The sequence below is a fragment of the Hordeum vulgare genome, chromosome 6H (assembly GCF_904849725.1).
Source record: "Hordeum vulgare subsp. vulgare chromosome 6H, MorexV3_pseudomolecules_assembly, whole genome shotgun sequence".
NCBI lineage: Eukaryota > Viridiplantae > Streptophyta > Magnoliopsida > Poales > Poaceae > Hordeum > Hordeum vulgare.
In genome coordinates, this window is record NC_058523.1 from 18,742,320 (window position 1) to 18,814,408 (window position 72,089).

The following is a 72,089-nucleotide window of genomic DNA, read 5'->3' on the forward strand; positions in this document are numbered from 1 at the left end:
CGATCAGCAGTGTCCTCCGCCGAGTCGATACGAGGATGCGGGATAGGCATCGTAAATGAACTAGAAAAATAAACTAGTTCTATTAATTTTCTTGCTTAAAATAAACTATTAACACTTAAGCATATACAATAGCAAAATTAAACTATTAACACTTAAACATATACAATAGCAAAATTAAGCAATAATCTACGAAACACTATTAACACTTAAGCATATACACTATACAATATTTCTTCTTCTTATAACCCTAAACTAATTTTTCACTTCTCCTCTCCTCCTCTTCTAATTTTTTCTCTTCTTCTACTTCTCCTCTTCTTCTATTTTTCCTCTTCTTCTCCTCTCCTCCTCTTCTTATTCTCCTTTTTCTTCTTTTCTTCTCCTCCTCTTCTTATTTTCCTTTTTCCTAATTTTAAATATTACTAACCCTAATAATCTAGCACAAACCTAATAACAATAGGAATTAAATGACAAAAAAAATCTTTTTCTTCTTTTCTTCCATTTTCTTCCTTTCTTCTCCTTTTTCTTCTTTTCTTCTCCTTTTTCTTCTTTTCTTCTACTGGCCGGAGTGTTGGGGAGGAGGGGGCAGGGGGCTTACCGGCCGGAGGTGTCGACGGCGCGCGGCGAGGAGGACGGCGCGACGGCGAGGAGGACGGCAGGCGGCGAGGAGGACGGCGAGGAGGACGGCGCGACGGCGAGGTGGAAGGCGAGGAGGACGGCGCGACGGCGAGGAGGACGGCAGGCGGCGGCGAGCAGGACGGCGGGCAGCCTGACGGCGTCGTCGAGTTCGTCGCTGTGCCGCGTCGGGCAGGAGAACGAGAGGTAGTGCAGCGGGGGACAGCGGCAGGCTCCTATGGATCCCCAACCAGGCTTGCGACACCTCTTCTTCCTGGCAGTCGACCACCTCTCCCCCCGGATCTGTCTGTAGCTCGGGTTTTTTTTTTCATCGTGTGAACCTGTTCTTGTTCGTCTTGAACGTTAGGAGTATATTTTCTAAAATTAATCCATTAAAAGTGATAAACGCAAACAGTGAAATAAAAATTGCCCTCTTTCCATTGGGCGACAGTCCACATTTTTGGACTCTACTAAGTGGAGGTAAACATGATAAACTTAAGACCCTTTGCGCTTATGAAAAGAATATAGTGATGAATTTGTGTCCGAATTACAACAATGAACTGAAGAAGTGAAATTTTAACCGAGTGATGCTTGCATACAAGAGGCACACACACACGCCTGGATGACACATGAGCAAGTGTCGATCGGCGCAGCTAGCTGAGGTTGATTAACTAAAAGAGCGAGCACGAGGTGGCATAAGTGTCTGCTTGTCAGAGCTAATAGTGGCATATGCACCTGCTCCTGCTCGTGGCCCTCTTTGTGTTATAGCAGGCAACTCTTTGTCATCCTCGAGGTATTTCATTGCATCCTCCATTAAGGGACGTTGTTTCGCATCTGGATGAGAGCACCTAAGGCCCAGGAGAACCACGCGCTCCATCTGTGTCATGTTGAAGTCACCAGTTAATTTGGCATCCGCGATATTCTTCACAAACTGCGCCCTGTTCTGCTGCTCCTCAGGATTTCCTCCTGGGCTTCTTTCCACATGCAATATCTAGTAGGACACCCGGCTGTAGACGCGGTCCTACGGTTGAACTCAACTTTATCATTTTTCATTAACTTCGGATCCATGTACCCCACGGTCCCAATAGCAGTTGTCATCACTGTGGGGATGAACTCATTGTCGACCAAGAGTATGTTATCGGCGGCCCTCGATAGCCCGAAGTCAGCAAGCTTGGGGTTGAACTCTCGTCCAAGAGTATGTTGCTTGGTTTGATATCTCTGTGCAAGATGCACTGCTTGCATCCGTGGTGGAGATAATTTATAGCGGACCCTATTCCCCTACTATTTTGTATCTGTTAAATAAATATAGGAAGTAAATGTATTAATGTAAAGTGTCATTTTAACCAAATGTGCTCCTTATTACGTGTTAAACATTAAAGTACAAGAAGCAGAAATATTGTTACATCATGTCGGTAAAGCCATAGACAACAGTGTGCCACTCTATACCAGGTGTAAAATAGTTAATCCTGGTGGCAATTGATTATACGTACTCCAAATTAAGATGCAATAGGAAAAAAGAATCGCTACGTGCAATACATACCTTCTCCCATGGTAGAAAGTGATTCAGGTGGTATTCCAGGTCGCCATTAGGTACCAATTCATATACAAGGAAGAGTTCAACCTTGTGCTGAAAGCAACAACACCAATAACCGATGAAGTCTCGGCTGCAGCACCAACCTATCAGCTCCACTAGATTTTTGTGCCTTGTTTCACTAATTGTCGTGAGTTCATCCCTGAAATCCCTTCCTGTTGTGTTCTTCATTTTCTTGACAGCCAGATCTTCCCATTCCATGCTGCTATCATTCCAGTAGCTCCCCTGATATACTTCGCCAAAGGCACCGCCTCCAAGCTTGGTGGAGAAATCGCCTGTCATAGTGGCCAATTCTCCGTACTCGAACCGCCTGAGGCCTGTTGTTCTTAACGCAAAGAAATCAAGTGTATTTTCCCACCTGAACCGTGCGACATCCTTCCAACAGCTTGCTACCATTACTCCCAGAAATATTACAAAAAGCTGTCCATAATACTTTTTGCGACCTGTTCAAGCATTAGCGGTGTAGATTAAATATTACTTGAAGTTACTCTGCTCAAGATGCACAGCTTCAAAGCAATAAACCAAATTTGCATTGGGATTTTCTGCAGCATTGGAACTGTGTTGTATGATGATTTAACATTATAATGTGATCATAGAACTGAATCAAATTGTGATATCATGGACCTACTTTCAGGCAAAAATATACACATTCAAATAGAAGTACTTCAATAATATATTGATAGTCAAAAAAATTTAAAGTTGTTTCACACATTGAGTTGATAGTCAAGTTTTAAAAGTTTGATTAGATCTGTTTCAAATGCACCAACGTTTTTGGACTGGAGGGAGTAATAACTAAATAACTCGAGCAAGATCCACTTATGCCATCCCTATATCCACCAGCATTACTCTCACGCCCATCCCTTAATTACCTGTTCCCAACCATAATAAGTCATACCCATCCAACCTCCACTGCCAGGCCATTGCCATCAACCACAACTAGAATTTACATATGATTTTTAAGAATTTTAGTGTGCCAAGATAAGAGCAACTCTAGCAAACCCCGTATAACGCCGCGATTCGTAAAATAATCGCAAAATACGGTCGGCGCGAAAATTCTGCCCGAGCAGACTCCGCAAACGTGTCCGATCCGTAAAGTTTTTAGGGACGTGACAAAGTTCGCCTCAACCTTTAGATTCACAAGGTGGGAGGTCGACTCGAGCTCGCTCCCCTATCAGCAGCGAGATTTGCGCGAGGGAAATTTCCACGCGCCGCTCCTGCTCCCTCCTTGGCAAGGAGATTTGGCGCGATGGAAATTACCGCGCGCCGGGTCTATCTTCCCTGCCATGGAAGCCTCACAGCCGCCCCCATGAACGTGGAGTTTACGCACGTGTTATCCTCCGCGGATCTCGTCTGGGACATGTCGCTCCCGTTGTTGCCCAAGGCACCAACACGCCTGCCGGCAAGCGGCAGGGCAACATTGTCGTGCAGTGCGGCAATCCGGCTGGCCCAGCCGGAAAGGCACGTGCGCCGGGCGCCGCCGCCGCTACTTGATCTGCCCGGCCGCCGACGAAGAAGGTGAGCAAGGTTTCAGGCGTGAAGCAGAAGAAGGTTCCTACGAAAAGGGTGACACCTTCATCCACTCCATCTGCCCCGGCGAGATGTTCCCCGACCATGCCTTTCAGTTGCGCTGCTTCCACCGCATGCGAGGTGTTCGATGAAATGGTCGGAAGGTATGCATCTTCGATCCCTTGTTCTTGCTTCTCTTTTCGCCATTGTGGTAGCTCGTGACTTGATGTCACTCAATGTAGCGGTGGTTCAAAGATCAAATCTTGATCAAGGCTTGGAGCGCGTTGTCTATGGATGCTTGCAGGGGTATGTCTCAAAGCTCCAAGAGATATTGGCAAAGAATCGAAGATCAATACTTCCACGTGATGGTCAAGTATCCCAACAGGACACCACAGACCTTTCAGTCACTCCAAGGTCGTTGGGACGTGATGCTAGCAAAGACATTGGAGAAAAGAAAGGGTTGGCCAAGAAGAAGGCACGAGAGAGCAAGGGCCATCAGCCAAGAATGAGGGGTTGCGCAAGGCGGCCATTAAGGACAGAAGAGCACGTGCCGCCATGTCCAAGCTTCTTGTCGAAGAGAATAGGATCATGACATTGAACCGCAATGACATGGACGACATCAGCCAAGAATGGCATGATATGGCAAGGAGAAACATCTTGAAGAGGAGGATGCTTTGCGCCGGTGCGTGTTATGTGTCTGTGATGTTTTATCATCGGATTTGGAACCAATGTCGCTGATGATTTCGTGCCGGTTGGAACAAGTGCCGTGATGGATTGGGGGCGATGACCTCGATTGATGTGGTGGGGAGTGAAGAGTGACCAAGATGATGACGGATGTGATTGTCGCTTTTGCATGAAGTCCTTTTGGATTTGTCCTTCAAAACTATGCATTTATTTGGGCGTGAACTATGTTTTATTGTTTGAATTTGAACTCATTTGTCGGAATCGCTGTCAAATTTTTTATTAGTGGTTTTCGGTTTGCGGGTCAACGCGCGGCGCCGAGCAGACTCCAGAGCCGACCGTAAAACGCATCTTCTATGAATATCCTTTTACGAGTCCGCTTTGCAGGGTCTAACTCGCTCGCCGCCCGCCTGCAAAGCCGTTTCCGCGAAATGTAAACGTGTTTTACGGATCGGCGTTATATGAGGTCTACTAGAGATGCTCTAAAGGTGAGCAAATCTTAACAACAACTCGCCATAGCAAGACCTTCCGAATGAAAGAATCCTCAACACCTGGATGGAACACAATGACATAACCTAAAAAGATTCATGTCCTCCATGCAAAACAACAGCACAAACCTCCAGGTCTTCATCAAGCAAGTCTGATTTTCTTCTTCTGAAGTTTCATATATTCTCTAGAATTTCTTATCATTTATTATGATTATTCTATGCAGCATTGCATGGTCTACCCGGCATTTTGTCACAGTATTTTTATTTGGTGAAACTAAATGTTGTTGGTATTTGCTGACTTAAGCATTGCAGTCCTACTAAAATATACAAGAGCAATGGGCACTTTAAGTGCTAACGACAATAGTAGAGCCATGACTAATGGATATTCATCAAAACATCAGAATCATTTTCTATATATCTTGGCCCATATCTTGTACAGAAATATAGCGATTGTCATTTAAATCAAACATGTATCATTGTTGTAAATGAAAATAATATTCATACGTCAAAACATTTGTAGGATCACAAGCATATGGGCGTTTTCTACCTGATTTGCTAGTGAAGACTGATCCAGTGGTCATTCGTCTGCGCTTTATTTGTGTGTCTTGTGCGTCAGAACCTATATATTCAATGAAAGGTCAAATAAAGGGATACATTATGAATGTCAAATTCATACAAAGAGCACAAAAATTTAAACACTGGATGGAATGTCTTGATTTTGATAAGTTAAGAATTATCACTCATAGTGGAGTCTGGCCGTGAGGCTCGTTGGAAAAAATAATAGGCAAGTTCAGAAACGTAAATGACTTTGATGTGCAATCTATACGAGACAAGATAGGCCATTGAGCGTTTTTCCTGGAGGAGAAATACATGTTATTTGGTAGGAAATGGAGGTATTTTAGCAAACTTTATCAGTGATGTAAGATGTACATAATAGAGGTCTAGAGTTTCTCTTCAATTTTAAAAAGATATTTTTAATGCCAAGTGTAGTGTTCAGAATTTAGTGCAGATAACCCTCCACTACACTATTTTTGTCTTTTACAAGAGTTACACTATGACAACTTGGACAACCTGTTTCAATTTTTGATAATTTGAACACAATTGATCCCAATATTCCACTTCAACCACATTTGAGATTTTGGATGAACCTCACATGATACAAATAGTGGATATTCCGCAACAACTGAATATTGAGAAATAATCCTACTCCGTTTTAAAACATTGAACTGAATATTTGAGTTAAATCTGGTTCAAACTAGAATATTCAGTTTAAAATGTGGTTCAATCTGTCAAATATTTAGAAATAGGGATCCATTTTATCAGTTTAACAAATAGCTGGTCCACAGTAGAATTTACCTAGCCAAACTAATAAAACCTTTTTGCTCCTTTTCATCAATAATAATAAAACCATTTAATTCCTTTTCAAAATAGGTTTTGACATGACCTACAAGGGTGCCACTTTGTCGATTGCTATTGTTCCTAAATATGCTAATGAAAACGGTGAGACAGTGACCATGAAACTAGTTCACAAACGAATCTAAATAGACTTATGTATGTTAATGATCAGAGTAAAAAACAAACGCTTGTGGCACTTAATATGTCAATCCATTTTGGGATGCAAGATAATACTTTTCAGAATTTCAAGTTTGAGAATTAGGATGTTGCATACATACATACCTGCGTGAGTCGAAAGGGTTGAGTTGAAGGACCAAGACAATATCTGATGGAGCTGGAAAGATGTACCAGTGGCCGCAGAAAACCCCACCGCCACCTCCGGCGGTAGCAAGGACGTGACGGGATCAGGCAATATGGTGCTTACCTCAATGGGGCCGACAGAAGGATGATCATCAAACTGTAGGGAGGCGACAAGCATCTTGGTACTGTTGTCGAGGTGATGGACGCTGTCATAGAGCCGTTCAAGCTGAAGGTGGGTAAGCTTGTCGTGTTAACCGACTGCCTAACAGAGTTTATGTCGACGCCGATATGATCCTGGGTGCCACTTGGGTCCCGTGTGTTGCTGAACACGCCGAACTCTACGGCGATGAACTGGTCTCGTGCCGTGGACTTGGCTCCGCCGCATCGACAGGGAGACCGAGGTTACCCCGCTTGAGCTTGGCGGTAATCTGGAAGGGTAGCTGGAGAGGAAGAAAGCCATGCCACCTCTTTGTTGCTGCCACCGACGTTGAGCCCGATCGCGAACTTGAACCGTGGTGAAGCTCGATACCTCACCGGTGATACTGTCATAGAAGGGCACAGGGTGAGCGTACGCCATCCGCCCCATGCAGTTGTTGTTGGCGATTCTCTGCGTGATGGAGTTGTAGGTGAGGTCGACCAGCTTCCCGTGCAAGGCCGCACGCCTCCAATCGGAGGTCTTGTAAGCGAGAGATGGATATGGTGGAGAAGTCGAAGCTGAAGGAGAAGGGTGAGTTGGCGGCTGCTACGAGATGCTGAGGAGCATTACGAGACATGGAAAGGAGGACGCAGCCAGCGTAAAGTAGTAGGAGAAGCTGCGGCGTGCTGCTTCTTGCACCTGAGGCCATTAGCATATGTGCTGCTACTTGGAGTTGGAAGTGATAATCCCGCTTATGATTGGCCAGCGTGTTCTAAGACCTTAAATAGCCGAGCAGACTTGTATCTCGTGTTGTACCTACCTCGTACTCCCTCCTGTTCCAAAATATAAGTGTTTTTATAAAAATTATAATACAAACTACATACGAATGTATGTAGATATATTTTAGATTGTAGATCCATTCATTTTGTTTCATATGTAGTCCGTATTTGAATCTTTAAAAAGACTTATATTTAGAGACACAGAGACTAGTACGATAAGAACATTTTTTTTCATAAGTATAAAGACACTTGGTCTGATTTTAAAATTCTCCATAGTTTTATATGTTGTTTTCATAAGTATAAAGACACTTGGTCTGTTTTCATTTTAAAATTCTCCATAGTTTTATACTTGGACACGTCTGACTTTCGCGGGAAAGACCTAAATTACAGGTCGCCTTTTTTCCTTTACAAAAAGTGGACAAATGGAGACTTGCACTCTAACGCTAGCATGTCACTATAGATTACATGCAACTTGTATGCACATCTCTGTAATTATACGTACTAACTAGCTAGCCATCGTGGACTGGTCCATCCATATGCATGCTATATGCATGATCGGGTAGTCTTGCTTTAGTCTCTACAAATACTATATATACTACTACTAACTCACACATCGCGAACTGGTCCATCAACACGGTATTTCCAGTTTTCCACACATGACGCTACATCTAATATTTAACATATTATACTGTGGCACCAGATCAAGAAAGTCTGACGTGTCCAGGATGCGTGCATTCAAATGATGCTGAATTATTGAGGATCTCGAGTCAAGTCTATACTTTCTCGTATGCCTTCTTCCGTATGAGAAGTCTGCCCCATCAGCAACCCAAGGGTTTATTGTCAGAAGCCTTCTTGGGATTCCTTTATTTTGTTCCCAAATATGATAGTTGTTGATAGCTAGAAAACATGTTGAAATACATATTGTGATATACTATATTCATTAGTACTTTCTCTGTTTTTATTTACTCTGCATATTAGCTTCGCTTCTGAATCAAAGTTAACATAGTTTGACCAAATTCATACAAAATGGTATGAACATTTACAATAAAAGAATAGATGAACATGATGTGAAAATATATTCAATGATGAATCTAATGGTATTGATTTAGTATTCCATATGATAATAAAATTTATATAAATTTGGTCAACTTTTATTTTAAGGCAAAGCTAATATGCATAATAAAGAAAATGGAGACCGATCGATCCAGGATGCATGCACACGCACGATGCCCAATTGTCCTCTTAACTCGCACATGATCGATAGTTTGTCATGACAATGGAAGATGAGCTGCACTAGCTTTAATCAAGAGAGCTTGAATTTTCATCAGATTGATATGTTAGCAGGCAGCTAATTACCTGCTCAATGGTACAATAAACCCTCATTTGAAATTGGTGAAGTGTAGTTAATTTGGAGTGTGGCGATTTGGCTCCCGGCTCAGATGAGCTTGGGCATTAACAGTAAAATTGTAAAAATAGAAAAATAGTTCAAAAAATTACGAGTTTTTTGTGGTGAAAGATGCATGAATGTGTGATGTTCATGTCAGTTTTCAGATAATTCAGACATCTTGGAAGCTCTCAGCAAAAAAGATAAAATTAGGGGCTGCGGAAAAGTGTATTATTTAGATCTATTTTGTCTTTTTTACTGAGAACTGCTCAAATGCCCAAATGGTCTAAAAATTGGCACGGAGGTCCTGCGCTCATGCATTTTTCGCCACAAAACTTTTTGGAAGTTTTTGAACATTTTTTCTATTCTTTTTAATTTTACTGTTCACCGAATACGGTGAGCTCGCTTAGAGATGGATTATCGGTTAATTTGCCACCACTCTTAGCTGTACAATATACATTCTTTAGGATCCAGTCGAGTCTAGTCTAGTATGCTTTTTTTTGTATTAGCCACCTGCCCATCAGTCATTCAAAAGTTCATGGTTTCAAGTTCTCTTTAAATATCTTATTTTCATTTTCTAAATATGAAAGTTTATTACAGAAACTTAATTTGTTAAAATACATTCAGTTTTTAATTTACTATGAGGTTTAGCATAATTGTGAGTATCCCACAAACGCAAAGTCGCCTTTAACAACTTCATGAAACTTGCTGTATGTATTCATGGTATCGGTAAATAAGCTATTCTCTACTCAGGTGTGCTGATTTTTCTTCGTTTTCTTTCTGAAAAATAACGAACTAATGGCATGCAAATGAAAACTTGTTCCACAAAAAGAAATGGGAAGAGTTTGTTCAAATATAGACATTGAAGACTCTATATTCAGAAGCTTAGCCATCACCAGAAGAGTTGTGATTCGGTTTCATGGTTTGGCACTAGCCTAACTTGCGGCACAACATCTTACTATGTAGTATAATATGAAGGCATTTCTTGTGGGCACCCATTGCTTTCTCATAGAATGCAGTACCGCACGCACGTGCGAAGCAATTAAGCAATGAAATGAAGGCATTCACGGAGTCTACTTATTCAAATTGGCAAGATTTAAGAAAATTGTGGTCAAGGAGGGGCTGCACAACGGAAGGTGGATGCAAGCGTTACAAAAAATATAGCTGTTATTTTCCCTTGTCGTAAACAGTGAATGCAATTTACTACAGCCATCCTCATATAGCCCACGCACTCAAGATATCTTTGTTACCTGATCAAACCAGAGTTTTAATTATATCAAGAATTTTCCATTTCTATGGACAGAATAGCTGCTAACATTTTATTTTTCTGATTGACCAATGCTATTAAATGAACCATCAATTAAAGCAATTGCCAGTATCAAGATATTCCAAAGTCAGTTGAGGAAGAGCGAAACAGAGACACTCTCTCTGTTGCGCACATAACACGGTCCTGATGTGGTGTGTGTCTCAAGAGGAAGGAAGCAAGCAATTTCTGTGCACCCGTATTTGAGGATGCAACGTCTTACCATTGGAAGTACAAAAGCGGAAAGCCTGGGAAACTCTGTTTAAAGACTATTACTGGAGTTTCAGTGGACGATCTCTGAAATAATAATCGTCTTAAAATAGGAGCACCAGTCTTAGTTCTTTACCTTTCTCGCATCATTTAACTTTGTTTAACAGCATCAGTTAACTGGTAGTAGTACTAAGTACCTTGAAATGTCCCTCGTTATGTTGAACAAGTTGATTACTACTACATGGGATTGGAATTGCCATCACACTCTCGAACAGACTCTGTTTTGCTTCTCACATCGGAGTTCTGCTAAGATCAAGGTGTTTCTCTTATCATTCTTACCATTTACTGTAATTCATAGTACGTATTAAATACTGTCAAACTGTGGTACTAGTCAAGTTGATCTATTCATTATTGTTGCATTAGGGAATTCATCTAAAGTTCCCAGCTTGGATAATTATCGAACAAATGACATACGATAGTCTCCAAGAGTCTATCGTACACTACATCGCCTTTTTCTCGACACACAAAAGCTTACTGTTCATCCAAAAATACGAATACATAGCAACGCTTGTCTTTGCCAAATAAAATAGATAGATCAAAATCTAATGTTCAACTACAGCTCAAGCTGCAGTGCCAAAGTAGGCTTGCCTTCACCATGTCTCGCTCGCATTCATGCACTCAAAAGCTCCAATCACATCCAGCAGGGATGTAGCTCCTTCACCTGATCAAACCAAGGTTTTGATTATATCAAGATATATACGACCACGCACCACGGCACCAGGGTTTAACACACCAAGAATTTTCATTTACATGCATAGAAGGATGCTAACTTTATTAACAAGATCACACATGCTATTAAATGAACCATCAGCTAAAGAAGTTGCCAATACAGAGTATCAAGGGAACAAACCAAGAAAAGAACTCTTGTATTTCCGGGTTTAACTTAAGCTTGACAAAGTTACTTAGGCTGACCGACAAGACATTTCAGATTTAGGCTGACTCGACAGACATTTCAAAACCCTCTCACTAAGTGGCTTCGAATCACGCACCGATTCAGTTACTTAGGCTGACTGTCAAGTACATTTCAAAACCCTCTCGACTCAAGTGGCTTCTGAATCACGCACCGATTCAGTTACTTAGGCTGACTCGACAAGTACATTTCAAAACCCTCTCGACTCAAGTGGCTCGGGCCTGGGATATTAAAGTCAAACTTTACCCAAAAAAAGTAGTAGAGCTCTAAACGAGATGCACTCGACACGGTTTGATTATTGTCCGCAAAGAGTACCATATGCATAGTTTCGCCTCGTTGTACTTGGAAAATGTGACGCCAATTTTGTCAATCATGGGCCCTGTTTGGATACTCTAACTTAGCTAGAGGTTAGTGTTATAGTTCCTAGCTCATGACTAACCCTAAACTAACTCTAACCAAAAAGGTGTTTGGATGATACGGTTAGATTGACAATAGTTGTACTTGATGGAGAGAGGAAAGTGATTTTTAGTGGGTCCCTTGAGAACTAGCTCCAGCTAACACCTATTACCTAGTGGATATAGAGAGAAAAGTGACTTTTAGTAGGTCCCATGAAAACTAGCTCCAATAGCACCTCTTGGGTGAGCTAGTTTTTTGAGTGGGTTAGATGCAACTAGGTCTAATCTAACCTCATGTTTGGATACTTTAAAGCTATTTGAGCCCCAACTAACTCAAACTAACTCTAGCCTATGGATCCAAATAGGACCATGGTCTCATGGATGTTTCCAGGATGACCCCGTGTTACTTCAATCGGAGTTTCATGGCTGACCTTTCGAATAATTTACTTAAGATGCCAGTCTTAGTTCTGTTATGATCATGATAATTTCTTTAGCACTTCTCATATCAAATTGATTCTGTCATAAAGCTCTTAAATAGCCCTCGTTACGCCTGAAAATGTGGCTGCTGCTATATGCGAAAGACCGCAACTACATGATGCATGTATATGCAATAGAAGGAAATACATAATAGTCTCCGCTAATACTAAGTAGATACACTAATGTTCTGCTTGGCACCCTGCTAGAAGTTGTATCAGTTATCTATCTTTCAGAGTTAAACCACTTAAAAGTTGCTTGATACATTGAGCTGATAAGAAGCGGTGGTTAAATTTCTGAAATGAAGGGAACAACAAGACTTTCCCACAAAAAAACAAGACTTTCCCACAAAAAAACAAGACTTTCCATACTTTGTAGCATGAACATCACCCTTGCTATATTTTACACAGGCTCGATAACGAAATGTTCTGGAGTTGTTGTCACTTGTCAGTTGACGAAGAGCCAAACAGAGACACTCTCTGTTCTGCACTTAACATTGTTCTGAGGTGGTGTTTCAAGAGGAAGCAAGCAATTTCTGAGCGCCCGTATTTTAGGATACAAAGTCTTACCCTTTACTGTAATTCCAAGTACGTAGTAAATACTGTCAAATGACCCCCACTGAGATTGGAGCTACCATGGTAGTTAATCTATTCATTATTGTTGCATTAGGGAATTCATCTCAAGTTCCTCTTTATCGGAAAAAAATCTCAAGTTCCCACATTGGATAATTACTGGAACAAACATCATAAATACAGATAGTCTCTAAGAGGCTATACTACATCATCGTTTCTCCTGACACGTAAAATCTTACTGCCCATCCACAAAGTACAGACGGCATAACACTTGTCTTTGCCAAATAGATAGATGACCAAAAATTTAAAAATAATGTTCAACTACAGTCCAAACTGCAGCGTCAAAGTAGGCTTCCCTTGTTGGAGTTAAACACGAAAGAATCGTGGCCATGTCGGATTCAGTACATGCATGTAGGTGTCCGACTAGGTTTCTAGTTCAATCACGAATAGAATTAGGATTAGTTGGCAGCCTAGCTAGCTAATATATATACTCATGTATACCCCTGTACTGAGAACCAGAATCGTGAGTTGAAATAAAACACAAGGCTCGTTACGAGCCTTTGGCAATACGCCGGTATCTCGTGTGCGTGCGTTTGTGCTTCCGGCCGGCTGGCCGTTGTGTGCGTACGTATACGTTGGCGTAGTTGCTGCAGTTTCACATAGAATCGATCAGGAGCAGCGCGCTATTTTGGGATAGCTTTGCACTGCATTGGTGGATCGAACAGGAGCCAGCTAGTGGTGTATCTCGACGTAAAGCAACTCGTTGAGTTCAACAAGTGGTTAGTTCGCCGCCGATCGTCACCGCCGCCGAAAGTACTCGGCGCCGGGTCTGGGCTAACATCCCTTTCACCACGTCTGCTCTGCATTCATGCATTCAAAAGCTCCAACCACATCCAGCAGGGATGTAGCTCCCTTTCACCTGATCAAGCCAATGTTTTGATTATATCAGATATATACGACCACGCACCAGGGTTTAACATATCAAGAATTTTCATTTCCGTGCATAGCAGGATGCTAACCTTACTAACAAGATCACCCATGCTATTAAATGAACCGCCAGTTAAATAAAAATTGTCAATACAGAGTCTGAGCTAACACACTGCTAATAGTTGTATCGATTACCATTCTTTCTGAGTTATGTAATTTTTATATACTAGCAACCAAGAGGGTTAAGCAGTTAAAGATTCTCACTAGCATTAGTGCCAATCAAGACTCGGAGCACTAGGATTCTCACTAGTAGTTTCTATTGAGAATCTTTGTTTGCACTAAGATTCTCACGAAGGGAACTTGATGGCGGGATAGTAGGACTTTAACTTGAGGGAACAGGACTAGGATTCTCACTAGCAGTTTGTACCCATCCTCACTAACAGGACTCAAAGCACGTAGTTAATGGTCTGCACTTCTTGTTCATTATTTTCATCCCCTGGGCCTGATGAAGCTGCTTCATCATCCTGCTCTGCATCCACCAAGGCAAATTGAATATGACAAAAATTAGTGAGCAGAGCAACCCGACCATCAAATTAAGATGTAGGAGAAGCTATATGTTAATTTACCTCCCGATTTGGATGACCTGCTGGCCATGAAGTGTTGCGACAGCATATCTCTCGCCCTGATAGCGTCCTCCTTTGCTATCTGGCGCACTTCCTTGGAGTAATTCTTCCGCTTGGTGCTCAGCATGGCTGCATCATCAACCATTTCTATGACTATGTTATGCAACCTGCAGCAGGCATATATTATTTTCGTTTGAATTTTCAGATCAGCGGGCCACCACGCCTCTCCCAGCAGGTACTTCCATGTATCTTTGAGCCTTGTGAGCGCCTTCAGAGTACGGGTTGTGGCCGCGGAGTGTCTCCTGTTGAACTCTGCCTTGAAATCTGAGAGATCTTCCTTGTATGGTGTGAGTAGCCAGGGGAGAAGAGGATATCCTGCATCACCAATTATGTACTCCCCGGCTTCTGATCCATCTAATCCCACCTTCAGCTTGCTGCCATTCAGCAAACCGCCCTTCTCGCACTCCTTGAAGAGTGTAGAGTCCTGCAAAAGGCTCAACTGGTTCATGCTACTTGGCAGTCCCAACCAAATGCTCTTGAACCTCATGTCTGGATCAATGACGAGCTGCATCTGAATGCAATCATTCTTCTCATGGTTGCAGTTTGGACCAAATGGGATGTGAGTTGTACATATAACACCGCAGCAGTTATGCATATTGTGGATCTTGTCAAATTTGGATTTGATTTTATCCTTTTCATTGCAGTCTGGCCAGCTTGAGTGGTGGACTGCTTTCTCCCACATAGTATCAACGAACCTCTCAGTTACCGACAGGATGTTTGGCTCGTTCACACCAACAGAGGATGCTATGCTCTTAGTTGGCTCACTGGACTGCAACCTTCTAAGAGCAACGGCCACCCGATCTTCTAAAGACATCACCCTCCCGTCAACAAAGGTATAGTTGTTCATATCTTCCATTGATGGCCCCATCACCAAACTGCAGATGTAGCTAAAGGTTTTCCTCCTCATTTTGAAGAGAGACTCAAATCTTTGTGCATCCTCAAAAGCGGTCAAGGTTCCTGCATAAGAAGCCGTTAAAGTGGTCACACAATACATAGGCAGGAGCTCAGATGTTGACAGAGTTGCAGTAGTGAGAGCTAGAAACATGATATGAGCAGGGGAATTACAATAGTGAGAGCTAGAAACATCATATGAGCAGGGGAATTACAATAGTGAGAACAACAGAAACCTAGCAGATGAGGGACTCCAGCCAAATCAGAAAGTAGCGTTGGTCAAGAAATAGCCATTTCAAAATGAAAAAAAAGCCAGTATCTATTTCTTTGGAGAAAAAGCTAGTAATATATTCAGGAAACCATGTTCACATTACAACCATGTAACTGTTGTGGTACTCAAAAGGAAAAGTTGGGAACATATTCAAGATGAAAGAGCAATGCTAAATTACCTCTGGACATGAAAGAGAGGCTGACATTTGTCTCCAGGTTGTAGGGCTTAGCTGTGTACAAGACATACCATTTCCTCCCATTATCTCCTTCACGTGCGTATGCCTTGACATGCTGAACATGGCCGAATTTGTCCCAACCAGGGCCAGATTGTCCGATGGCAATGGAAGCTAGCAGTGCTAGGCTACAGTATAGCTCAAAATGCATTGGGTTTGTACCTCCCATGTATTCTGGGAGTGTTTCCATGTTGTTATCCGAGAGAACGAGCCTCTGGAGTGCAGGAACACCCTCCAAGACCTTCAGCTTTGGACAGTCTCCGATGGTAAGCTTCTGCAGTCTGGGAAGATTAGTGATCCTCTCCAAGTCATGGTTTTCATCCAGATGCAGCTCAACCAGAGATGGAAAGTTCTCTACAGAGATGACACCTTGGACATAGGATACTCTTAATTTATTCAAAGACCTTGCCTGGGATGCAAGGCCAGGAGGAAGACACTTCAATTTGCATCTATCTAGCGTAAGCTCCTGCAAGACAGGAAAGGCTTGCACTTGCTGCTCCCACTCCCACTCCTCCCATTCCACCATTCTTGTTAAATTCATTTCATGCAATCTCGGAAACGCAGCCACCATCTGGGAAGGACGAGCATTGTGGTGTTGGTACGACTGCATGAATTCAGGTCCAACGCGCTTGACGGCTGGAGCACGGAGAATCTGAATGAACTCCAAATAAGGGAGCTGACACAACCCATCAGGAAGTGTTGTGCAGCAAGCTAGGTCATCAATTAATAGATTCCTCAAGCTCTTGAAGGGCATAGCTGATGATGACATCATCCACCTTGGGAGCGATCGGCCAAAATATCCGTTGATGTCAAGATTTTCTAACCTGGGCGGAGGGCAGAGCTCATCAAACACCTTCTCGATTTGTTGTTTTTCTTCCTCAGAGATACTACCTTCCTCCTTAATCATCCCATCATCTCCTAATCTACTAGCACAATATAAGGATAGTTCAGCAAGATGCACCTTTTCATCAAGCTTTGCCTTTGTTGCAGATGAGGAATCAGTAATATTCTTCAATCTGTCCAATCTAAGAACCTTGAGCCGAGAAAGAGGACCCAACTCTTCCAAACTGCACCAATCACCATCCACATGGGCAGGAAACCCAATTAATTTCCTCAAATTTGTGAGAACACGAAATCCTCTAGTTATGCCATTTATACTCGTTCCACTTAAGTTGAGATACCTTAGCTGCCCTAACTTCAAAATGCTATGCGGAAGTTTCACAAATTGTTTGCAATCTCTAAGACTAATGTATTGCAAGAATTTCAGCTTTCCAACGCTATCCGGCAGACTAGATATATCTGCATTTACTATGGACAAGTACCTTAGGTGCTTGAGTTCTTGCAAAGATTCAAGCAGTACTACAACATGTGCAGAAAATATATGTAAAGTTCGTAGACATGGAAAATGAATCAACGAATCACCAGGCTTGATATTTATATAGCCAACTGATATCAGTACTCTTAATGTCTTTTGTGCTTGCAAAGAGCTCCAGTCTAACCCATTTAATTCAGATGCTTTGCTTTCTAGAGATAACCGATGAAACTCATGTGCACCAAGTTCAGTAACAATATTAGTTTCTCCACTGTGAGCTGCTAGTGTCTCATCTCTAGCCACAAATTGAGCAAATGAGCGTACAACATCATGCATGTTGCAGACACATTGGTCAACAAACTGTGTATTTGGCTCTATAAGATTCCTCAATATCAGCTCCTGATAGTACTTGATTCCTAATTCTTCTAAGTCATCTAAGGTCCCGTGAAGAAATCCTTCACTAATCCACATGCCAATGATTTCGTTCCTAGAAAACACTGCAGTTTTAGGGAGAAGGGAGTAGTGCAGAAAGCATTGTTTGGCACAAGAAGATAAATCTTCATAGCTTAAATATACTGCATGGTTTAGCTCTTCAGGCAGTCCAGAGTTCGACCATATAGAATCATCCAAAACCATCTTCCACTCATGCTGTTTTTTGTCCTTCTGACACAAGATCCCACCCATTACTTTGAGAGCAAGAGGCAAACCATCACATTTTGCTACAATCTGAACTCCAATATCCTTGAGCATATCAATTTCACATTCATCTGTCTCACTTGAGATTATCTGCAAGCAGTTGAACTGATAGTCAATAATGAGTGGTTTTACTTGAGAGAGAAAAGAGTAGTAGTTTGTTAACTGCTAGTGTCAATTCAATACTAATCAATAGTAGGCTAGTGGACAAAAGAGACTCGTGCAGGATTGGATCATGTACTACCAATTGAACTATGAACTATCAAGTGAATGAGCAAGATGTTGCTGTGCTGTCAACTGGGATACCAATAGCATGTGACTGTGGCTGGGACTTCCAGGTTGGTTCCCTCCCCGCTGAGGGAGCCACGCGGACGATCCCCCACACGTCTCAACCCCACCGAGCACCGCCTAGAGATGCGTGGATCTAGCTCCCGGTCCACCTCCCTCAGACCGGGGGTCACGGCTGCCCTTGCTGCGCGGGGGCGTCGTGGTCGCCCGTCTAAGGGTATCCCCGGTCCCGCGATTGACGGGCGGGCTAGCTCGGCCCCGCTTGCGGGGCCTAGGAATCCAGATGAGGTTATTAAATGAAGCTCCTATGTTGGAACATCAGGGGCTTCGGTCTCACTGGCCGGCGGCGGCAGCTCATGGAGTATTTACGTCAGCAGGAGATTGACATAGTGGGATTGCAGGAGACGATTCGCCAGGATTTTAGCATGCACGAGCTCCAGAGGCTTTCCCGTCAACAGTTTGCCTGGCAGTGGCTGCCTGTTGTGGGCCACTCTGGGGGAATCCTGCTCGGTGTTAGGGAGGATGCGTTCTCGGTTGAGGACATGGACCGTGGGGAGTTCTTCGTGAGCATGTCCGTCACTGACCGACGAGTTCACCTCAGTTGGGAGGTGATTATCGTCTATGGTCCGGCAGACCATAGCCGCTCGGCCGATTTCCTTGCCGAGTTGAAAAACAAGGTGGAGAGGTGCACCACCCCGGTGGTGGTGGCCGGCGACTTTAACCTCATTAGGTGGGCTTCTGATAAAAGTTCTCCAAATGTGGATCGGCCCCGAATGCGTCTCTTCAATGATTGCATTGCAGACCTAGCGCTCTGGGAGATAGCCCGCGTTGGGGCTAGGTTCACGTGGTCGAATAAACAGGCGGACCCCATCCGGAGTGTCTTGGATCGGGTCTTTGTGTCGACCCAATGGGAAGTGATGTTCCCTCTTTGTTGCCTTAAGGCGGTCACGCGGATTGGCTCTGACCATACGCCCCTGATTTTCTTGTCGGGGGAAGGTTCCCCCCCTAGATACCGTCGCTTCCGCTTTGAGACGTTCTGGCTGGAGCAGCCTGGTTTCTGCGAGCTGGTTCGCGAACGCTGGCGCCTTGCGACCTCGTCCCCGCCGTGTGTCTTCTGTGCGGTGGATATATGGCACCACTGTGCTAAGTTGGCTCGACAGACCATGAAGGGCTGGGGTGCGAACTTGGGCGCTGACCTCCGGGCCCGTAAAGGGGTCCTGCTGGGTCGGATTAAGGCTCTGGATGACTTGGCAGACGGGCCGGGTCTGTCCCCGGACGACTGGATCCAGAGATACTCCCTCGAGACCTCGCTCATGGACATCTTCAAGAGCAAGGAACTGTTCTGGCAGCGTCGAGGGGGCCAGAACTGGCTCCTGAAGGGTGATGCGAACACCGCCTACTTTCAGGCCATTGCTAATGGCCGTAGGCGGAAATGCGCCATTCCTTTCCTCTGGGATGGGGATGTTCTCCTGGAAAGCCCAGAGGACATCTCATCCCATATTTACTCCTTCTATAAGGAATTGTTCTCGGCTGAGCCGCGTGGAGGCACCTCCCTTTGTGAGGACTTCTGGCCGCTAGCTGATCAGGTGTCCAACGCGGAGAATGCGGAGCTTACTCTCCCGTTCTCCCCGAAGGAGGTGGGCAGGCGATTGCCTCTATGAAGGCGTGCTCGGCCTCGGGGCCGGATGGTCTCCCGGTTGTCTTCTTCCAAAGATTCTGGGAGACCCTGCGCCCGGTCACCATGCTCATCTTCCATGAATTCTATATCGGCACCCTGGAGATGGGCAGGATTAACTTTGGAGTCATTGCTCTCATCCCCAAAGTAATTGGGGCTTCGGGTATCCGGCAATTCCGTCCCATCACGGTGATTAACGTGTTGGCGCGAATCTTCGCTAAGGTTTGTGCCACTCGTCTGTCCCCTGTGGCCGAACGGATTGCTCACCCCTCCAGTCCGCATTCCTGAAGGGCAGGCGGATTCATGATGGGATTCTTGCCCTCCACGAGATTGTCCACGAGGTGGCGTCCAAGGGGCTCAAGGGGGTCTTCCTCAAATTGGACTTCCAGAAGGCGTATGACCGTCTTGATTGGTCTTTTTTGAGGTTGGTGATGCAGTGACGTGGATTTGACGAGAGATGGTGTTCCTGGATCATGCAACTGGTCAGATCTGGTAACACGACGATCAACATCAACGGTGAAGTGGGCCCCTTTTTCCAGGCCTCCAGGGGGTAAAGCAAGGGGACCCTATATCCCCCCTGCTTTTTAACATCGCTGCCGACGCCCTTGTAGGCATCCTGGATAAGGCCAAGCTAGCCGGTCATATTCAGGGGGTGGTTGGCCACCTCATCTCGGGCGGTGGTGTTTCCCACCTCCAATATGCGGACGACACCATGATCATGGTCGCAGGCTCCGACTCGGACATTGCTAATCTTAAGTTCCTTTTGCTATGCTTCGAGGAAATGTCTGGACTTAAGATTAACTTTGATAAGAGTGAGGTTGTGGTCCTTGGCTACTTCGAGGCTGAGCAACACAGGATTGCGGACAACCTTAACTGCAAGTTGGCTGCCTTCCCCATCTCATATTTGGGGATGCCCTTGGCTGAGTCCAGGATCTTGGTCAGCGGGTTTGATCCGCTAGTGGGACGAGTAGCGTCCCGTGCGGAGCCCTGGTGTGGCAGGTTCACGTCTAAGGGCAGCAAGACCGTCCTCATTAGCTCTAATCTTGCGAGCCTCCCCATGTACATGATGGGGATGTATATCTTGCCCGAAGGTGTGCATAGCGCCTTTGACAAGGAGCTGGCTAGGTTCTTCAGGCAGGCAGGGGATGGTCAACCCAAATATCACATGGTGAAGTGGGCCGATATCTGCCTGCCGAAAGACCGAGGGGGCTTGGCCATCCCTGCGTCCCGCCGCATGAACGTTGCCCTGATGCTTCGTTGGGTGTGGCGGATCCTGCAGGGAGATGGGGGTTTGTGGCTACAACTGATTGAGGCCAAGTACCTCCGGGGTAGACCCCTCTTGGCATGCTCGCTCTCGACTGGGTCGCAGTTCTGGAAATCTATCCAGGCCATCAAGCACGATATTAGGTTGGGTCTACAGTTCTCGGTGGGCAATGGGTCTGGGACTCAGTTTTGGTTGGACCCCTGGCTTGATGGTGAACCTCTACGCTTGCGATTTCCGAGGCTCTTTGCTATTTGCGACGACCCAGCTGTCCTTGTCTCTGCGTCTTCTTTGGAGGACGGATGGCATTTGGCGTTCCGCCGCCCCCTCGGTCCAGCCAAGGCCTAGGATTGGGAGATCTTGCAGGCAGTGGTTCCCCTCCCAGACTCGTCGGTCGGGGATAGTGTTTCTTGGAGTCTTTCTCCTTCGGGAGAATTCTCCGTTAGTTCGGCTTATCTGGCACTTTGCCAGACGCCGGTCCTTCCGTGGTTATCCCCACTTTGGAAGGCACCGTTGCCCCCGAAGATCAAGATTTTCGTTTGGCAGCTTCTTCGCGACCGTTTGCCTTCGGGGACCGAGCTGCTAAAACGCCATGGTCCGGGTAACAACACATGTCCCCTGTGCCACGTCCCGGAGACTGGAACTCACATTCTATTCTCCTGCGTTGCGGCACAAGCCCTTTGTTGCTTTGTGCGTGAGGCTCTGGGACCGGAGTGGGAGGCTCATGACGTTGCAGAATTTCTGCAGGTAAGGGCCACTCAGGTTGGCCGTAAGCGCCGACTGTTCTGGCTGGTCTTCGCTGCGATGATGTGGACTGTTTCGACTACTCGCAACAAAATGGTGATTGAGCGAGTATTTCAACGGCATGCATCTGACTCGTTCTTCAAATTCCTTGCCTTCTTGCAGCACTGGCATCCGCTCGCTAGGACCCGAGACCGCACCCGGCTTCAGCGCTATCTGGACGCGCTGATGACGTCCGCCCGACGGCTCTCCGCTCGCTCGCATGCTACTTAGCTTGCCCCTATGATGGCATTTTCTGTTTCTTTTTCTTTTTCTTGGGCGTGACTGTGTTGTTGCCCGAGCGTTTTTATGTTTTATCACTCTGTTGGGCTGTAGTTGTCTGGATGCTGCAATATTTGCTTTATATATAAAGCGGGGCGAAAGCCTGTTTCGAGAAATAGCATGTGAGCGACTATAATCCTTACATGCTCACCCAAACAAGATGTTAAGCTTCATCTCAGAAACTAAACAGATGCTTTTTTTTGAACCAGCAGATGCTTAGTTTAATCTATCGCCTTAGAAACTAAACAGATAATGTGCTTAATTATGCGGATAGATACTACAATACATATACTCATCCTCAGGAAAACAGAGTCATGTTTTTTACGGGGAAAACCAGAATCATATTTGATCTACAACTACACAAGGTGAAGGCTTCTTACATGTTTAAATTATCGCCGAAAAAGGGTCTCCCCCCGCTTTGTATTACAAAGCAACCAACCGATACAGCCAACAATAGGTGCTGGGGCGGAAGCAGCACAATCACACCGAAAGAAACGAAAGAGAAACAACAAGAGAAAAATGCCGACAACGGCGGATCGACGGAAACGAAGAAGCTTCACGACCACTGAGCCCACCGAAGATCTCCCACCAAGCTCCAAGGCTCCGAAGCACCGGTACCAATCAACACCTCCAAGAAGGACAGCGACGATGACAACGCTGCTGCCAAGGGTTTCCCCCGGTACGTGACGAGGCAAGAGGAAGGGTCGCCCCCGACGCCCTCCAGGAAGGTCCGGCGGCACCCACCGGCGTCGCCGCGTCGGTGTCGGCCAGGCCGACAGGGGTTTCCCCCGATCCCAACCTTCACCTCGGATGCTCCAAAGCCTACCACCAAACCAACCACCATCTTGCGCCCCCGCGATCATGAAGCCTCCACGCCGTCTCACCACGGCACCATGAAGTGAGGCCTACACAACGGGGAATAGGAGCCGGGACTGGGGGCCACAGCATCGTCGGCACGTGGGAGGGTACAACCTAGCCGACCGGACACAATAGCAGGAGCATACCAGGCCCGGTCGGGCCCTTCATGCCCGTAAGGCTACCGCCATCGCGCTGCAGTAGGCACGCCGTCGACGTCGCCGCCTCCCGTCCGAGCTGCTCCTCCTCCTCATCACACAGACGACGACGAAGCCACACCGGGGCACAGCCCACTAGGACCCAGATGGGTCCCGCAGGGCCCAGATCTGAGCCGGCGGCGCGCCTTCGGCCAACCTGCGTCACCACGCCGTTTCATCGCCAAGGGGCCACACCACCACCTCGCGCGCCGCCGGCCACTGCCGTCAGGTCGTCGGGCCGTCGCCGAGCCGAGGAGCACCGCCGCCGCCCCCATGCCCCAGGCAGAGAGCCGCGCGCGGGGTGATAGGCAGTCCCGCCGCCGCCAACACCACCCGGCCAAACGCCGGGGGCGACCGTAGGCGGCGGCAAGGAGGGAAGGGGAAAGGAGGGAGGTCGAAGAGGGGAGGGGCTCGCGCCGCCCTGACCCCCTCCCGGGGAGACGGGGAGACGACACGGGGGCGGATCCGGGAGGGGGAGAGGGGGAGGGGGGCGGGGACGACCGGCGGCGGCGAGGGGGGGGTGGGAGGAACCCTAGAGAGCGGGGTCACTGCCAAAAGAAAGATTTATCTCGTCTAGTTCTTCTCAACCATGTTTAAATTTTCTATAATTTAAAATTCTACGTAGGACTTTTTATAATCTATACATCCAAATAAGTAAAAGAATGAGGTACCAGTTTTTATTTTTATCCATGTTGGCAGATCATGGGACGGGTTGGCTACACCTATTGTTGGGCCTCGGCACACTTTAGTATCATTCTGCCGATTACAACCTTTTCATGTTGCAGTATAGTATTGTACCACTTAATGTGAATATATTGGTACATCCAGCCAAACATGATGGAAATGAAATAAAGATACCACTGCTTCTCACCTTTCATAAATAGAAGAACAATTCTATGATCCTAATTATCGATTTTGTTTGGACTTGTATTTTATATGACGACTGCCTATATTTAAAAAAATGCTTGCCAAAAAAAGGAAAAAACATTTGTTTACAGAGACCCTATTAATTACTCCCAGGTACAATTATATATTAGGAAAAATATACATGTAAGACTATACGAAAATGAGGTCTAGTATTGTTGTGGAAGCATGGTGTCCAAATTTCAAGAACCAAAATTTGATAGCCAGGTCAAAAGATTGTGCCTTCTGTACACACAGTACACATGCGGTGGGTGCATGTGTTGTGGCATAAGTATATGTAGTACTCCCTTCGTTCCTAAATATAAGTCTTTTTAGAGGTTCCATTAGAGAACTATATACAGATGTATATAGATATACTTTAGAATGTAGATTAACTCAATTTGCTTCGTATGTAGTCACTTAGTGAAATCTCTTAAAAGACTTATATTTAGGAACGAAGGGAGTATATGTGTTGTATGGTTCCATGTTCTAATTAAAAAATATATGTGGTATCCATGTTGCAATCTCAAAGAGCAGTGCATAAAAAGTGTGTGCCCAATTATTATATATCTACCGCAAATTAAGTACGCAACTACTAATATTAAAGATGCATGGAGTTTAGTTGCACACCTGTTTCTTGAGCAATGACCATGCATCATCCTCCTCTAATTTGTCCACATGGTGGTAGGGAAATACAACTTTCATCCTCCGAGCTATTGTTTCATCTCTAGTGGTGACGAGGACTCGGCTACCTCGAGCCACAACATTAACCAATGGTGTTTTAAGCACATCATCCCATGCTCCATGTTCCCAAACATCATCTAGCACCAGGAATAGCTTCTTCCCTTTCAAGGTAGTGGCAAGGATTGGCTGAAGCACAGCCAACGCCTTTTCACCACCATGTACTCCCCCGGCTTGTGTGATGATTGTCCTGAGCAACTCAACCTTGTCGACGTCCTTGTTAATGCTCAACCATATCGTCCTCTCGAACTCGGCATTCAAGGCTTCGTCATTGAAGATCTTCTGGGCAAGAGTAGTCTTGCCGATTCCGCCGACACCAACAATGGCGACCACCATGATGTTGGTGTTGCCCTTCTTTTCAGTCAGCATCATCTCAACCAGTTTTCTTGTGTCTTGTTCGATCTTCTCTCCGACTACACCGGACCGATCAAACTCCCCTGATGTCTCACGCCTGGTATTACGAGAATGAGAACCATGGGCCTTTCTGCCATGATCCTCATAGGAACCAAGAGGGATGAAGCTGAAAGCAGCGCTTCGCTCCTTGATGGTGTCGAGCCTCTTGTTGAGCGCCTTGATGCGTGTGCCGATGTTATGGGCATGGGAGGGATTCCGCATGCAGAATAGCAAGGGGTTGAAGCACCCCGCATCTTTAGTGGACGGACTGCGCTCCATGGCCTTGAGCTGGCAGAGGTCGAGGATGTCAGCAGCTTCATACATGGCACGCTTGAGCTGAGCCACCCACTCTTGCACTCTCTTGTCAGTGATGTTTCTCCTGTCAGCGTCGGCGAGGAAGTTCTTGAGTTCCCCAAGCTTGACATCCATCTTCTCGATCTCGTCCCCAACTCCAAGCAGCATGTACACCTCTTCCTTCACCATCTCAGTGAGCATGTTTTGCACATAGGATGCAAAAGCATCCAGGATCATCGTCATGTTTGCTGCTTTTTTCTATAACAAAAATGAACCAACACATCATTTCCAGCACTCGCTGTAGCTAATTAAGATTACCAGTAAAAGAGTAGAAAGGGAAGGGATGCATTAGAATGCTAACATGAGTACATGATGAACGATTCATAAGCATGAGAAACAACAGAAATAGGAAAAGTTAAGGCGCCTAGTTCGATAGATGCAAGCATAGGCAGCTAAACAGAGGAAATCTGATATTACCTTTAGGATGGATGGATGTTGGGTCCCTGCTGCTCGTACCAGTACAGGTAAATGTCTAAACGGACAGGTAAATGTCTAAACGGACAGAGCACTGTATATATAAGCCAAAGATAAGTGAGCTCTCCAAAGGCAAAAATATTTATGGATGATTTCCCTGCAGATGCAGAATGGCTTGTTAGTAGAGATGGGCCTGTGTACCCCTCAAAAGAAGAGATGGACCTGTATTAGTATTATGATGAGGGGGTAGTATGCAGAGGTCATTGAGACAAGATGGACAGGTCATAGCTCGATATTTAACATGCATCGAGGGCTGATTAACCTTAATTCACCTCTAGATCCAAGCTAAAGCCGACATGGACCGGCCATGACACGAGATTCAACATTCATCAAGAGTTAATTAACTTCAACCCACCTCTAGATCCACGCTGAGTGACGTTAACGATGCTTGGCTGCAGCACATGTGGTTACTGTTCTTTTTGCTAATGAAGTTAGAAGTAATCATCTAGATCCACGCCTGCAGCGGCCAGGAATCTTTACTCGTCCCATCGCATGCGTGCAAGTACGCATTTTGAATGGATTAATCGATTTGATTAATGGAGGAATCGATTTCACCCGTCGATGCGAACCAACAATAAATAAATAAAAACAGTGCAGAAGCCCAGATGCGAGTCCGGTGCTGCTCAGTGCTCACCTTGCCCTTGCCGCCGTCGCCGCAGTCTCTTGTTTCTCCCGCCGGCGGCTGCAGCTGCAACAGCCTCCTTGTGCTGCGCATGAGATCCGCCCCAGGAATACGGAGGAAGCGGCGAGCGGAAGGAGGGAAGGGGTTGGGGTTTGGGCGAGGGAGCTGGAGTTGGAGTTGGAGAGGAGGCGGGGAGAAGCCATCGGAGGTGGAGCACGCCGGCGACCGCAGAGCAGATGGGGATGGGGATATGGCGGCGATTTCGTTTCGTTTCAGTCCAAAAGAGTTCTTGATTTTTTTTATTTTTTTATTTTGCCATTCATCTATTGAAGATCAAAAGTTGGGGACCCCAAACCAGAGCTTCCGCGACGCGTGTCATGGGTGAAACCCTAGCACCACCGCCACTTCTCCCCTCCCCCGTCGTCGGGCAAAGCCCGATCGACGCCGGTAGGGAGGAGGGTTGTTTTCACTCTTCGCATGGTGGCGTGAGTCGACGCAGCTAGGCGGACGCACGACCGAGCAGGGGCGCAGTGCTAAGGCATCTTGTCAATGAGCAGCGTCTCCTGGCCATCTGCTCGCACGGGAGGCTCTGTGGCGGCGGTGGCATCGCCTATGGGCGTCGTTTTCTTTTTGAAGACGTTGTCGGCTTGTCGCGGCTCCTCTACATGCTCTGGTTGCTCCGGGTGAAACCTTGATCTTTGAATCGGCGGTGGCTATAGTCTAGTGTTATGCACTTCATAAAGGCACCGCCTTGATGTATCCGACTCGTCATGCACGGCTTCCTGTCTTAGCATTGACTCTTTCACAATTGAGGTCTTCGAAAACTTCAAGTGGTGCTCTTCGTAGTTTGCTCAGAGTGGACAGGGTGGTTTAGTTGTTTTTATACACACTTGTATCTTGACTTGAGTGTATCTTGTGGGGTTGAGTTATGTGTGTTGGGGTTTGTATGATGATCGTTGCTTTATATAAAAAATGGGATGCAAGTCTTTTTCAATAAATACATTTTTTGTATTTCATGGCTCAACTTTTAGTTAAGTACTTGAACTATTGAACTCGTTAAATTAGAGCATCTTCAGCCGCGCCTCCAACAGGCCCTCCCAAGGTCATTTTTCTATCACTGGCGGGGGGAAACGGCCCAGTCGCACCCCTAGGAGTCTGTTTTCGTCGGTTAGGCCGAAATTGGCCCTCGGGGTCCCAGGCCGAACCAAGGGCGCCGACGAAAAGAAAAAGGGCGGATCGCCCCCTGCCAGGCGAAAAAAGGTTTTTTCTTCTCCCGATCCGCCCCTCGAGCACCACACCTTTCGTCGTCGTGCCGATCCCGGCGCCGCCCACCTATCTACCGCCGCTACAAAGGCCATCTCCCTGTCAACGAAGGGAGGGTTCGCCGCGGCTTCGCCCCCTGCTTCTTGGCGAGTTTTTTCGGTGCTCCGGGCACGCACATGGCTGCGCGTCCACCACGCCCACCAGGTGTTCGGCGATTTGCGTGGGCGATGGACTCTGACGACGAGGAGGCGTTCGTGACGCTAATGGAGGAGGAAGCCGATGTCGTTACCAAGGATGAAGAGCACCTCATGGTCCTCGCCGCTGTGGTCGGCCTGTTCGCGGGCAATGCAAAGTCGAGGAGCGGTGGCTCGGCGCCTGGCCGGTTGAAGGCAAAGCAGAGGCATCGATTGGAAGGCTATTGCTTGCTCTACGCCGACTACTTCGACGACGCTCCTCTCCACAGCGACAAAGTATTTCGGCGTCGTTATCGTATGAGCCGGGAGCTCTTTCTCATGATTGTGAATTCCATCAGGGAGTTCAACAACTACTTCAAGTGCAAAAAGGATTGCACCGACACACTTAGATTCACCTCGCTCCAGAAGTGCACGATAGTTATGAGGTACTTGCATACGAAGCTCCCGGTGATATTCTGGAAGACTATGGACGCATGGCTGAGTCCACCACCATTGAGTGTTTGTACAAGTTCTGCAGGGCAGTGGTGACAGTTTTTGGACCTCAATACTTGCGATCACCAAATGATGAAGACACTGCTGGGATCCTAGCATGTAATGCAAAAAGAGGATTTTCTGGAATGCTTGGAGGTATCGACTGCATGCATTGGAAATGGAAAAATTGTCCATTTGCTTGGCAGGGGATGTACAAAGGCGTCAAAGGAGGTTTGCAGTGTGGTACCTGAGGCAGTGGCCACACATGACCTCTATATTTGGCACTCCTTCTTTGGTATGACAGGAACTCACAATGACATCAACGTACTATAGTGCTCGAATGTATTTGCCAAGCTTGTTGAAGATCATGCTCCTCCGGTTAACTATGACGTCAGTAGACACCACTACAACAAGGGATACTACCTAACAGATGGCATCTATCCGAGATGGTCCACATTTGTGAAGACTATCTCAAATCTTGCACCACGAGGCAAGAACTCCTACTTTGCCAAGCGTCAAGAATCTTGCAGGAAGGATGTCAAGCGGGCATTTGGTGTGCTTCAATCTCGCTTTGCCATTGTCCGGTACCCCGCTCAGACCTGGTCGAAAGATCAAATGTAGGAAATCGTTACTTGTTGTGTCGTCTTGCACAACATGATCACTGAGAGCGAGCATGAGGAGCCAGTGTTTGACGTTGAACCATATTACAGACAAGGTCCTCTTGTCCAAGTTGATCACCAGCTACCGGCAACCTGGGCTGCCTTTCTCAACATGTGTCACGAGATCCGAGACCCAGAGGTGCATCAACAACTACAGGGCGATTTGGTGGAGCACCTATGGAGGCTCAAGGGCAACGCCTAGCTCGATGTGTGATGAATTATGATTTTTTATTTGTTAAACTATTTTGATTTGTATTGACTTGTTGAACTATTTTTGATTTGTATTGACTTGTTAAACTATTCTTAATTTGTATTGATTTTCTGTGATGAACTATGTGATAAAAAAACTAGTGTTGTTCAATTTGTGCGGAAGCATGCCGAATATGGGTCAAAAGTGGGCCAATTTGCGCCGAAAATGGGCCAAAATTGACGGCTGGGGGCGACCTTGGGGGGGGGGGGCTGGGAACTCGAGCCCCCACGCCGATTTTTCCGCCACCGCATCCCCAGGCGACGCTAGTTCAGGCCACTGAGCGACCGAACGACTGGAGATGCTCTTAGCCCGTTTATGTTTGATTTGCAACCCAAAAGTTGTCCTGCTGAGAGGGCATTTTTGCTCCGGCCAGTTTCTGCAAGATCATAACAAAGCACTGTCATCATTGATGGCAATGAAAATGAGTTATTGTGACTCTAGGTTGCTATACTCTTAATTAAACAATAGTGATAGGGAAACAAGACCTAATGATTCTTGTGTTTTAAGTACTAGTTAGCATGCACGTGCAACGCACGTCTCAAAAAAATGGATTCATATGATATCGTAGTAAAATAATTTTTGGTTTTTTTTAGATGGGTCCAAAATATTATTATGTCACTCAAATTGTATTTTCAAAATTGTGACATATTTGTGATCTAACACAATATCATAATCTATAGTAAAACATATTTGAGTTTTTTTATCGAGTCATTTATCTGTGTCTTATATAAAACAATATGAGAACGTGCGAAACATACGATCCAGAAACATGTCTCAGCACAAAATTCACGATCACATAATAATTGTATTATAATTGTTACTGAAATATATTTTAAAAACCAGGACTAAGCACGTCTTGATGGTCCATGTTTTGAAGCAATGAAAGTCCATTTATAGATGCGATCTATGATGCTTCCTTCAATGTATGGGATATTGTTTTGGAATTCATTTTCTTCATACTTTAAAATATGCATCAAAAATCGCTTCCTCAGTTCAAAACAATCCTACATATGAATTAGACAACATTGTTATAACAAGTTTGGATGTGCAATGTGTATACAAATAAGCATGATGTAAATACTCACCTAGGGTATAGGAAGATATAACTTTCCATCGCACAATGAGTGCATGTAGTTAAAAAACAAATACCCCGACAAGGCACTGGATGTATGAATTAAACGCATAATGTGCGTTGAATGAATGAATTATTTAATATTATAATGCATTAAAAAGATTCATACCAATGTGAGTTTGTTGGAACAACCGGAACTATACATTCCCATTTAGAGATATCGTCCTTGAATGCAGGGTTTGCAACTTGGAGTGCGAGGTTTAGGTTTTTTACCACAGTTTTAAGTATATTCTTCTCCAAAGTAGGTATTGGTATCGGATCAAAAATTGAGATAACTTTTTTATCTTGATCCAAGACAAACAATAAAAACAACCCAAAAATATCCCAAGGCAACAAAATCTGCAATGATGCATACGTTTATAAATACATGAAATATTAATTAAAACTAAATAAACCACTGTTATAAACGAAAAATTAAAATCTTACCATATCACACTGTGAGATATGATACTCATTGCTGTCAGGCCAGCTATGAAACAATCGTTTGAACATAGCACTGCCCATATTTTTATGATGACTTAGGTCTCGTGCATAGTGAAACATGGACTAAAAAAAGAAAGAAAACAATAGTGCTATGAGAAAAAAAATATGTAATACGCAATTATAGTAACTTACACAAAAGTTTAGATCCATGTAGTGAGATGGAATGTCTGTGAGAAGCTGGACTTCGTGGCGCGCTAGTATCCGCACAGCCATGTTAAAGCAATCAATATCCATATATTCATCATTGTTTAATATATATTTTTATTTGTCTCAATTTTAAGCTGATAGGGTAAGGATCAGAGCTTTTCACCCATTCGTTCCTGTAAAATCAAAATATTGTCAGTTATAATGACATCAGAGTAATTTATTAGAATACAAAATGAACTAAAAGAACATGTCTTACTCTACTAAAGCGTCATCATCAACCATACTGATGAACAAGCACAGTTCGTCTATTAAGTCATCGTTTGTTGGGTTGACAGACGGTGAAAGGATATATGACTGTGAGATGAGCTCAACATCTAATGATGTATTTGATGTTTTGAGATTCTCAGGGGTTCCATCCAAAATCATACAATCCGTGGGATCTATATTGTTTTCGTCATGTTCCATGTCTCGATTTCTTATATTATCATCATTCAATTCCGAGTCCACTAAAATGACAACTAGTTTTGTTCTAAAATCTGCCATATGATCCTATTAAAGTAGAAATAAGAGTTAAATAATGATATAACATAGAATAAGTATTACATAAAATTTACGTGCGTAGGAGTGTGCGTAGGAGTGGAGTGTGCGTAGGAGTGTCAGACAAATCATTTCCAGTGAAGTACTCCATAAAATTTATCATCCACAAATCACAAGATGACCTATATATGATTATAGAAATTAAATATATCCAATATATTTTTATCAGTTTTATAAATGTTTTATATAAAAATGATTTTATAGAAATTAAATTAAATTAAATTAGATTATAGATATTTGATAGCCTCGGTGATAACAAAAACCTCACCCATGCAAGTGAATCGAACATGCCCTACACAAAATAACCAAATTGCTAAAAAAATGTTTTTCTAGAAGATAAACACTACTCTATAACATTCGCACTTCCCCTAAAAAAAAGCAGCCGCACTCACTCACAACCTCATCCACCCCCCAACTCTGTTATAGAAAAAAAACTCACAATCTCACACACTCCCCCCTCTCCCCACCCGATCCCAATCCACTCAGTCCACTACGACCCAACGTCGACGCTCTCTGGTGGCCTCCCCTCCCCTTCATCTCCATCGCCAGCAGCTAACCCCCCCTTCGTCATCAGCGCCAGCGAGCGCCCCGCCCTGTGTTCTACTCCGCCCCGCCCCTTCTTCGTATACGCCGACGCTGGGGCCCTCCCTCCTCCTTGCGACGCGGATCGGTCGAGCTCGGCATGGTCGTCGGTGACACCGAGCCTTCCGCGAGCTCTTCCCCGCCGGCATGGTCGCTGGCGACGCGGATCGGACGCGGGGGTTCGCAAGCTGGCCCTGTGCTCTTCCCCGCCCCGGGCCCTCCTTCTTCCTTGCGACGCGGGGCGATCGAGCTCCGCATGGTCGTTGCGGAGGCTGGCGACAGCCACAAGGAGGTGGCGGCGGCCCGGCGAAGCGCGCCAAGGCGGCGCCCAAGCCCAAGCCGAGTCTTGATCCGTTCCAGCTAGATACGTGGTGGATTGCGATGAAGTGATTGGGGATTTTGCAATGTTTCCGCAGAGGAGTGCAAGGAGTTCTACGCCAACTCGTTATTTGTCGTCAGCGAGTTCGGTGGCAACGACTACAACGCGCCCCTTTTTGCAGGGAAGGGCCTCACGGAGGCCTACAAGTTCATGTCCGATGTCATCCAGGGCATCTCCGACGGTGTCGAGGTAGCGATTGCTTCTTCTTTTGAGTCGTACATTTGCTCGCTGTCACATCGAATGTAATTCCAACTACAATATGGTGCAGGAATTGATCGCCGAGGGGGCAGTGGATCTCATTGTGCCAGGGGTGATGCCCATCGGGTGCTTCCCCGTCTACCTGAACATGCTCGACATGCCAGCCCACGAGTATGGAGCACGGAGCGGGTGCATCCGTCAGTACAACACCTTCTCATGGGTGCACAACGCACAGCTCAAGAAAGCGCTCGAGAAGCTCCGGCCCAAGTACCCCAATGTGCGGATCATCTACGGCGACTACTACACACCGGTTGTCCAGTTCATGCTCCAGCCTGAGAAGTTTGGTTAGTTCTCAAGACACCTCAACTTTTAGTGATTTGCAAATTGGTTCCGTTGTATGCATATGTTCATACCCTTGGTTAAAAACTTAAAATAGATACTGAAATTGGCTTTCCTTAGCTGAGAATTCTGCTGTTTAGTTCTTACAGATACAGATGTAGTGCTAATTATTGTAGATGGATCTTAATTAGTGTGCATGTGTCTATTGTTCTCTGATGTGATGTGAAGTCAACTGTCAGGCAGTCAACGATTTCCTTCTGTTCGCCTTGAAAGGCACACAATACTATATGATAATTAGATGGTTCAGATCTGAACAGAGAGCAAGAGATGCCTTCGCCTGGATTGGAGCACATAGCATATATAATACGAAAAACGGCGAATACAACTTGCGGCCACAATTATCAATTAAAGCACCTTCACCCATGTTGAGAGTATATCTGAAAGAAGTCAGAAAGATGGAGAATACTCATCTTTATTTATGAGCACCAAACAAGAGGAATTGCATTCTTCGGTTCTAAACAGTTCAATAATTTATTTAGACTTAACAATGTTCAATTCAGTTAAGTTCATGATATTCTATAGTTCAGAAATCAGGATTGGTCAATTTGATTTTAAGTTAGGCAAACTGTACTAATGCTATTGTTCAGTGAAATCTAGTTTCCTGTGTAAGTCCTGATTCCCAAGGATGAGAAATTAGCACTATTGGTTCTGAACAATTTGCAAGTGATTCAGACTTGACAGTGTTCTGCTTAGTTCGGTTTAGTTCTGCCTTTTTGCAGCTCAGAAAATTCTTCAGCTGCATTGCACCCCCCCCCCCTTGTGCTTATATATGAACATAAATCTGCTGCTGTTCAGAATTCAAACTTGGTTCAGTTCAGACTTTGCAGGTCATCAGAATTAGGATTCTTGTGCTAATATTTGGTGTATCTGAAGCACCGTTTTTCTTATATAATTCTTACATTGCTAAATGCAATTTAGGTGACTATTGTTGTCGTTGCTGTACCTGAGGGACTACCGCTGGCTGTAACACTAACGTGAGTCAATATAAGTGAAAATTTTCCTCATCATTTTGACTTTATTTTGTATATAGTTTTCTGACCTATATTTGTTTCAGCCTGGCTTATTCAATGCGGAAAATGATGGCAGATAAAGCTCTGGTACATATTTTTGCTATCTGTTTATTTTGTATTTCTGTCTGTCATCACATGAATCTACATGTCAATTTCAGGTGAGAGGCTCTCACCCTGTGAAGCGATGGGTTCTGCTACAACAATTTGTAGTGACAAGACAGGTACATTAACACTCAACCAGGTTAGTTATTTTTGCATCGTAACGGATCTTCACTTTTATTCTATACTATCCTTTATATGACCATTTAACTATGTGTGACTTTTTGTTGCTTAAGATGACTGTGGTGCGATCAAAGGGCATGCTTGTATTGTGTGTGTGTTTACATCTAAGGGCTCACAGATAGGGATTTAGAGGATTTGACTTATAAATAGGGACATGTCGGTTAATGTTTTTCTTCGTACTTACTTTTCTTGCATTTTCATTTTATTTGCGTGGATGCCAGGGCTTGGTAACTTTTCTTTGTTAATTTACTTACTTCTCTTGCATTTTTCTCAGACCCAATGCAAGAATGTAGCAATTAGGAGAAGGAGGTGCCTAAAGGGGATGGGAGCAACAAGTTTGGTTCGAAAGAGGTATACCCATCTGTCTGCAGACTGCTCTTAATATATTCTTCCCTTGGCCATGCTGTAATGTTTACATCTTTCCACTTGTCAAATTTTAGTTTCATTTGAAGTGATGCATATTGGAATACATTTTCCAGTCCTTCGAGCTATTGCATGAATAAATAACAACGCATTAGCATCACAACCGAAGAATAACATAAATCGTCTTATCAAAAGATGGCGCAGTGGAAGTAATAACTAACCATAGCTTGTGCATACAGGTTACGCTCTAGTATTCTCAGAATCTTTCGTATGAGGTCTATATTAAGATCTGGAGACCTATTAGCCATGTGAACCAAGTTTTGATCTGTATCATAAATATAGAGTTGCAAATGCCGAGGGCCATTATCAGCCGGCACCAGATCGTCAAGAGCGTGGTACAATCCACCACACGCGGAATGTATATACGCCAGTTCCTGCCGCAGTGCTTACTCGACGATCAAGGGTGACTCCTAGACTTGTGAATGAGAAGTGCGAGTTGAAATACCATATATGCTCTCTGAAATATTTATCGTCCTCATCATCTTGACTTGTGAACAACCGTTTCAATTCTTCTGGAACATCTGGAGTAAATAATCCGACTTTTCCTTTTCTGCAACAAAATGTTGCCCCCTCGAATGGAAACCGCAATGCCCCATAGTGGCGACAGTCCGCAGCCTTTCTTAGGACATGGTGCTCTATAGGTAGGTTTCGGTATATGAATTCATCAGTACTTGCTATGGGTACTGCTCGTGTAGTATGACGTCCATCTTGGAACGATTCAAAAGCAGCATCTAGAACAGAAGACACAAGTATTACATAATCAGTAAACATTTATAAAATTTGCATTTGAGGGTGCTAAATTAGGAAATACACAATGGACACACCCCGATCCATATAAATTCTAGCTTCTTCATCAAGCTCATGGTATGCACGTTCTCCAGTATGCAATGGATCCAAGCAGTCTAGCAGGGAATATATTGGTCAGCAGTCAAGCATATACGACCTTTATATGTGAACGAAAGTATGTGTTTTACCTTGTAAATGTTGGGGAACGTCGCACGGGAAACAAAAATTTTCCTACGCGCACGAAGACCTATCATGGTGATGTCCATCTACGAGAGGGGATGAGTGATCTACGTACCCTTGTAGATCGTACAGCAGAAGCGTTAGAGAACGCGGTTGATGTAGTGGAACGTCCTCACGTCCCTCGATCCGCCCCGCGAACAATCCCGCGATCAGTCCCACGATCTAGTACCGAACGGACGGCACCTCCGCGTTCAGCACACGTACAGCTCGACGATGATCTCGGCCTTCTTGATCCAGCAAGAGAGACGGAGAGGTAGAAGAGTTCTCCGGCAGCGTGACGGCGCTCCGGAGGTTGGTGACGATCTTGTCTCAGCAGGGCTCCGTCCGAGCTCCGCAGAAACGCGATCTAGAGGAAAAACTATGGAGGTATGTGGTCGGGCAGCCGTGAGAAAGTCGTCTCAAATCTACCCTAAAAGCCCCATATATAGGAGGAGGAGGGGACCTTGCCTTGGGGTCCAAGGGACCTCAAGGGTCGGCCGAGCCAAGGGGGAGGACCCCCAAACCGAGTTGGACTTGGTTTGGTGGGAGGAGTCCCCTCCCTTCCCACTTCCTCCCTCTTTTTTTCTTTTCCTTTGATTTCCTTCTCTTGGCGCATAGGCCTCCTTGCTGTCCCACCAGCCCACTAAGGGCTGTGTGTCTCCCCAAAGCCTATGGGCTTCCCGGTGGGTTGCCCCGGTGAACTCCGAACCCATTCGTCATTCCGTGACATTCGTAACTCGAAAACCTTCCGGTAATCAAATGAGGTCATCCTATATATCAATCTTCGTTCTGGACCATTCAGAAACCCTTGTGACGTCCGTGATCTCATCCGGGACTCGAACAACATTCGTAACCAACCATATAACTCAAATACGCATAAAACAACGTCGAACCTTAGTGTGCAGACCTGGGTTCGAGAACTATGTAGACATGACCCGAGAGACTCCTCGGTCAATATCCAATAGCGGGACCTGGATGCCCATATTGGATCCTACATATTCTACGAAGATCTTATCGTTTGAACCTCGTGCCAAGGATTCGTATAATCCGTATGTCATTCCCTTTGTCCTTCGGTATGTTACTTGCCGAGATTCGATCGTCGTATCCGCATACCTATTTCAATCTCGTTTACGCAAGTCTCTTTACTCGTTCAGTAATACAAGATCCCGCAACTTACACTAAGTTACATTGCTTGCAAGGCTTGTGTGTGATGTTGTATTCCCAGTGGGCCCGAGATACCTTTCAGTCATACGGAGTGACAAATCCAGTCTTGATCCATACTAACTCAACTAACACCTTCGGAGATACCGTAGAGCATCTTTATAGTCACCCGATTCGTTGCGCGTTTGATACACACAAAGTATTCCTCCGGTGTCGTGAGTTATATGATCTCATGGTCATAGGAATAAATACTTGACACGGAAAACAGTAGCAACAAAATGACACGATCAACATACTACGTCTATTAGTTTGGGTCTAGTCCATCACGTGATTCTCCCAATGACGTGATCCGTTATCAAGCAACAACACCTTGTTCATAATCGAAGACACGACTATCATCGATCAACCGGCTAGCCAACTAGAGGCATGCTAGGGACGGTGTTTTGTCTATGTATCCACACATGTAAAGAGTCTTCATTCAATACAATTATAGCATGGATAATAAACTATTATCTTGATACGGAATTATAATAATAACTATACATTTATTATTGCCTCTAGGGCATAATTCCAAATGATCACCCACTTGCACTAGAGTCAATAATCTAGCCCTCACATCACCATGTGAATTACATTGTAATAAATCTAACACCCATACGTTCGGTGTCGATCATGTTTTGGCCGTGGAAGAGGTTTAGTCAGCGTCCACATTCGATCCGTGTGCACCTTGCATATATTTACGTCCTCTTCCTCGCGTAGTCGCGGATGAGGTTGAAGCGTCGTTTGATGTGTCTGGTCTTCTTGTGAAACCGTGGTTCCTTTGCTAAGGCAATGGCACCAGTGTTGTCACAGAACAAGGTTATTGGATCCAGTGCACTTGGCACCACTCCAAGATCCGTCATGAACTGCTTCATCCAGACACCCTCCTTAGCCGCCTCCGAGGCAGCCATGTACTCTGCTACACATGTAGAATCTGCTACGACGCTTTGCTTGGAACTGCACCAGCTTACTGCACCCCCATTAAGAATAAATACGTATCCGGTTTGCGACTTAGAGTCGTCCGGATTTGAGATAGAAGGTGTACCCAACTGTCTCTTTTGGGTAACCTATGAAGACGCACTTTTCCGCTTTGGGTTCCAGCTTTTCAGGCTGAAGCTTTTTGACATAAGCATCACATCCCCAAACTTTAAGAAATGACAACTTTGGCCTTTTGCCATACCACATTTCGTATGGTGTCGTCTCAACGGATTTCGAGGGTGCCCTATTTAAAGTGAATGCAGCTGTTTCTAATGCATAACCCCAAAATGATAACGGCAAATCAGTAAGAGACATCATAGATCGCACCATCTCAAACAAAGTACGATTACGACGTTCGGACACACCATTACGCTGTGGTGTTCCAGGCGGTGTTAACTGCGAAACAATTCCACATTGTCTTAAGTGAGTACCAAACTCGAAACTCAGATATTCACCCCCACGATCAGACCGTAGGAACTTGATCTTCTTGTTACGATGATTTTCCACTTCACTCTGAAATTGCTTGAACTTTTCAAATGTTTCAGACTTGTGCTTCATCAAGTAGACATAACCATATCTACTTAAATCGTCAGTGAAGGTGAGAAAATAACGATATCCGCCGCATGCCTCCACGCTCATTGGACCACACACATCGGTATGTATGATTTCCAACAAGTCACTTGCACGCTCCATTGTTCCGGAGAATGGAGTCTTAGTCATCTTGCCCATGAGGCATGGTTCGCACGTGTCAAGTGAATCAAAGTCAAGTGACTCCAAAAGTCCATCAGCATGGAGTTTCTTCATGCGCTTTACACCAATATGACCCAAGCGGCAGTGCCACAAAAATATGGCGCTATCATTGTTTACTCTAACTCTTTTGGTCTCAATGTTATGTATATGCTTATCGCTATCAAGATTCAATATGAACAATCCTCTCACATTCGGTGCATGACCATAAAAGATGTTACTCATAGAAATAGAACAACCATTATTCTCAGACTTAAAAGAGTAACCGTCTCGCAATAAACAAGATCCAGATATAATGTTCATGCTCAACGCAGGCACTAAATAACAATGATTTAAGTTCATCACTATCCCGATGGTAGTTGAAGTGACACTGTGCCGACGGCGATTGCATCAACCTTGGAACCGTTTCCTACGCGCATCGTCACTTCGTCTTTCGCCAGCCTTCGTCTATTCGCAGTTCTGCCGAGTTGCAAATGTGAGCAACAGAACCGTATCAAATACCCAGGCACTACTACGAGAGCCGGTTAAGTACACATCAATAACATGTATATCAAATATACCTGATTTTTCTTTGCCCGCCTTCTTATCTGCCAGATACTTGGGGCAATTGCGCTTCCAGTGACCCATACCCTTGCAATAGAAGCACTCTGTTTCAGGCTTAGGTCCAGCCTTGGGTTTCTTCGGCGGATTGGCAACAGGCTTGCCGCTCTTCTTCGAATTGCTCTTCTTGCCTTTGCCGTTTCTCTTGAAACTAGTGGTCTTGCTCACCATCAACACTTGATGCTCTTTACGGAGTTCAAACTCTGCGACTTTCAGCATCGCAAACAACTCGCCGGGAGACTTGTTCATCCCTTGCATGTTGTAGTTCAACACAAAGCCTTTATAGCTTGGCGGCAGTGAGTGAAGGATTCTGTCAGTGATAGCTTCTTGCGGGAGTTCAATCCCCAGTTCAGCTAGACGGTTTGAGTATCCAGACATTTTGAGCACATGTTCACTGACAGACGAGTTTTCCTCCATCTTGTAAGCATAGAATTTATCGGAGGTCTCATACCTCTCGATCCGGGCGTTCTTCTGAAAGATAAACTTCAACTCCTGGAACATCTCAAATGCTCCATGACGCTCAAAGCGACGTTGAAGTCCCGGTTCTAAGCCATACAAGACTGCACATTGAACTATTGAGTAGTCCTCCTTACGCGCTAACCAAGCGTTCTTAACATCCTGATCAGCCGTAGCGGGTGGTTCATCTCCTAGCGCAGCATTAAGGACATAATCCTTCTTTCCAGCTTGTAAGATTAGCTTAAGATTACGAGCCCAGTCTACAAAGTTGCTTCCATCATCTTTCAACTTAGCTTTCTCTAGGAACGTATTAAAATTCAGGATGACACTTGCGTGAGCCATGATCTACAACACAAATATATTCAAAGTGGACTTAGACTATGTTCAAGATAATTAGAGTTCAACTTAATCAAATTATATGCTAAACTCCCACTCAAAAAGTACATCTCTCTAGTCATTTGAGTGGTTCATGATCCACTTACACTATCCCAAGTCCGATCATCACGTGAGTTGAGTATAGTTTCATGGTAAGCATCTCTATGCTAATCATATCAACTATATGATTCATGATCGACCTTTCGGTCTCATGTGTTCCGAGGCCATGTCTGCACATGCTAGGCTCGTCAAGCTTAACCCGAGTGTTCCGCGTGCGCAACTGTTTTGCACCCGTTGTATGTGAACGTTGAGTCTATCACACCCGATCATCACGTGGTGTCTCGAAACGACGAACTGTAGCAACGTTGCACAGTCGGGAAGAACACAATTTCGTCTTGAAATTTTAGTGAGAGATCACCTCATAATGCTACCGTCGTTCTAAGCAAAATAAGGTGCATAAAAGGATTAACATCACATGCAATTCATAAGTGACATGATATGGCCATCATCACGTGCTTCTTGATCTCCATCACCAAAGCACCGGCACGATCTTCTTGTCACCGGCGCCACACCATGATCTCCATCAACGTGTTGCCATCGGGGTTGCCGTGCTACTCATGCTATTACTACTAAAGCTACATCCTAGCAAAATAGTAAACGCATCTGCAAGCACAAACGTTAGTATAAAGACAACCCTATGGCTCCTGCCGGTTGTCGTACCATCGACATGCAAGTCGATATTTCTATTACAACATGATCATCTCATACATCCAATATATCACATCACATCGTTGGCCATATCACATCACAATCATACCCTGCAAAAACAAGTTAGACGTCCTCTAATTTTGTTGCCGCATGTTTTACGTGGTGACCAAGGGTATCTAGTAGGATCGCATCTTACTTACGCAAACACCACAACGGAGATATATGAGTTGCTATTTAACCTCATCCAAGGACCTCCTCGGTCAAATCCGATTCAACTAAAGTTGGAGAAACCGTCACTTGCCAGTCATCTTTGAGCAAAGGGGTTACTCGGAACGATGAAACCAGTCTCTCGTAAGCGTACGAGTAATGTCGGTCCAAGCCGCTTCAATCCAACAATACCGCGGAATCAAGAAAAGACTAAGGAGGACAGCAAAACGCACATCACCGCCCACAAAACCTTTTGTGTTCTACTCGAGAAGACATCTACGCATGAACCTAGCTCATGATGCCACTGTTGGGGAACGTCGCACGGGAAACAAAAATTTTCCTACGCGCACGAAGACCTATCATGGTGATGTCCATCTACGAGAGGGGATGAGTGATCTACGTACCCTTGTAGATCGTACAGCAGAAGCGTTAGAGAACGCGGTTGATGTAGTGGAACGTCCTCACGTCCCTCGATCCGCCCCGCGAACAATCCCGCGATCAGTCCAACGATCTAGTACCGAACGGACGACACCTCCGCGTTCAGCACACGTACAGCTCGACGATGATCTCGGCCTTCTTGATCCAGCAAGAGAGACGGAGAGGTAGAAGAGTTCTCTGGAAGCGTGACGGTGCTCCGTAGGTTGGTGATGATCTTGTCTCAGCAGGGCTCCGCCCGAGCTCCGCAGAAACGCGATCTAGAGGAAAAACTATGGAGGTATGTGGTCGGGCAGCCGTGAGAAAGTCGTCTCAAATCTGCCCTAAAAGCCCCATATATATAGGAGGAGGGAGGGGGACCTTGCCTTGGGGTCCAAGGGACCCTCAAGGGGTCGGCCGAGCCAAGGGGAGGACTCCCCCAAACCGAGTTGGACTTGGTTTGGTGGGAGGAGTCCCCTCCCTTCCCACTTCCTCCCTCTTTTTTTTCTTTTTCCTTTGATTTCCTTCTCTTGGCGCATAGGCCCCTTGGGGCTGTCCCACCAGCCCACTAAGGGCTGGTGTGTCTCCCAAAGCCTATGGGCTTCCCGGGTGGGTTGCCCCGGTGAACTCCGGAACCCATTCGTCATTCCCGGTACATTCCGGTAACTCGAAAACCTTCGGTAATCAAATGAGGTCATCCTATATATCAATCTTCGTTTCGGACCATTCGGAAACCCTCGTGACGTCCAGTGATCTCATCGGGACCCCAGAACAACATTCGGTAACCAACCATATAACTCAAATACGCATAAAACAACGTCGAACCTTAAGTGTGCAGACCACGTGGGTTCGAGAACTATGTAGACATGACCGAGAGACTCCTCGGTCAATATCCAATAAGCGGGACCTGGATGCCCATATTGGATCCTACATATTATACGAAGATCTTATCGTTTGAACCTCGGTGCCAAGGATTCGTATAATCCCGTATGTCATTCCCTTTGTCCTTCGGTATGTTACTTGCCGAGATTCGATCGTCGTATCCATACCTATTTCAATCTCGTTTACGGCAAGTCTCTTTACTCGTTCCGTAATACAAGATCCCGCAACTTACACTAAGTTACATTGCTTGCAAGGCTTGTGTGTGATGTTGTATTACCGAGTGGGCCCGAGATACCTTTCCGTCATACGGAGTGACAAATCCCAGTCTTGATCCATACTAACTCAACTAACACCTTCGGAGATACCTGTAGAGCATCTTTATAGTCACCCAGTTACGTTGCGACGTTTGATACACACAAAGTATTCCTCCGGTGTCAGTGAGTTATATGATCTCATGGTCATAGGAATAAATACTTGACATGCAGAAAACAGTAGCAACAAAATGACACGATCAACATACTACGTCTATTAGTTTGGGTCTAGTCCATCACGTGATTCTCCCAATGACGTGATCCAGTTATCAAGCAACAACACCTTGTTCATAATCAGAAGACACTGACTATCATCGATCAACCGGCTAGCCAACTAGAGGCATGCTAGGGACGGTGTTTTGTCTATGTATCCACACATGTAAAAGAGTCTTCATTCAATACAATTATAGCATGGATAATAAACTATTATCTTGATACAGGAATTATAATAATAAATATACATTTATTATTGCCTCTAGGGCATAATTCCAACAGTAAACTGGTATGTTCAACAACGAGCTCAAAAATTTCATATGGATCATTATTCCGGTCCTCGCCTGTTGGAAAATCACAAGATCATTAGAGCATAAGAATGTCGCAAATCCCATTACAGGTTATTAGTGTTTTGAGTACCATGCGAAGCCGGTTCAGCATGTCTTCTCGTATCATTAGCCGGCCTAGTTACAGGTTGATTGGATCCGTTTGAAGGTTGTATACCTGAACATACGATAGAGAACCCAGATTTACAACAAAATAAATCATGTTGGCCCACATGCAAAATGATTATATCTCTGAACTAACCCGCATCTTCGATTGTGGAATCTTTACCATGTAGTATGCTCAGTTGGGGTACATGAACCCCTGAATTTTGGGTGACAGGCCCTGCATGCACAATAAATTTTCATCCAGAAAATGATTACATCCATGATTTAATCGAAAGCCAAAATTTCATGAACAATATAACAAAGCCAGTTAAATATACCTTGTGCAATATCTCTGATGATGCTCCTAGTTGGTTGAATTTTCTGTCCAAGAGGCACACCAATAGCTATTTTTGAGCTTCCATGTCGTTGCTGCCTCTGATACACAAAATTTCAGCACCACATCAGTAAACATTGGTTTGAACATGTTGGATGAGCTAAGAACACACAATCATATTACATGGTAACCCACAACCTGTAACATCAAATGCCAGCCTTTGTAGTTGGGTGACACCGGTTTGGCCTGTAGCTGGTGTGTGTGACACAGGAGTCGACTTGCAGTCTTTCTCTTTTCACGGGATAGACGTTGTCGTTTTAATATCTCATCTCTGTTTTGTGCATATCGCTCCCTGTCCCTTTGCCTCCTCAACTCCTTAGGGTCTGCATATATGTGTCAGAAAGGTAGTAACCATGAATACATAGTTCTGTAGCTGTAGCTAATTTGTTGATCATCATTACCAATGGACATGGACACCGGTGTTTGTGTTTCATTTTCTTGGTCATTGAGATTGGTAATCACCATGGACAATCTTCCATCACCATAGGCTTCATGTTGTCTATTGAATACAAAATCCATGTTTTGTGAATACTGTTCCCCAGCCATTTGCCTCTGCAATTCATTAGGATCCACATCTATGGCATTTTGTCGTTAGTTTGGAGCATGGCATATCATCAGTTACGAACACGCATGCAGTATCAGGGCAATTTTACCCAGCGTCATGGCCAGGGGTGTATGTGCTACATTTTGCTTGTCATTAACCACTGTTGTTGAAGCATGTTTCTTCTCACGGGCCTCGCGACGTCTTTTAAGAATATCCTCTTTATTGTGTGCATAATACTCTCTGTTCCTTTGCCTCTTTAATTCCTTAGGGTCTGTATAAGTAAATTTAGTAAGTTAGGATATAATCATCAGCAACAATAGTAACCGAATTTAGGAAGAGGTTGATGATAGTTACCCAATAATTGGTTGTTACTTATATCCTGAAATGGGGTGCGCGGCCCGGTGCTATTGGAAGATGACATACCTTCGCCTTGATGTGAATATTAATTGCATTAATTCTGGAGAAGCACATAACAGTAATTCTAGATCAATATTGTAGTATCTCAAATTTCTCTCAACAGATTACCATGTGATTTTTTTGCATGGTGTATAGTGCCATACAACGTGATTGGTCTGGTACAAGAAGACTCAGACAGGTATCATGATATGATAGTAAGGTGCCCAGACTGTACACTTTGGATTTTTGTTCTTGGGCAGGTGGTTGTATTTTTGCCAAAAGAATGTCGAACTGACATGGACATACACTAAAAAGGAAAACAACAAAATGGTGTGGCCAACTGGCCACATCCAATCAGACTTTTTATGTCCATAGCTTTCTTTTATATGTGTGCATTCCTTCACAACGTTTGTTGCTTATTTGTTGCAATTATTGGGCATAGAAGGGAAATTGGCATACTATGCATGCACATATGTGATAGAAGTTACTATGATCAACATTACAGAGATAGATCAACCTGACAAAAAAAAGAGCATGCTTCTCAGCTTCTGACATCTGTAATTTCAAGAAATAGCGACTAAACTTACCATCTTCTTCGGCAGCTTCCACATCCTGCTGGCCACTTAAATTATCCTTTCCATTATGTGAGCAGAAATTGAAGGTGCTAGTCATCTGCGGAGCTCCTCTACAACAGAAATAACATCTTCATCTCAAGGATCCCTGAGCAAAACCTGAGCCCAACCAAAACCAATACCTGTAAGTATATCACCAGAATTGCTTCAAAGCAATGAAAAAATATATAAACTAAGATGCACACAGTATAAAATAAGTCATAGCTCCCAGAATATTTTATAGCAAACTGATTTGAAACTTCTATATAGTGCTTTCTTTACCAAAAGGGGTTTCCCCACGCCCATTTTTTTTTATTAAAATGAAGCAAGCAAAACACACCGATACTGTTCACAGCACTCAGGCTAGGCCAAAGTTGCATTAATTTTGGAGAAGCACAAGTTGAGAAAACACTACATTGCACACCATCAATGTTGACGGTGTGGACATCGGGATCCAGTATTTCGTATGCATGTTGTTCGTGGTCGTTGCCTGAAACCATTTTTTGTCCCAATATTCGTGGTCAAAGCTTTATAAAAGATGAGACTCACGCCCTTAAACCACGATAGTGATAGTCTGACCCATGGTAGAAGCCTAGAAGAAATAATGCTATGAATGTATTTCAATAATTTCATTACTGCTGCCAAAAAATAAAAGATGTTGCTAGAACATGCATACCACCAAAAAATAGTTGGCGGCTTATTTGGTTTGATTTGTTAGATAATGGCATTAAGTATATATGTAAAACAATCGACTTCTAGGCAACTGTTTATAGTTTACAAATCTATATTGGCAAAATCTAATTCCGAGTAATACTGAAACAGGTGAAAGAAAAAAGTGCAACACGGCAGAAGTTCAGAGAAGAATCACAGCTGCGTGTATCCGTCTGGCTGAAGGTATGCATGGCAGGCTCCTGGCACCGGGGGATCCGTCTGGACGAAGGTGCGCAGGGCGGGCTCCTAGCACCAAGGGATCTCGCGAACGGATGCCACGCTGCTCGCAGCAACAATCCGCAATGGCGAGGGCTCCCGGCATCGGGGGACCTCGCAGATGGATGGCACCGGGGGATCTCACGGACGGACTGCACGCTGCTCGTGGCAACAATCGACAATGGCGACAGCGATGGTGCGATGGTCGGCGTGCAGGCATGTCACACCCAAGATGCAACCCTATCCTCAATTTGGCATGAAGGCCTCGTCAGGGATAGAAGCGCATCTCGTCGTGTCGCAAGAATGGTATCGTTACAAGTACATGTACTGAAAAGGAGAGATACATATAGAATTGGCTTACACTCGCCACAAGCTACATCACAGTCACATTAGTACATTACATAATCATCAAGAGTAAGAGCAGGGTCCGACTACGGACAAAAAAACGAGAAAATAAGAACGACGTCCATCCTTGCTATCCCAGGCTGCCGGCCTGGAACCCATCCTAGATCGATGAAGAAGAAGAAGAAGCAACTCCAAATGAACAATCAACGCGCTAGTGTCAAGTAACCTTTACCTGTACCTGCAACTGGTGTAGTAGTAATCCGTGAGCCACAAGGGACTCAGCAATCTCATTTCCAAAGGTATCAAGACTAGCACAGCTTAATGGGTGAGGTATGGTTAAGTGGTGAGGTTGCAGCAGCGGCTAAGCATATATTTGGTGGCTAATCTTATGAGTACAAGAAATAAGAGGGGAAGATCTACGCATTGCGGACGTGAACTACTGATGATCAAATGAATGATCCTGAACACCTACCTACGTCAGACATAACCCCACCGTGTCCTCGATCGGAGAAAGAACTCACGAAAGAGACAATCACGGTTACGCACACAGTTGGCATATTTTAATTAAGTTAACTTCAAGTTATCTAGAACCAGCGTTAAACAAAGTTTCCACGTTGCCACATAACCGCGGGCAGGGCTTTCCGAAAGATTTAACCCTGTAGGGGTGCTCCAACTAGTCCATCACAAATTACCACAAGCCGCATAGAAATCCTCGATCACGACACTCCCGATCTCGTCGGATTCCTTAGTGGAAAGCCTCAACTCTGAGATTACCCAAAGCATCACCGGAATCCCGATGCACAAGATATTCCGTCAAAGGTAAAACTAATCCAGCAAGGCCGCCCGACGTGTCGACGATCCCGATAGGTGTTGGAATTATGCCCTAGAGGCAATAATAAATATAGTTATTATTATAATTCCTGTATCAAGATAATCGTTTATTATCCATGCTATAATTGTATTGAATGAAGACTTATATACATGTGTGGATACATAGACAAAACACTGTCCCTAGCAAGCCTCTAGTTGGCTAGCCAGTTGATCAAAGATAGTCAGGGTCTTCTGATTATGTACAAGGTGTTGTTGCTTGATAACTGGATCACGTCATTAGGAGAATCACGTGATGGACTAGACCCAAACTAATAGACATAGCATGTTGATCCTGTCATTTTGTTGCTACTGTTTTCTGCGTGTCAAGTATTTGTTCCTATGACCATGAGATCATATAACTCACTGACACCGGAGGAATGCTTTGTGTGTATCAAACGTCGCAACGTAACTGAGTGACTATAAAGATGCTCTACAGGTATATCCGAAGGTGTTCGTTGAGTTAGTATGGATCGAGACTGGGATTTGTCACTCCGTGTGACGGAGAGGTATCTCGGGGCCCACTCGGTAATACAACATCACACACAAGCCTTGCAAGCAATGTGACTTAGTGTAAGTTGCGGGATCTTGTATTACGGAACGAGTAAAGAGACTTGCCGGTAAACGAGATTGAAATAGGTATGCACATACTGACAATCGAATCTCGGGCAAGTAACATACCGAAGGACAAAGGGAATGACATACGGGATTATATGAATCCTTGGCACTGAGGTTCAAACGATAAGATCTTCATAGAATATGTGGGATCCAAGATGGGCATCCAGGTCCCGCTATTGGATATTGACCGAGGAGTCACTCGGGTCATGTCTGCATGGTTCTCGAACCCGCAGTGTCTGCACACTTAAGGTTCGACATTGTTTTATGCGTATTTGAGTTATATGGTTGATTACCGAATGTTGTTGGGAGTCCCGGATGAGATCGCGGACGTCACGAGGGTTTTCGGAATGGTCCGGAAACGAAGATTGATATATAGGATGACCTCATTTGATTACCGGAAGGTTTTCGGAGTTACCGGGAATGTACCGGGAATGACGAATGGGTTCCGGGTGTTCACCGGGGGCAACCCACCCCGGGGAAGCCCATAGGCCTTGGGGGTGGCGCACCAGCCCTTGGTGGGCTGGTGGGACAACCCAAGAAGGGCCTATGCGCCAAAGGATAAGAAATCAAAGAGAAAGAGAAAAAAAGGGGAGGTGGGAAAGGAGAGAAGGACTCCACCTTCCAAACCTAGTTGGATTCGGTTTGGAAGGGGAGGACTTCCCCCCTTTGACTCGGCCGACCCCCTTGGGGCTCCTTGAGCCTCAAGGCAAGGCCCCTCCCCTCCCACCTATATATACGGAGGTATTAGGGTTGATTTGAGACAACTTTTCCACGGCAGCCCGACCACATACCTCCACGGTTTTTCCTCTAGATCGCGTTTCTGCGGAGCTGGGGCGGAGCCCTGCCGAGATCAGATCACCACCAACCTCCGGAGCGCCGTCACGCTGCTGGAGAACTCATCTACCTCTCCGCCTCTCTTGCTGGATCAAGAAGGCCGAGATCATCTTCGAGCTGTACGTGTGCTGAACGCGGAGGTGCCGTCCGTTTGGCACTAGATCGTGGGACTGATCGCGGGACGGTTCGCGGGGCGGATCGAGGGACGTGAGGACGTTCCACTATATCAACCGCGTTCACTAACGCTTCTGCTGTGCGATCTACAAGGGTACGTAGATCGGAAATCCCCTCTCGTAGATGGACATCACCATGATAGGTCTTCGTGCGCGTAGGAAATTTTTTGTTTCCCATGCGACGTTCCCCAATAGTGGCATCATGAGCTAGGTTCATGCGTAGATGTCTTCTCGAGTAGAACACAAAAATTTTAGTGGGCGGTGATGTGCGTTTTGCTGCCCTCCTTAGTCTTTTCTTGATTCCGCGGTATTGTTGGATTGAAGCGGCTTGGACCGACATTACTCGTACGCTTACGAGAGACTGGTTTCATCGCTACGAGTAACTCCGTTGCTCAAAGATGACTGGCAAGTGTCGGTTTCTCCAACTTTAGTTGAATCGGATTTGACCGAGGAGGTCCTTGTACAAGGTTAAATAGCAATTCATATATCTCCGTTATGGTGTTTGCGTAAGTAAGATGGGATCCTACTAGATACCCATGGTCACCACGTAAAACATGCAACAACAAAATTAGAGGACGTCTAACTTGTTTTTGCAGGGTATGCTTGTGATGTGATATGGCCAACGATGTGATGTGATATATTGGATGTATGAGATGATCATGTTGTAATAGATAATATCGACTTGCACGTCGATGGTACGGCAACCGGCAGGAGCCATATGGTTGTCTTTAAACTAACGTTTGTGCTTGCAGATGCGTTTACTATTTTGCTAGGATGTAGCTTTAGTAGTTATAGCATGAGTAGCACGACAACCCCGATGGCGACACGTTGATGGAGATCATGGTGTGGCGCCGGTGACAAGAAGATCGTGCCGGTACTTTGGCGATGGAGATCAAGGAGCACGTGATGATGGCCATATCATGTCACTTATGAATTGCATGTGATGTTAATCCTTTTATGCACCTTATTTTGCTTAGAACGACGGTAGCATTATGAGGTGATCTCTCACTAAAATTTCAAGACGAAATTGTGTTCTCCCCGACTGTGCACCGTTGCTACAGTTCGTCGTTTCGAGACACCACGTGATGATCGGGTGTGATAGACTCAACGTTCACATACAACGGGTGCAAAACCGTTGCACACGCGGAACACTCGGGTTAAGCTTGACGAGCCTAGCATGTGCAAACATGGCCTCGGAACACATGAGACCGAAAGGTCGATCATGAATCATATAGATGATATGATTAGCATAGGGATGCTTACCACTGAAACTATACTCAACTCACGTGATGATCGGACTTGAGCTAGTGTAAGTGGGTCATGAACCACTCAAATGACTAGAGAGATGTACTTTTTGAGTGGGAGTTTAGAAAGTAATTTGATTAGGTTAAACTCTAATTATCTTGAACATAGTCTAAGTCCACTTTGAATATATTTGTGTTGTAGATCATGGCTCACGCGACAGTCACCCTGAATTTTAATACGTTCCTAGAGAAAGCTAAGTTGAAAGATGATGGAAGCAACTTTGTAGACTGGGCTCGTAATCTTAAGTTGATCCTACAAGCTGGGAAAAAGGATTATGTCCTTAATGCTGCGCTAGGAGATGAACCACCCGCTACGGCTGACCAGGATGTTAAGAACGCTTGGTTAACACGTAAGGAGGACTACTCAGTAGTTCAATGTGCAGTCTTGTATGGCTTATAACCGGGACTTCAACGTTGCTTTGAGCGTCATGGAGCATATGACATGTTCCAGGAGTTGAAGTTCATCTTTCAGAAGAACGCCCGAATCGAGAGGTATGAGACCTCCGATAAATTCTATGCTTGCAAGATGGAGGAGAATTTGTCTGTCAGTGAACATGTGCTCAAAATGTCTGGGTACTCAAACCATCTAGCTGAGCTGGGGATTGAACTCCCGCAAGAGGCTATCACTGACAGAATCCTTCAATCACTGCCGCCAAGCTATAAGGGCTTTGCGTTGAACTACAACATGCAAGGGATGAATAAGTCACCCGGCGAGTTGTTTGCGATGCTGAAAGTCGCAGAGTCTAAACTCCGTAAAGAGCATCAAGTATTGATGGTGAATAAGACCACTAGTTTCAAGGGAAACGGCAAAGGCAAGAAGGGTAATTCAAAGAAGAGCGGCAAGCCTGTTGCCAATCCGACGAAGAAACCCAAAGCTGGACCTAAGCCTGAAACAGAGTACTACTATTGCAAGGGTATGGGTCACTGGAAGCGCAACTGCCCCAAGTATGTGGCTGATTAGAAGGCGGCCAAAGAAAAATGAGGTATATTTGATATACATGTTATTGATGTGTACTTAACCAGCTCTCGTAGTAGTGCCTGGGTATTCGATACCGGTTCTGTTGCTCATATTTGCAACTCGAAACAGGAACTGCGGAATAAGCGAAGGCTGGCGAAAGATGAAGTGACGATGCGCGTAGGAAATGGTTCCAAGGTTGATGCAATCACCGTCGGCACAGTTTCACTTCAGTTACCATCAGGATTAGTTATGAACTTGAATAATTGTTATTTAGTGCCTGCGTTGAGCATGAACATTATATCTGGATCTTGTTTATTACGAGACGGTTACTCTTTTAAGTCAGAGAATAATGGTTGTTCTATTTCTATGAGTAACATCTTTTATGGTCATGCACCCAATGTGAGAGGATTGTTCATATTGAATCTTGATAGTCATAATACACATATACATAACATTGAGACCAAAAGAGTTAGAGTTAACAATGATAGTGCCATATTTTTGTGGCACTGCCGCTTAGGTCATATTGGTGTAAAGCGCATGAAGAAACTCCATGCCGATGGGCTTTTGGAGTCACTTGACTTTGATTCACTTGACACGTGCGAACCATGCCTCATGGGCAAGATGACTAAAACTCCGTTCTCCGGAACAATGGAACGTGCCAGTGACTTGTTGGAAATCATACATACCGATGTGTGTGGTCCGATGAGCGTAGAGGCACGCGGCGGATATCATTATTTTCTCACCTTCACTGATGATTTAAGTAGATATGGTTATGTCTACTTAATGAAGCACAAGTCTGAAACATTTGAAAAGTTCAAGTAATTTCAGAGTGAAGTTGAAAATCATCGTAACAAGAAGATCAAGTTCCTATGGTCTGACCGTGGGGGTGAATATCTGAGTTTCGAGTTTGGTGCTCACTTAAGACAATGTGGAACTGTTTCACAGTTGACACCGCCTGGAACACCACAGCGTAATGGTGTGTCCGAACGTCGTAACCGTACTTTATTAGAGATGGTGCGATCTATGATGTCTCTTACCGATTTGCCGTTATCGTTTTGGGGTTATGCATTAGACACAGCTGCATTCACTTTAAATAGGGCACCATCAAAATCCGTTGAGACGACACCATACGAACTGTGGTATGGCAAAAGGCCAAAGTTGTCGTTTCTTAAAGTTTGGGGATGTGATGCTTATGTCAAAAAGCTTCAGCCTGAAAAGCTGGAACCCAAAGCGGAAAAGTGCATCTTCATAGGTTATCCAAAAGAGACAGTTGGTTACACCTTCTATCTCAAATCCGAGGGCAAAGTGTTTGTTGCTAAAAACGGAGCTTTTCTCGAGAAGGAGTTTCTCTCGAGAGAATTGAGTGGGAGGAAGATAGAACTTGAGGAGGTTCTCGAACCTTTCATCCCTCTGGATGGTGGCGCAGGGCAAGGGGAAACACCTGTCATTGCGACGCCGGTTGAGGAGGAAGTTAATGATGATGATCATGAAACTCCGGTTCAAGTTCCTATCGAACCACGCAGGTCGACGAGACCACGTGCTGCTCGAGAGTGGTACGGTAATCCCGTTTTGTCAATCATGTTGTTAGACAACAATGAACCTGCAAATTATGAAGAAGCAATGGTGGGCCCAGATTCCAACAAATGGCTAGAGGCCATGAAGTCCGAGATAGGATCCATGTATGAAAACAAAGTGTGGACTTTGGAAGTACTACCTGAGGGCCGCAAGGCTATTCAGAACAAATGGATCTTTAAGAAGAAGACGGACGCTGACGGCAATGTGACCGTTTATAAAGCTCGACTTGTGGCAAAGGGTTTTTCACAAGTTCAAGGAGTTGACTACGATGAGACATTCTCACCCGTAGCGATGCTTAAGTCCGTCAGAATCATGTTAGCAATAGCTGCATTTTTCGATTATGAAATCTGGCAGATGGATGTCAAAACGGCGTTCCTTAACGGTTTCCTTAAGGAAGAGTTGTATATGATGCAACCCGAAGGTTTTGTCGATCCTAAGAATGCTAACAAGGTATGCAAGCTCCAGCGATCCATTTATGGACTGGTGCAAGCATCTCGGAGTTGGAACAAACGTTTTGATGAGGTGATCAAAGCATTTGGGTTTATACAAGTGGTTGGAGAATCTTGTATTTACAAGAAATTGAGTGGGAGCTCTGTGGCGTTTCTAATATTATATGTGGATGACATGTTGCTAATTGGAAACAACGTAGAGTTTTTGGAGAGCATAAAGGATTACTTGAATAAAAGTTTCTCTATGAAGGACCTAGGAGAAGCTGCTTACATTCTAGGCATTAAGATCTACAGGGATAGATCGAAACGCCTGATAGGACTTTCACAAAGCACATACCTTGATAAAGTTTTGAAGAGGTTCAAAATGGAACAGTCCAAGAAAGGGTTCTTGCCGGTTTTACAAGGTACGAGATTGAGTAAGACTCAGTGCCCAGCAACTGATAAGGATAGAGAGCATATGAGCACCGTCCCCTATGCTTCAGCCATAGGTTCTATCATGTATGCAATGTTGTGCACCAGATTGGACGTTAGCCTGGCCATAAGTATGGCAGGCGGTTCCGAGTAATCCAGAGTGGATCACTGGACGGCGGTCAAGAATATCCTGAAGTACCGAAAGGACTAAGGAGATGTTTCCGTGTATGGAGGTGACAAAGAGCTCGCCGTAAAGGGTTACGTCGATACAAGCTTTGACACGATCCGGACGACTCTAAGTCGCAAACCGGATACGTATTTATTCTTAATGGGGGTGCGGTAAGCTGGTGCGTCCAAGCAAAGCGTTGTAGCAGATTCTACATGTGAAGCGAGTACATGGCTGCCTCGAGGCGGCTAAGGAGGGTGTCCGGATGAAGCGTTCATGACGGATCTTGGAGTGGTGCCAAGCGACGAATCCAATAACCTTGTTCTCGGACAACACGGGTGCCATTGCCTTAGCAAAGGAACCACGGTTTCACAAGAAGACCGACACATCAAACGACACTTCAACCTCATCCGCGACTACGCGAAGGGGAGCGTAAATATATGCAAAGTGCACACGGATCGAATGTAGAGACCCACCGACTAAACCTCTTCCACGGCAAAGCATGATCAACACGTAACGTATGGGTGTTAGATTTATTACAATGTAATTCGCATGATGATGTGAGGGCTAGATTATTGACTCTAGTGCAAGTGGGAGACTTTGGAATTATGCCCTAGAGGCAATAATAAATATAGTTATTATTATAATTCCCGTATCAAGATAATCGTTTATTATCCATGCTATAATTGTATTGAATGAAGACTCATTTACATGTGTGGATACATAGACAAAACACCGTCCCTAGCAAGCCTCTAGTTGGCTAGCATTGATCAAAGATAGTCAGTGTCTTCGATTATGAACAAGGTGTTGTTGCTTGATAACTGGATCACGTCATTAGGAGAATCACGTGATGGACTAGACCCAAACTAATAGACATAGCATGTTGATCGTGTCATTTTGTTGCTACTGTTTTCTGCGTGTCAAGTATTTATTCCTATGACCATGAGATCATATAACTCACTGACACCGAAGGAATGCTTTGTGTGTATCAAACGTCGCAACGTAACTGGGTGACTATAAAGATGCTCTACAGGTATCTCCGAAGGTGTTAGTTGAGTTAGTATGGATCAAGACTGGGATTTGTCACTCCGTGTGACGGAGAGGTATCTCGGGGCCCACTCGGTAATACAACATCACACACAAGCCTTGCAAGCAATGTGACTTAGTGTAAGTTGTGGGATCTTGTATTACGGAACGAGTAAAGAGACTTGCCGGTAAACGAGATTGAAATAGGTATGCAGATACTGACGATCGAATCTCGGGCAAGTGACATACCGAAGGACAAAGGGAATGACATACGGGATTATATGAATCCTTGGCACTGAGGTTCAAACGATAAGATCTTCGTAGAATATGTGGGATCCAATATGGGCATCCAGGTCCCGCTATTAGATATTGACCGAGGAGTCACTCGGGTCATGTCTGCATAGTTCTCGAACCTGCAGGGTCTGCACACTTAAGGTTCGACGTTGTTTTATGCGTATTTGAGTTATATGGTTAGTTACCGAATGTTGTTCGGAGTCCCGGATGAGATGACGGACGTCACGAGGGTTTCCGGAATGGTCCGGAAACGAAGATTGATATATAGGATGACCTCATTTGATTACCGGAAGGTTTTCGGAGTTACCGGGAATGTACCGGGAATGACGAATGGGTTCCGGGTGTTCACCGGGGGCAACCCACCGGGAAGCCCATAGGCCTTGGGGGTGGCGCACCAGCCCTTGGTGGGCTGGTGGGACAGCCCAAGAAGGCCCTATGCGCCAAAGGATAAGAAATCAAAGAGAAAGAGAAAAAAAGGGGAGGTGGAAAAGGAGAGAAGGACTCCACCTTCCAAACCTAGTTGGATTCGGTTTGGAAGGGGAGGACTTCCCCCCTTGGGGCTCCTTGAGCCTCAAGGCAAGGCCCCTCCCCTCCCACCTATATATACGGAGGTATTAGGGCTGATTTGAGACAACTTTTCCACGGCAGCCCTACCACATACCTCCACAATTTTTCCTCTAGATCGCGTTTCTGCGGAGCTCGGGCGGAGCACTGCCGAGATCAGATCACCACCAACCTCCGGAGCGCCGCCACGCTGCCGGAGAACTCATCTACCTCTCCGTCTCTCTTGCTGGATCAAGAAAGCCGAGATCATCGTCGAGCTGTATGTGTGCTGAACGCGGAGGTGCCGTCCGTTCGGCACTAGATCGTGGGACTGATCGCGGGACGGTTCGTGGGACGGTCCGCGGGGCGGATCGAGGGACGTGAGGACGTTCCACTACATCAACCGCGTTCACTAACGCTTCTGCTGTGCGATCTAACAAGGGTACGTAGATCGGAAATCCCCTCTCGTGCGCGTAGGAAACTTTTTGTTTCCCATGCGACGTTCCCCAACAATAGGAGCCGCGTATCTCGTTCTCAGGACACGGCGGATGGGTCACACTAGGAGAACCAAACCTCAGGTTGCCCCACGGTGGCCCCGCAGTCTGCCAATTTGGACCAACAATTCATGAGGAGCACTGGCCCGGGGGTTGATTAAATTATCCTCGGGGTCCGGAAAGTCCCTATGCAATTGTATTAGGTGTTTAGGCAAATGTAGTACCAAAGTTGGGCCTTGCCACACCAGTCTTAATCTAAAACGAATTATCAAGGGGGTCCCCATAACAACCCCGATCGTGTTAGGAGCGCTCAGTTATGGAACATAGCACCGGTAGCCGAAACTAAGGGGGCAAAGGTGGAACAAAACACCAGGCTAGAAAGGCCGAGCCTTCCACGTTTTACCAAGTATATAGGTGCATTAAATTAAATAGAATTTAAATATGGTGATATAACAAGGAACCCATGTTTTCACATGGAAGCATCTGCACCTGCAACTAGCAATGCTAACACAGGGTTAAGCAAGCGGTAACATAGCCAATCAGTGGTTTGCTAGGTTGAACAGGTTGAAGGTTTCATGGCATTGTTGAGAGGCTGATGTTTAACATGTGGTAGGCAACGAGACATAATCAGTAGAAATGGTAAACTAGCATGGCAATGATAGTAATGGTATCTGGGAAATGATCATCTTGCCTGAGATCCCGCTTGGAAGAAGAATGCCTCCGTGAAGCAGACGAACCGACATAGTCGAACGGGTCCTCACAATCCGGCACGCTGCGGAACTCTATCGAGATGAAGCAAACCAGAAACACAAATCAACACACGGAATTCACCACACGATGCACAAATCATATGATGCAAGAGCAGCGGAATACATGCAAGTCACGGCATGACAATTCACAAAATCAAACACTACACATTAAGTGAAGTTCAATATGCAACGAGTTGCATATTGACGAAACTCCACGTTAATTATTTAGTTCTATCCCGATTAGGTACACAGCAATATTAAATGTGGTTAAACCTGGCAAGAGGTGAAGCGTAATTAAACTACCTATCTAGGCATTTTAAATGAGGTCGGAAATGACATATAGCATCTCCGAAACGACCTCACATGTTAATTTACAATTCTGTCCAGATCTGAACTAACACATTGAATTAGTTGTTAAACAGAAAAACAAATAGGTTCACGTGATTCTACGCGTCATTTCAAGCAATTTACACATAGAGATCATCTCCAACGGAGCTACGGATCAAAAGTTACAAGCACCGCAAGATATGATGGCATGAATGCAATATGTGTGTAACGACGGTCACGAACACTTCAAAACACACAACCAACAAGAGAAAATGAAACTACACGAGATTCTAAGCAAGTTTCATGTAGGACACGAACAAAACGGAGCTACGGTTCAAAAACTACGAGCAAAACAAGAAATGACTACAATCTGCCAAAATCAACCACATAGCACTTTCTACGCCCCACAACTACGGACTACACAACTCCGATAAACTCAAGCAAGGCATGACACGAAAGAGGGCTAAAAGCACTACTACAAACAACTAACAACAACTAGCATGGCATCATGGATCACTAGGGAAATAAGACACAAAATGGCAACTCACACACTATTTCAGACTTGGTGAAAATTACACCCCATGAAAGTGCAGTTTTCGATCTGAAGCAATATTGACAGCAGCAAAACCATAAGCTACAGAACTCCAAATGGCATGAAAATTTACAGCATGCAAGAGAAACACAAGGGGTACAACTAACTCCATTGGACCAACCTCAAAAGAGCTACAAATCACAAGATACGAGCAAGACTAGACAGCAACAAAATATAACAGATTCCAGACTTAGAAATATTTCAGCTCCTCCAAATCAGCACTATGTCTAGCAACTTGAGAGCAATCCAACCATACCTAAACATGCATTTCTATTGCAACCAAAAATACCAGGGGCTAGTCTAAACACCCAAGAACAACTCCCTAGTTGACAACTCCGTCAAACGAAGCACGGACTAAATCCTACGAAATAAACAAAAGGGCATCACGGCAAAATATCGCGCGAACTAACTTACTCAAAAGCTAAAACTAATTGCACAGAAAAATCCAATGGATTTTTCTACCCCGAAAACATATAAAACAAGTGGGGTTGCACAACAAAAATAATACCACACGTAAATGCGAGATAATAACCTAAACACGGAAAATAATCTAGCGACAAATACCTACATGCAAAAATACCATCGGCTACTCTAAAATACATGGCAAATGGGTCCCTAGAGCATGAACATTTTATCTAAGGCATTCGGGCAAACCGGACACGCGCGAAAAATAAACTACGGGCAAAACATATTAGGACAACACATGTTTCTAGGCATACGGTGCGCTAAATGATGTCAAACAATTATGCAAGTTTTGTAAACGGATTCTACGCGCAAAACTACATGAAAAACATATGCTACACGCCTCGTTACGACACACGGTTAAGAAACTACGCCATTTTGAAAATCAATGTTTCTTCCTGAAATTAAATAAATCCGAAAATTAAACAAAATCTACCGGGCCTAATTCTACTACAGATGGGCCTACAGTACATGGGCGTGGGATAGTTAAATCATGCTCGGGGCACAACATAGGCAGGCCAGGGGAATCTAACCTTCGGGCCTTGGACCGGCTGGAGGTGGGCCGTGGGTGGCCTGGCGGTTGGGCCGACGCGGGGAGGCCGAGGGCGAGGCGCTGGCCACGGAAGTCGGCGCTGGGCCGGTGGCGCGGGGGATGGCCGATGGGCCTTGGGGCGCTAGCCCACTGAAGCGGCGCTCGCGCGGGCGCCTCATCGTTCCTCCCGTCGCCCTGCTCCCGAGCGCGTTAGGGGCGGCGACGGCAGGGATCTGGCGCGAGGGTTGTGCAGGAGGCGGTTGCGGCCGGACCTGAAGGCGCGGCGAGATGCGGGCGGTGGGGCGGCGCAGCACAGGAGGGGTCCCGACGGCGAAGGCACCCGGTGGCGGCACAACGGACGTTGGATCCGGCGAGGCCGACCTTGGATCCGGCGGGGCTTGGTCCCCGCGACCCTCCGGTGGACTGCCGGTAGCGGAGGAGGAGGAGGCCCTGCCCAGGGCACACGGCGCTGGTGACGAGGCGGGGTGGAGCATGGGAATGGGGCTGCTAGCTCCGATGGGGAAGGCAGGAGGCGCAGCTCGGGCATACGGCGACGGATCCGGGCCCGACGGGTTCCAGATGGGCCTGGGCGGGTGTGACAACCCGATGCCGACGTTCTAGAAGCTTCCCCTCTCTTTCCGTTTTCGTCGTGTGGCTTATTTTAATTGTCGTGTCATCATCGCATCATGCGCATCATCAGCATTGCATCGGCATCTCCGTTGCCGCCAGTTTTCAAAACTTGCATTCGTTGTTAGTTGCCGCTTCTCTTCGCGTTCGTCGTTGTTCGTTCCGAGTCCGACCGCACACGCACGCGCCCGCGGCACCGTCGAAACCCTGTTTTTAAAACGCGTTTAAAACTCTTTCTGATCGAGGTGAAACTTGGCACGCGGTCGCGATTAGATATAGCTAGGCCGCCTGTCGAATTTCGTCGCGATCGGAGACCGTCTGGTACCTGAACGGTCGCCCGTAGCGGCACCGTATTCGGTCTACCGTCGGACGTCTGTCGGTGTTTATAAACTCGTGCCGTGCCGCCCGCTCTCCCTCTCGTCTCCGGATGTCTGCACAACACGGCCACGTAGCACGCCCCGCGTTCGGAATCGTCCGAATCCGACCCCGCGGTTGGATCCGGATCGCGATTCCGGTTAACCGAGCCCCCCATTTGTCTATAAATAGACCCTTCTATTATTTTGGGACAACCCCTCTTCCCTGCCTCGTTTTCCGCGCCCCACCTACCAAACCCTAGCCGCCCCATAGCCTCTCTCTCCCCTGCCGGCGTCGTCGGGCCCGCGAGCCCGAGGCAGGCCCGCCCGAGCCCATCTGGGCCCGAGCCGCCGCCGCCCCGATCTGCCGCGGATCTCTCCGCGTCTCCAGCGCCGCCGGCCGCCGGCCTGCCCGCGCCGCCTAAGGCTTCCCAAAGCCCGTGCCTTCCCCGCCGGTCGCGGTCTGCTCCGCCTGCCCTGCCTCCCTGCTCCTCCCCGCCGTTCAAGTGCCAGGAGCCATGCCGCCGCGAGGAGCTTCGCCGGCCACTCCACCTTCCCCGCTCCTTGTCGAATGCGTCGCCGGGAATGGGGCCCAGGGGGCCGGATCCACACGCCGCCGCCAGATCCGGCCGGCCCCCTCGCCGAAGCCTTGTCGCCGGCCGCCGTTGACTGCCCGGCGCCGCTGGAACCCCGTCCTGCTCGTGCTCCAGGAGGGAGACGACGGGGACGCTCCAGGCAGGCCTGTCCCGCTCGCCGCTGTGGGCCGCGCCCATCCAGCCGGCCCATCACCGCGTGGCCTCTCCCGTGCCGCACACCGACCGGGCCAGGTCCGAGCGCCTCGAGCCGGCCAGGCCCAAGTGGCCAGGGTGAGCACCCCCTGCACCTGTGTTTTTTTTCTTTTATTCTTTCATTTTTTTTCTGTTGTGTGCTGGTGGTGTTGGGCCTAGTAGTAGATCCGGCCCATTAAGTATTAGTTGTTCTTCGGAATTAGTAAATTCCAGAAATTAGGTATATCTTAGAACGTCCGTAGTTTCTAAACCGTAAGCCGGAACGACGCGTGTTATATATCGTTTTGGGGTAGCTTCGCGAGTAGAACACGATTATCCAACATGCATATTTGTTTAACGCTGTTTAGAGTGCCTAATGCCTCGTTTTACGTGCTGATTAGCTAGGATCCATTCCGTAGTTAATTTTCGTGCGTATCCGGATTGCCCGTATGCCATAGAATTAATGTCCATGTTTTAGGGACCATATTTCTACGTATTTTAGAGCGGTCACTCGTATTTTTCCGTATAGAGTTTTGCCGGTAGTTTATTTTCCCGTATAGAGGTATTTTCTCGCTTTAATGTGTGGCTTTATTTTGTGTTACAAACCCCACATATTTTATATGTTTCCGGGGTAGAAAAATCCCATGGATTTTTCTGTGCAATTAGATTTAGCTTTCGAGTAAGTGAGTTCGCGAGATATTTTGTCGTGTTGTCCTTTTGTTTAATTCGTAGGATTTGTTCCGTGCGTCGTTTGACGGAGTTGTCAACTAGGAAGTTGATCTCGGATGTTTTGTTTAGCCCCTGGTATTTTTAGTTGCAATAGAAATGCATGTTTAGGTGTTGTTTGACTGTCCTCAAGTTGCTTGAATAGTGCTGTTCAGAGGAGCTGAAATATTTCTAAGTCTGGAATCTGCTATTATTTTGTTGCTGTCTTGTCTTGCTTGCAACTTGTGATCTGTAGCTCTTTTGGGGTTGGTCCAATGGAGTTAGTTGTACCCCTTATGTTTCTCTAGCATGCTGTTAAGTTTCATGCCATTTGGAGTCCTGTAGCTATAGGTTTTGCTGCTGTCATTATGCCTTCAGGCTGAAAACTGCACTTTGACGAGGTGTTATTTTCACTAAGTCTGAATAGTGTGTGGGATGCCATTTTGTGTCTTCTTTTCCTAGTGCTCCTTGCTGCCATGCTAGTTGTTGTTAGATGTTTGTAGTAGTGCTTCTTGCCCTCCTTCATGCCATGCCTTGCTTGAGTTTATCGGAGTTCTGTAGCCGAAGTTGTGAGGCGTAGAAAGTGCTATGTGGCTGATTTTCGCAGATTGTAGTGACTTCTTGCTTTGCTCGTAGTTTTCGAACCGTAGCTCCGTTTTGATCGTGCCCTACATGAAACTCGCTTAGAATCTTGCTGGTTGTTTGTTTTGATGTGCTCGTAGACGTCGTTGCACACATATTGCATTCATGCCATCATATCTTGCGGTGCTTGTATCTTTTGTTCCGTAGCTCCGTCGGAGATGTTCTTTACGTGTAGATTGCTTGCCTTGACGCGTAGAAACACGTGAACCTATTTGTTTTGCTGTTTAACAACTAATTAAATGCATTAGATCAGATCTGGCCAGAATTGTAAATTAACTTGTGAGGTCGTCTCGGAGGTGCTATATGTCATTTCCGACCTCACTTAAAATGTCTAGGTAGGTAGTTTAATTCCCGCTTCACCTCTTGCATGTTTAACAACATTAACATTGCCGTGTAAATAACCGGGAGTGAACTAATTAATTAACGTGGAGTTTCGTCAATATGCAACTCGTGCATATTGAACTTCACTCAATGTGTAGTGTTCGATTGTGTGATTTGTCATGCCGTGACTTGCATGTATTCAGTAGCTCATGCATCATATGTGTTGTGCGTCGTGTGGTGAATATCGTGTGTTGATGCTTGTTTTCGGTTTCCCCGTCTCGATAGAGTTCCGCAAGCGTGTCGGATGTGAGGACCCGTTCGACTACGTCGGTTCGTCTGCTTCACGGAGGCATTCTTCTTCCAAGCGGGATCTCAGGCAAGATGATCATTTCCCCAGATACCATTACTATCATTGCCATGCTAGTTTTACCGTTGCTATCGTTTACGTCTCGTTGCCTACCACCTGTTAAATATCAGTCTCTCTACAATGCCATGAAACCATCAACCTGTTCACCCTAGCAAACCACTGATTGGCTATGTTACTGCTTGCTTAACCCTGTTGATAGCGTTGCTAGTTGCAGGGCAGTTGCTTCCATGCAAAGCATGGGTTCCTTGTTATATCACCATATTTAATGCTATTTAATTTAATGCACCTATATACTTGGTAAAAGGTGGAAGGCTCGGCCTTTCTAGCCTGGTGTTTTGTTCCACCTTTGCCCCCTTAGTTTCGGCTACCGGTGTTATGTTCCATAAATGAGGGCTCCTAACACGATCGGGGTTGTTATGGGGACCCCCTTGATAATTCGTTTTAGATTAAAGCTGGTCTGGCAAGGCCCAACATTGGTACTACATTTGCCTAATCACCTAATAATTTGCATAGGGACTTTCCGGACCCCGAGGATAATTTAATCAACCCCCGGGCCAGTGCTCCTCATGAGTGTTGTCCCCACCTGAGCGATGTCCGGCGCCCCTCCGGTCACCCGGAGGTTTAGCGATCCCGACGTCTAGCTCATCCGCCGTGTCCTGAGAACGAGGTACGCGACTCCTATCGGGATCGTCGACACGTCGGGCGGCCTTGCTGGATTAGTTTTACCTTTGACGAGATATCTTGTGCATCGGGATTCCGGTGATGCTTTGGGTAATCTCAGAGTTGAGGTTTTCCACTAGGGAATCCGACGAGATCGCGAGCTTCGTGATTGAGGATTTCTATGCGGCTTGTGGTAATTTGTGATGGACTAGTTGGAGCACCCCTGCAGGGTTAAATCTTTCGGAAAGCCGTGCCCGCGGTTATGTGGCAACGTGGAAGCTTTGTGTAACCCTGGTTCTAGATAACTTGAAGTTAATTTAATTAAAACTTGCCAACTGTGTGCGTAACCGTGACTGTCTCTTTCGTGAGTTCCTTCTCTGATCGAGGACACGGTGGGGTTATGTCTGACGTAGGTAGGTGTTCAGGATCATTCATTTGATCATCTGTAGTTCACGTCCGCTATGCGTAGATCTTCCCCCTCTTACTTCTTGTACTCGTAAGTTTAGCCACCAAATATATGCTTAGCCGCTGCTGCAACCTCACCACTTAACCATACCTCACCCATTAAGCTTTGCTAGTCTTGATACCTTTGGAAATGAGATTGCTGAGTCCCCTGTGGCTCACCGATTACTACAACACCAGTTGCAGGTTCAGGTAAAGGTTACATGACGCGAGCGCGTTGGTTGTTCATTTGGAGTTGCTTCGTCCTCTTCTTCTTCTTCATCGATCTAGGATGGGTTCCAGGCCGGCAGCCTGGGATAGCAAGGATGGACGTCGTTCTTCTTTTGTCGTTTGTTTTCGTCCGTAGTCGAACCCTGCTCTTACTCTTGATGATTATGTAATGTACTGATGTGACTTTGATGTAGCTTGTGGCGAGTGTAAGCCAACTCTTTATATATCTCTTCTTTTCAGTACATGTACTTGTAACGATATCCATTCTTGCGACACGATGAGATGCGCTTCTATCCCTGACGAGGCCTCGTGCCAAATTGAGGATAGGGTCGCATCTTGGGCGTGACAGCGGGCCCCGTGCGGGAGGAGAGAGGAGAGAGGATGGAGGTGGCGGCTGCTGGGGTAGATGGGGCGCGGATCCCGAGGTAGGGCTAGGGTTTGCCTAAAATGGAGGGGGGAGGATCTATTTATAGGAAGGGGCTAGGTTAGAGGGTATATGGGGGGTTTTCGACCCTCCGATCGCGATCGTACGATCCGATCGGAGAGGCGGATTAGCGTTTGCTGTGTAGAGTGGCGTTGTCTAAGATGAGAGGGAAGACGAGCAACCCGGCAACGTATTTTTTTAAAACACCGACGAACGTCCCACGAATAACCGGATACGGTGCCGCTACGGTCGACCGTTCGGGTACCAGACGGACTACGATCGCGACGAAACTTGACAGGCGGCCTACCTATATTAAAATAACACCGCACGTCATTTCTCAACCCAATCAGAGAAAGTTTTACGCACATTTTTAAAACAGGGTTTCGAACGATGCCGTGGGCGCGTGCATGTGCGGTCGGGCTCAGAACGGACAATGACGAGAACCGGCAACTAACCACGGATGCAAGTTTTGAAAAATGGCGGCAACGGAGATGCCGATGCAATGCCGATGATGCGCATGATGCGATAAAACAAAATAGACACACGACGAAAACGGAAAGAAGGGGGAATCTTCTGGAACGCCGGCATCGGGCTGTCACAACTCTCCTACACTACAAGAGGATCAAGCCGCGCGATCCAAGAATGGAAGGGGGAGAGGATGAGAAAGCAAGAGGTAAAACTTAGTCGCTTCTTTGACAAACGAGTGAAATCAACAATCCTTGAAGGTTGCAAAGAGATGAGAATGATATGAGAAACAAGCAAGAATTCACGGAAAATTTCGGCAGCACTTCGGTAGGAAAATGGGACAAAAAATTCGACAAGGAGAGATAAATAGACAATATTCACAACCAACAACTAGATAGAACAAGGGAACGCCATGAACTTGATAGAACAACATAATAGACCCAAAAGAGCAACATCACAAGGCCTCCGGAACAAGAGAATAGGAACTAGCTCATACGGAAGAAGAGAATGAAGAGAGAATGGCAACTACTATCACGATAGAATTGAAGAGCCTCCCGATAGAAGAATAGACGGAGTAGTTGGAAAACCAACAACGAAAAGAACAAGATAGTAGTCGGCTTATGAAAATCATCTCAACAAATATGAGGTGACAACCACCCACTAAAATAAACAAGGATAGTTGAAAGCAAAGATAAGAAAACCTCTTACACCAAGAGGGTACATTGAGAACTAGGATTAGTGGGAAGCACCATGATAGCAACAATCCATAGGAAAAGCTTTAGGTGAATCCAAACCAAGATAGCTCAATGAATAAATCATGGGTTGAAATATGTCCTGATCAAAGACTTGGTGGGTTTAATTATCTCATACTTGAGAGGAAAAACTCTTCGAGGCTCCTACACTAACAAGAATGCTATAATACCACCTCAAAAGATAAGGAAGAACAATTGCACATATAAATGCAAGAGAAAGGATACTTGAGGTACTCCAACAGAATCTTGAAGAAGACTTGAAAATGGATTAAAACCTTGATGACCACCATGAAGGACCTCCGTATACAAATGAATGAAGCAACGATATGAAGGTGGAAAGGAATAAGATGTTGGGGAACGTCGCACGGGAAACAAAAATTTTCCTACGCGCACGAAGACCTATCATGGTGATGTCCATCTACGAGAGGGGATGAGTGATCTACGTACCCTTGTAGACCGTACAGCAGAAGCGTTAGTGAACGTGGTTGATGTAGTGGAACGTCCTCACGTCCCTCGATCCGCCCGACGAACAATCCCGCGATCAGTCCCACGATCTAGTACCGAACGGACGGCACCTCCGCGTTCAGCACACGTACAGCTCGACGATGATCTCGGCCTTCTTGATCCAGCAAGAGAGACGGAGAGGTAGAAGAGTTCTCCGGCAGCGTGACGGCGCTCCGGAGGTTGGTGATGACCTTGTCTCAGCAGGGCTCCGCCCGAGCTCCGCAGAAACGCGATCTAGAGGAAAAACCGTGGAGGTATGTGGTCGGGCTGCCGTGGAAAAGTCGTCTCAAATCAGCCCTAAAACCTCCGTATATATAGGTGGGAGGGAGGGGACCTTGCCTTGGGGCTCAAGGAGCCCCAAGGGGGTCGGACGAGTCCAAGGGGGAAGGCTCCCCCCCAAACCGAGTTGGACTTGGTTTGGTGGGTGGGAGTCCTTCCTTCCCTTCCCACCTCCTTTTTTTTTCTTTTCTCTTTCATTTTCTTTCCTAGGCGCATAGGGCCCTTTTGGGCTGTCCCACCAGCCCACTAAGGGCTGGTGTGCCACCCTCAAGGCCTATGGGCTTCCCCGGGGTGGGTTGCCCCCCCCGGTGAACTCCTGGAACCCATTCGTCATTCCCGGTACATTCCCGATAACTCCGAAAACCTTCCGGTAATCAAATGAGGTCATCCTATATATCAATCTTCGTTTCCGGACCATTCCGGAAACCCTCGTGACGTCCGTGATCTCATCCGGGACCATACCTATTTCAATCTCGTTTACCGACAAGTCTCTTTACTCATTCCGTAATACAAGATCCCGCAACTTACACTAAGTCACATTGCTTGCAAGGCTTGTGTGTGATGTTGTATTATCGAGTGGGCCCCGAGATACCTCTCCGTCACACGGAGTGACAAATCCCAGTCTTGATCCATACTAACTCAACTAACACCTTCGGAGATACCTGTAGAGCATCTTTATAGTCACCCAGTTACGTTGCGACGTTTGATACACACAAAGCATTCCTCCGGTGTCAGTGAGTTATATGATCTCATGGTCATAGGAATAAATACTTGACACGCAGAAAACAGTAGCAACAAAATGACACGATCAACATGCTACGTCTATTAGTTTGGGTCTAGTCCATCACGTGATTCTCCTAATGACGTGATCCAGTTATCAAGCAACAACACTTTGTCCATAATCGAAGACACCGACTATCTATGATCAATCGGCTAGCCAACCGAGGCTTGCTAGGAACGGTGTTTTGTCTATGTATCCACACATGTAAATGAGTCTTCATTCAATATAATTATAGCATGGATAATAAACTATTATCTTGATACAGGAATTATAATAATAACTATATTTATTATTGCCTCTAGGGCATAATTCCATGATCTCCCACTTGCACTAGAGTCAATAATCTAGCCCTCACATCATCATGTGAATTACATTGTAATAAATCTAACACCCATACAGTTCGTGTTGATCATGCTTTGGCCGTGGAAGAGGTTTAGTCACGGTCTGCTACATTCGGATCCGTGTGCACTTTGCATATATTTACGTCCTCTCCCTCGACGTAGTCGCGGATGAGGTTGAAGCGTCGTTTGATGTGTCTGGTCTTCTTGTGAAACCGTGGTTCCTTTGCTAAGGCAATGGCACCCGTGTTGTCATAGAACAAGGTTATTGGATTCAGTGCGCTTGGCACCACTCCAAGATCCGTCATGAACTGCTTCATCCAGACACCCTCCTTAGCTGCCTCCGAGGCAGCCATGTACTCCGCTTCACATGTAGAATCTGCTACGACGCTTTGCTTGGAACTGCACGAGCTTACCGCACCACCATTAAGAATAAATACGTATCCGGTTTGCGACTTAGAGTCGTCCGGATCTGTGTCAAAGCTTGCATCGACGTAACCTTTTACGGCGAGCTCTTCGTCACCTCCATACACGAGAAACATCTCCTTAGTCCTTTTCAGGTACTTTAGGATATTCTTGACCGCTGTCCAGTGATCCACTCCTGGATTACTCTAGAACCTACCTGCCATACTTCCGGCCAGGCTAACATCCGGTCTAGTGCACAACATTGCATACATGATAGAGCCTATGGCTGAAGCATAGGGGACGGAGCGCATATGCTCTCTATCTTCATCATTTGCTGGGCACTGAGTCTTACTCAATCTCGTACCTTGTCAAACTGGCAAGAACCCTTTCTTGGACTGTTCCATTTTGAACCTTTTCAAAAACTTTATCAAGGTATGTGCTTTGTGAAATTCCTATCAGGCGTTTTGATCTATCCCTATAGATCTTAATGCCTAGAATGTAAGCAGCTTCTCCTAGGTCCTTCATAGAGAAGCTCTTATTCAAGTAATCCTTTATGCTCTCTAAAAACTCCACGTTGTTTCCAATCAGCAATATGTCATCCACATATAATATTAGAAACGCCACAGAGCTCCCACTCACTTTCTTGTAAATACAAGATTCTCCAACCACTTGTATAAACCCAAATGCTTTGATCACCTCATCAAAACGTTTGTTCCAACTCCGAGATGCTTGCACCAGTCCACAAATGGATCGCTGGAGCTTGCACATCTTGTTAGCATTCTTAGGATCGACAAAACCTTCGGGTTGTATCATATACAATTCTTCCTTAAGGAAACCGTTAAGGAACGCCGTTTTGACATCCATCTGCCAGATTTCATAATCGAAAAATGCAACTATTGCTAACATGATTCTGACGGACTTAAGCATCGCTACAGGTGAGAATGTCTCATCGTAGTCAACTCCTTGAACTTGTGAAAAACCCTTTGCCACAAGTCGAGCTTTATAAACGGTCACATTGCCGTCAGCGTCCGTCTTCCTCTTAAAGATCCATTTGTTCTAAATAGCCTTGCGGCCCTCAGGTAGTACCTCCAAAGTCCACACTTTGTTCTCATACATGGATCCTATCTCGGACTTCATGGCTTCCAGCCATTTGTTGGAATCTGGGCCCACCATTGCTTCTTCATAATTTGCAGGTTCATTGTTGTCTAACAACATGATTGATAAGACGGGATTACCGTACCACTCTGGAGCAGCACGTGGTCTCGTCGACCTGCGTGGTTCGACAGAAACTTGAACCGGAGTTTCATGATCATCATCATTAACTTCCTCCTCAACCGGCGTCGCAACGATAGAGGTTCCCCCTTTCCCTGCGCCACCATCCAGAGGGATGAGAGGTTCGACAACCTCGTCAAGTTCTATCTTCCTCCCACTCAATTCTCTCGAGAGAAACTCCTTCTCGAGAAAAGCTCCGTTTTTAGCAACAAACACTTTGCCCTCGGATTTGAGATAGAAGGTGTACCCAACTGTCTCTTTTGGGTAACCTATGAAGACGCACTTTTCCGCTTTGGGTTCCCGCTTTTGAGGCTGAAGCTTTTTGACATAAGCATCACATCCCCAAACTTTAAGAAACGACAACTTTGGCCTTTTGCCATACCACAGTTCGTATGGTGTCGTCTCAACAGATTTTGATGGTGCCCTATTTAAAGTGAATGCAGCTGTTTCTAATGCATAACCCCAAAATGATAACGGCAAATCGGTAAGAGACATCATAGATCGCACCATCTCTAATAAAGTACGATTACGACGTTCGGACACACCATTACGCTGTGGTGTTCCAGGCAGTGTCAACTGCGAAACAATTCCACATTGTCTTAAGTGAGCACCAAACTCGAAACTCAGATATTCACCCCCACGATCAGACCATAGGAACTTGATCTTCTTGTTACGATGATTTTCCACTTCACTCTGAAATTGCTTGAACATTTCAAATGTTTCAGACTTGTGCTTCATCAAGTAGACATAACCATATCTACTCAAATCGTCAGTGAAGGTGAGAAAATAACGATATCCGCCGCGCGCCTCTACGCTCATCGGACCACACACATCGGTATGTATGATTTCCAACAAGTCACTTGCACGCTCCATAGTTCCGGAGAATGGAGTCTTAGTCATCTTGCCCATGAGGCATGGTTCGCACGTGTCAAGTGAATCAAAGTCAAGTGACTCCAAAAGTCCATCAGCATGGAGTTTCTTCATGCGTTTTACACCAATATGACCTAAGCGGCAGTGCCACAAAAATATGGCGCTATCATTGTTAACTCTAACTCTTTTGGTCTCAATGTTATGTATATGTGTATCGCTATCAAGATTCAATATGAACAATACTCTCACATTAGGTGCATGACCATAAAAGATGTTACTCATAGAAATAGAACAACCATTATTCTCTGGCTTAAAAGAGTAACCGTCTCGCAATAAACAAGATCCAGATATAATGTTCATGCTCAACGCAGGCACTAAATAACAATGATTTAAGTTCATCACTAATCCTGATGGTAACTGAAGTGAAACTGTGCCGACGGCGATTGCATCAACCTTCGAACCATTTCCTACGCGCATCGTCACTTCATCGTTCGCGAGCCTTCGTCTATTCCGCAGTTCCTGTTTCGAGTTGCAAATATGAGCAACAGAACCTGTATCGAATACCCAGGCACTACTACGAGAGCCGGTTAAGTACACATCAATAACATGTATATCAAATATACTTGATTTTTCTTTGGCCGCCTTCTTATCTCCCAGATACTTGGGGCAATTACGCTTCCAGTGAGCCATACCCTTGCAATAGTAACACTCCGTTTCAGGCTTAGGTCCAGCTTTGGGTTTCTTCGTCGGATTGGCAACAGGCTTGCCGCTCTTCTTCGAATTACCCTTCTTGCCTTTGCTGTTTCTCTTGAAACTAGTGGTCTTATTCACCATCAACACATGATGCTCTTTACGGAGTTCAGACTCTGCAACTTTCAGCATCGCAAACAACTCGCCGGGAGACTTGTTCATCCCTTGCATGTTGTAGTTCAACACAAAGCCTTTATAGCTTGGCAGCAGTGATTGAAGGATTCTGTCAGTGATAGCCTCTTGCAGGAGTTCAATCCCTAGCTCAGCTAGACGGTTTGAGTACCCAGACATTTTGAGCACATGTTCACTGACAGACGAGTTTTCCTCCATCTTGCAAGCATAGAATTTATCGGAGGTCTCATACCTCTCGATCCGGGCGTTCTTCTGAAAGATAAACTTCAACTATTGAACATCTCAAATGCTCCATGACGCTCAAAGCGACGTTGAAGTCCCGGTTCTAAGCCATACAAGACTGCACATTGAACTATTGAGTAGTCCTCCTTACATGCTAACCAAGCGTTCTTAACATCCTGATCAGCCGTAGCGGGTGGTTCATCTCCTAGCGCAGCATTAAGGACATAATCCTTCTTCCCAGCTTGTAAGATTAGCTTAAGATTACGAGCCCAGTCTACAAAGTTGCTTCCATCATCTTTCAACTTAGCTTTCTCTAGGAACGTATTAAAATTGAGGGTGACTGTCGCGTGAGCCATGATCTACAACACAAATATATACAAAGTGGACTTAGACTATGTTCAAGATAATGATAGTTTAACTTAATCAAATTATTTGCTAAACTCCCACTCAAAAAGTACATCTCTCTAGTCATTTGAGTGGTTCATGATCTACTTACACTAGCTCAAGTCCGATCATCACGTGAGTTGAGTATAGTTTCAGTGGTAAGCATCCCTATGCTAATCA

At 45.6% G+C, this 72,089-nt stretch overlaps 1 protein-coding gene and 1 pseudogene across 3 annotated transcripts; both read right to left on the reverse strand.

The window, feature by feature from the left end:
* Nucleotides 1-1,027: 1,027 nt before the first annotated feature.
* Nucleotides 1,028-7,486, reverse strand: LOC123402240 (annotated as a pseudogene).
* Nucleotides 7,487-13,768: 6,282 nt separating this feature from the next.
* LOC123402241 (disease resistance protein RGA2-like) lies at nucleotides 13,769-26,927 on the reverse strand. Of its 3 annotated transcripts, XM_045096132.1 has the most exons (6): nucleotides 26,643-26,726; nucleotides 25,952-26,105; nucleotides 24,677-25,732; nucleotides 15,747-17,898; nucleotides 14,350-15,363; nucleotides 13,769-14,252 (listed from the first exon to the last, which is right to left on the reverse strand). In XM_045096132.1, the coding sequence occupies exons 3-6, from the start codon at nucleotides 25,715-25,717 to the stop codon at nucleotides 14,170-14,172; spliced, it is 4,290 nt and encodes a 1,429-aa protein (XP_044952067.1). In that variant the 5' UTR covers nucleotides 25,718-25,732; nucleotides 25,952-26,105; nucleotides 26,643-26,726; the 3' UTR covers nucleotides 13,769-14,169. The 3 variants fall into 3 exon arrangements, with proteins under 3 accessions (XP_044952067.1, XP_044952066.1, XP_044952065.1); XM_045096131.1 differs by lacking the exon at nucleotides 25,952-26,105 and having other exon boundaries at nucleotides 13,769-14,247; nucleotides 26,643-26,927; XM_045096130.1 differs by lacking the exon at nucleotides 25,952-26,105 and having other exon boundaries at nucleotides 26,643-26,927.
* Nucleotides 26,928-72,089: the final 45,162 nt, after the last annotated feature.

Bases quoted from the DNA above. Each gene is read 5' to 3' on its own strand.
- LOC123402241 (XM_045096130.1), bottom strand. From the start codon at position 26,723: ATGCGCAGCACAAGGAGGCTGTTGCAGCTGCAGCCGCCGGCGGGAGAA. The intron at 15,364-15,746 runs GTAATTTAGCAT...CTTCTTATGCAG, and splicing joins CCTCTCTTTCATGTCCAGAG to GAACCTTGACCGCTTTTGAG. The intron at 14,253-14,349 runs GTAAATTAACAT...TGGTGGATGCAG, and splicing joins CAGGTCATCCAAATCGGGAG to AGCAGGATGATGAAGCAGCT.